Source organism: Triticum aestivum, chromosome 5B (assembly GCF_018294505.1).
Source record: "Triticum aestivum cultivar Chinese Spring chromosome 5B, IWGSC CS RefSeq v2.1, whole genome shotgun sequence".
Lineage (NCBI taxonomy): Eukaryota > Viridiplantae > Streptophyta > Magnoliopsida > Poales > Poaceae > Triticum > Triticum aestivum.
Window position 1 is genome coordinate 672,536,868 of NC_057807.1, and position 71,666 is coordinate 672,608,533.

At 47.5% G+C, this 71,666-nt stretch overlaps 3 protein-coding genes and 1 pseudogene across 4 annotated transcripts; 1 reads left to right on the forward strand and 3 right to left on the reverse strand.

The window, feature by feature from the left end:
* Positions 1-8,271: 8,271 nt before the first annotated feature.
* LOC123115243 (uncharacterized) lies at positions 8,272-9,351 on the reverse strand (annotated as a pseudogene).
* Positions 9,352-13,220: 3,869 nt separating this feature from the next.
* Positions 13,221-14,731, forward strand: LOC123114094 (uncharacterized). The gene has a single exon (XM_044535465.1). It carries the CDS (start codon positions 13,224-13,226, stop codon positions 14,493-14,495), a length of 1,272 nt encoding a protein of 423 aa, XP_044391400.1. The 5' UTR covers positions 13,221-13,223; the 3' UTR covers positions 14,496-14,731.
* A 2,341-nt stretch (positions 14,732-17,072) lies between these two features.
* Positions 17,073-21,266, reverse strand: LOC123114092 (uncharacterized). 2 transcript variants are annotated; one of them, XR_006456397.1, is made up of 7 exons: positions 19,918-21,266; positions 19,137-19,309; positions 18,404-18,586; positions 18,231-18,321; positions 17,727-17,964; positions 17,216-17,605; positions 17,073-17,131 (listed from the first exon to the last, which is right to left on the reverse strand). XR_006456397.1 is itself a non-coding variant. In XM_044535463.1 (6 exons), exons 1-6 carry the CDS (start codon positions 21,198-21,200, stop codon positions 17,273-17,275), a joined length of 2,301 nt encoding a protein of 766 aa, XP_044391398.1. In that variant the 5' UTR covers positions 21,201-21,266; the 3' UTR covers positions 17,073-17,272. The 2 variants fall into 2 exon arrangements, 1 of the variants encoding a protein (XP_044391398.1); XM_044535463.1 differs by having other exon boundaries at positions 17,073-17,605.
* A 2,943-nt stretch (positions 21,267-24,209) lies between these two features.
* LOC123114093 (uncharacterized) lies at positions 24,210-28,212 on the reverse strand. The gene is made up of 4 exons (XM_044535464.1): positions 26,869-28,212; positions 25,945-26,177; positions 24,727-24,826; positions 24,210-24,592 (listed from the first exon to the last, which is right to left on the reverse strand). Exons 1-3 carry the CDS (start codon positions 28,131-28,133, stop codon positions 24,732-24,734), a joined length of 1,593 nt encoding a protein of 530 aa, XP_044391399.1. The 5' UTR covers positions 28,134-28,212; the 3' UTR covers positions 24,210-24,592; positions 24,727-24,731.
* Between the last annotated feature and the right edge of the window lie 43,454 nt (positions 28,213-71,666).

The window sequence follows — 71,666 nt, forward strand, 5'->3', positions numbered from 1 at the left end:
GGGGAGCTCTTGTTTGTCACATACTTCTCAAAGCGACAATGTATTTCAATCTTATTATCATTTGTCGAAGCTTTGATCAATATGTTGTCATCAATTACCAAAAAGGGGGAGATTGAAAGTGCAACTATCTGGGTGGTTTTGGTAATGACTAACAACATATAGCTCATTGAACTAATGCCATTACAACATAAATATTTCAGGAAAGTTCAATGATTGGCATGGCATGGATAAGGAATGTGGACCCCTCAAAATGCTAAGGACAAAAGATTGGCTCAAGCTTTAAAGTCCAAGACTCTACATTTTCTATTTTAGTGATCCAAGATCACATTGAGTCTATAGAAAAGCCAATACTATTAAAAGGGGATGAGGTGTTGCTTAATGGCTTGCTTGCTCAAAATGCTTAGTGATATGCTCCAAAAGCCCTCAACCACTTTCTCATATCCACATATGTCCCAAACCAAAAGTCAAACTTGGCCCAAGCGATTTGATCCATCCGGCGTCACCGAGTTCATTTGACATAGCTACTTCCAGAAGCCCTAGTCTTTTCGGTCTCACCGATAGGGATCTCGGTCTCACCAAGATGGGGTTGCAAACTCTCTGTTTCCCTTCGTAACGTTTCGGTCTAACCGAGATGAGCGATCGGTCCCACCGAGTCTGCAATGCAAACTCTCTGTTTCCTTTTTGTAACGCTTCGGTCCCATCGAGACGAGCGAATCGGTCCCACTGAGTTTGCCTAACCAACTCTCTGTTAGCTTATTACCAAAGTCGGTTCAACCGAGTTTGAGTAATCGGTCCAACCGAGATTACGTTATGCCCTAACCCTAATGATATCGGTCCCACCGAAATTGCCTAACGGTCACATATGTACTAAATTGGTCCGACCGAGTTTTCTGATTCGGTCCCACCGAGTTTGGTATAATGTGTGTAACGGTTAGATTTTGTGTGGAGGCTATATATACCCCTCCACCCTCTCCTCATTCGTGAGGGAAGCCATCAGATCGTGCCTACACTTACATTACCCATTTTCTGAGAGAGAGCCACCTACTCATGTGTTGAGACCAAGATATTCCAATCCAATCATAGGAATCTTGATCTCTAGCCTTCCCCAAGTTGCTTTCCACTCAAATCATCTTTCCACCAAATCCAATCCTATGAGAGTGAGTTGAGTGTTGGGGAGACTATCATTTGAAGCACAAGAGCAAGGAGTTCATCATCAACACACCATCTATTACCTTTTGGAGAGTGCTGTCTCCTAGATTGGTTAGGTGTCACTTGGGAGCCTCCGACAAGATTGTGGAGTGAACCAAGGAGTTTGTAAGGGCAAGGAGATTGCCTACTTCATGAAGATCTACCCTAGTGAGGCAAGTCCTTCGTGGGCGATGGCCATGGTGGGATAGACAAGGTTGCTTCTTTGTGCACCCTTCGTGGGTGGAGCCCTCCGTGGACTCGCACAACTGTTACCCTTCGTGGGTTGAAGTCTCCATCAACGTGGATGTATGATAGCACCACCTATCGGAACCACGACAAAAACATTTGTGTCTCCTGTTGCGTTTGCACTCTCCAAACCCTTCCCTTTACACTCTTGCAAGTTGCATGCTTTACTTTCCACTGCTCATATACTCTTTGCATGCTTGCTTGAATTGTGTTAAGATTGCTTGACTTGTGCTAAGTTGTTAAAATCTGCCAACAACTAAAATTGGGAAAAGGTTAAGTTTTTATTTGGTCAAGTAGTCTAATCAAACCCCCCCCCCTCTAGACATACTTTCAATCCTACAAATACGATCAGCCCCCAATGGTCATTGAAGCAGGGTACGTATGTTTGAGTTGTGCTTTGCAACAGACTCTCTTTGGTCCCTTTAATTTTTCCGAGAACTTGAACTTGTGAGTAATGAATTCTTCTTGAACTGGGCGTTGAGCCGGGTATTGAAAGCTTCAGAGTTTTATGGGAGACAGATTTCCTTTGAGCCGGATTTTAAACCGGATATTGAGCTTCAATGCTTTGTGAGAGACAGATTTGTCTTGAACCGGATTTTAAACCGGCATTCTTCGTTTTGAGCCAGAAATTTTCTGATAGACTTGAAATTTTCATCAATATAGCAGTAGCCTCCGGGACCGGGTTATCTTCCCTCCACTAACCCGAACTTCTTGAATCTGTCTTTAAACTGGCAATCATTTACTGAGTCATGTGATCGTAGCCCCCGAGTCTTAAGATGACTCGAGGAGTCGGCTTGAGATTCTCCATACTTGACCATGATGTAAACCGGTATATAGTTTGAACAGCGGAACACTAGAATATGTTGAAGCTCGGTGGGTTATAAATGATCCCGTATGATTCGTATCAGTAATCTGGTCAGTGGTTCATCCCTGTTGGTTGTTTGAAGTTTAACCAAACTGCCGTGGCGGCGACTTGTGCGCCTGCCCATTGAGCCATCCAATGCAGAAGAAGGTTGATAATAATAGACCGGACTGCAGGGCGGCGGCTTGCACACGTCCATTGGACAGGTTGCATGAGCGGGTGTGACCCTGATGTGCTGATATAGATTGGCCCGTATGAGCGGCAACTTATGCGCTTCTATTGAGCGGCACAGCAAGGACAATCATCAGTGATATAACGCCACTTTGAAATAATTGTCCTGGTTTGTTTTGTCGGATGAAGGATGGCATACGGCAAAAATGGGCCGCAGCAGCGACAGGAAGGCGAGGATCGGCGGCTCGTCAGTGCTAGACCCCGGCAAATACATAGAGCAGCAGCAGCTCAGACGCACGGCTGCGGCCATGGCTGTCACCACCGTGGCTGCAAACGGCGAGTCAAGGAGGCGGTGGCTTGGGGCGCAACCACTGACCACCCGCGGCACCGGCTCATCGCACGACGGTAGAGGTGGCGGTTTGGTGACTCCAACGAGGCGTGGGTCGAAGCTCGCGACGGCAGTTTAGAGGCGTGTCGGCTTAGCGGCTCCGGTGAGGCATGGGCGGCTCGACGCGGGGGCCGGCGAAGGCAGCAGCGACGGTTGAAGGCTGGAAGAAACGGCAGGTTGTGAACGCAGCAAAAGCGGGAGGCAAGGCCAGCCAAGCTCAGCGCTGCAGCAACACGTGGCGGCGGCCGAAGCGAAAGCAGGGCCGCAGGGTCTGAAGGCAGCCGGCGGAGGCGAGGCTGGTCGGTGGCGGTTCAGGCACGGCAAAGGCAGTGCCGAGCTTTGAAGATGGCGGTCCTCCACGGTCCGGAGGCAAGGCAAGGCGGCTCGTCGGCCACGGAGGCGTGGCGAAGGCGGGGCGCTCGACCATGGTAGCAGAGGCGACCAAGCAACAGGCAGCTCGGTCTGCGGCAGCAAGTCATGGGAGCAAGGGGACAAGGCTATGGTGGCAGTGGCCTACGGCAATAACGGCGGCCCGAGGCCAAGGTAAACGGCGGCTTGGCGATGGAGTGACAATGAGGAGGTGCATCGGCGGCTCACGACCAGGGCAGCTAGCTCGGAGGTAGAAACACGGCAAAGGCAAAATGCAGCACAGGTCAGAGTCCTTCTCTGGGTTGTACTTGGTAAATGAATTGATTTTTTATCTTCACGTGGTGCTTGACGCTGATGCACGTAATATGCAGCAGAAGCGGACCCATGACTTGATGTGTTGATATTAGCAGTTTGTCTTGATCCTCTCGTCGATCGTAGCAGAAATCTTCTCGGTGGAAACTTGCACACCACCCAAACAAAGGAATCCTCTGAACTCCTGTTGGACTCGGCGACTTGCAGTAATGCAAAAGCAAAAAACAATCTTTTGTTGGTTTCGAGATCGCCAAAGACGGGTGCGGCGAACGGATCGCAAAACCCTAAATTTCTTTCATCTCAAATCTTTGTATGTGCTCTTCCGACTGCTTGTTGTTGATGTAAATCCTTTCTTCATCTGAAAAATTACAGAACTCTTTAATCCCTGGAAAAGATCCCTTCAAGAACTCAACACCATCATGCGCAAGCCCCACGGTGGGCGCCAACTATCGTGGAAACGTCACGGCAGATGTCCTAGTGTGAGGACTTAGTCGCGAGGCCAACGCATCTATGTGGTAGCTTGATAGGGGCACAAGAGATGCGAAGCAGATGAACACACAAGACAAGGATTTAGACAGCTTCAGGCCCCGGGAAACATCATCCGGTAATAGATCTACATGCTGTTTGTGGCTAGGTCTCATTATGTCCATGAGGGAGTCGCCGCATAAGCCGGCTCCCCTTTAGTTGTATCTAGCCTTAGGGATTATTTTCTTTCCTCTCTTGGGGTGCCCTGCCCCTCCTTATATAAGTTGGAGGGCGGGTTACATGTGGAGTCCTACTAGGATTAGGACTAGTCTTATTACAAGTGGAGTCCTAGTCTTGCTTCCTTTGTAAAGGAATATTCCTTACGCTTTCCTCTTAAGCCGGCCCACCATAACATGAGCCGGCCTTCTGGATCTTGGGCCTTGTCGTCCGTCTGACCCACCCGCCGGGTCACCAGTGAGTCATAATGTTCAGGCGGGTTGCCCATAAACCGCCAGGTCAGGACGGGTCGCCAGTGAGTCGCCAAGTGTCAACCGGGTCTCAAGTAAATCAACAAGTCCGGCTGGGTCATACCACGGGGTATATCCCCAACAACTATGTTCTGTTTTTTATTTCCTAGATGAACATCTTTAGCCTCTGCATTTTGTGAGCCTGCCACAATTCCTAGGGTTAGGAGGTGTCACAGCGACGACCCATACATCTCCTAAGGCCTCATTTGGTAGAGGTGGATTGAGGAGGTTGTAGGATCGAAAGTATGTCTAGAGGGGGGTGATTAGACTACTTGACCAAATAAAAGTCTAGCCTTTTCCCAATTTTAAGTGTTGGCAGATTTTAGCAACTTAGGACAAGTCAAGCAATCAATATACACATGCAATTCTAAGAGTATAGCAGCGGAAAGTAAATCATTGCACATGAAGGTAAATGGGAGGAGTTTGGCGGGAGCAAACGCAATGTAGACACGGGGATTTTTGGTGTGGTTCCGGTAGGTGGTGCTATCGTACATCCACGTTGATAGAGACTTCAACTCACGAAGGGTAACAGTTGCGCAAGTCCGTGGAGGGCTCCACCCATGAAGGGTCCACGAAGAAGCAACCTTGTCTATCCCACCATGGCCATCACCCACGAAGTACTTGCCTCACTTGGGTATATCTTCACGAAGTAGGCGATCTCCTTGCCCTTACAAACTCCTTGGTTCAACTCCACAATCTTGACGAAGGCTCCCAAGTGACACCTAACCAATCTAGGAGACCACTCTCCAAAAGGTAATAGATGGTGTGTTGATGATGAACTCCTTGCTCTTGTGATTCAAATGATAGTCTCCCCAACACTCCACTCTCTCACACGGATTTGGCTATGGTGGAAAGATGATTTGAGTGGAAAGCAACTTGGGGAAGGCTAGAGATCAAGATTCTTGTGGTTGAATTGGAATGTCTTGGTCTCAACACATGGGTAGGTGGTTCTCTCTTAGAAAATGAGTAGTGGAAGTATAGGCACGTTCTGATGGCTCTCTCACAAATGGAGAAGGGGTGGAGGGGTATATATAGCCTCCACACAAAATCTAACAGTTACACACAATTTGCCAAATTCGGTGGGACCGAATAGTGAAACTCGGTGAGACCGACTTGGTTCAAAATGTGAACGTAAGGCTTTTTGGTGGGACCAACATCATCAACTCGGTGAGCCTCATGCGCTAGGGTTAGGGCAAAACCTTATCTCTGTGAGACCAATCACGTGAACTCGGTGAGACCGGTTTCAGTAATAAGCAAACAGAGACTTGTTCAGGCAAACTTGGTGGGACCGATCGCTCATCTCGGTTAGACCGAAACGTTACGAAAAGGAAACATAGAGTTTGCACTGTGAACTCGGTGGGACCGATCGCTCATATCGGTTAGACCGAAATGTTACGAAGGAAAACAGAGAGTTTGCAATCCCATCTCAGTGAGACCTAGATCCCTATCGGTAAGACCTAACTGATAAGGGTTTGTGGATATAGCTATGTCAAGTGAACTCGGTGGCGCCGGAAAGATCAAATCGGTGGGGCTGAGTTTGACTTTAGGTTTAGGACATATGTGGAAATGAGAAAGTGGTTGAGGGCTTTTGGAGCATATCACTAAGCATTTTGAGCAAGCAAGCCATTAAGCAACACCTCATCCCCTTTTAATAGTATTGGCTTTTCCTATGGACTCAATGTGATCTTGGATTACTAAAATGAAAATGTAAAGTCTTGATCTTTTGCCAATATGTGTCCTTGGAATTTTGAGGGGTCCACATCTCTAGTCCATGCCATACCAACCATTGAACTTTCTGAAACATTGATCTTGAAAGAATATTAGTTCAATGAGCTATATGTTGTTATGAATTACCAAAACCACCTGGGATTAGTTGCACTTTCAGAGGTTTTAGGAGGTGGAGATTTCAGGGGAATTGGTGAATCCCCTCTTCCACCCAATCCCCTCAGTTCCTCTTCAAAACCTCAAATCCCCCTCCATCCACAACCCCCTCCATATAAAACACTGTTTGATAGGGAGGGGTTGCCATATCGAGTTAAAATGGTGCAAAACAGTTAAAAATCCAATCTTGACAGGTTAAATAGCATCAAGCTAGGCAAACTTGCTATAAAATTGTAAATGCCAATAAAAATGTGACATCAGTTCTTCACATCAACAACATGATTTTGCTTGACATGGAACCAATATCTCATCACAGCAATATCAGTCACATCATAACAACTTAATATCTCATAGCAGCATGACTTGGAACCAATAATATCTCATAGCAACATGATCTTTCACAACAGCAAACATAATGCAATACAAGGGTACTTGAGCAATAGTTGAGAAGAAATTATAACTTTACAAACCAAGCAAGGATGAGAATGATGTTGTCATACAGATGAAGTGCTCTTATGATGTCACGATCATCGAGTTTTTTAGTGGCCAAAAGTTTGTCCAGCTTGTTTCTCTCGTTGCCTGAGAACCTGATAAAACAAAAGGAGATTAATTAGCTTTTTAAATAGGCCAACAAGTCAGACAAATTACTAGTACAAGAAACCTAAATAGGCCAACCTATGTCTACTCTTTTGCACTCACAACATTTCACTCAACGAAACTACGACATACTAATACACATAGATATGCAACGACTAGAAGTCATCGTTCACAACAAGAGCATTTCCACACCCAAACAAGAACTAGGATTATCCCTTTAGATACGAAACATTGGCGAGGACGACAAGGACCTGCACATGTGTGGCGCCACTGGGTAGCATCGCGTCCCTGGGCACCATGTTGGACGGAGGCTTCACATTTTGCGTAAGTAAACATTTGCAATACAGTTTAGTTAACATGCGATTCAGATATTTGGGGAAATAAAAAAATAAGACATGCTAGACATGAGATTTCATATACTTGGGGAAATAAATACATGTACTCATGTTGCTTTTAGATATTTGGAGTATTTGTACTATCAGTAACGAAGTAAACGCATAATAAACTACTCCTAGCCCAGGTTCACAAAAAGAAGTTAGTCAAAACAGAAGTTGCTAATTGTAACACACAAGCAAACTCATAACAGTCAGTAACCACACATAGAACCAAGTAATACCCATGCTACTTGAGCTATTAACAACACACTATAGCTAAAGACAAAATACATGTACACGAGGACTTCGGTTTATTACAGCTAGAAGTAGCATCAAACATAAGCAAGAAAAGAAACATTTTTAGATCTCAGTAGCAACGACAACATATAGGGAATTACATGGAAGAAACTGATAAACAAAATGTAAGAAACAACACCAAACATTTTTAGATCATAGCTTCAGCTTAACTGATAAACAAAATGTAAGAAACAACACCAAACATTTTTAGATCACAGTACATGAACTACTAAATTATTTCATGGTTTTACTTCAGATTACAGTACAGGAACATACTATTTTCAGGGTTGATCAGACAATAATAACTAATTTGATTCAGATATCGAAAGAAACATGGACACATGATTTTTAGATCTCAGTAATCTAATACTACAATCAGACCATCACCATCTGCTAATTTATCGAACCAATACGACAATCAGCCAATTTATCTAGTACTACAATCTGCTAATCCAGTATCTAGACTGAAGAATTGCAGGATCAGGTACAATAACTAAGAACATAGTGAATTGTACAACTTAGTTAATGCTATCATGTGAATGACATACAAGATCAATGTATGAGCATAGCTAGTTCGGTCCAAGAAATTTTACCTTAGATACCTCGAGGAAACTCTGCGATTTTGCTTCGAAGCAACACCGTGGTGCTCTCTTCACCTTCAGCAGCAGAATTGAGAAAAAACCCATGATTCTCAGCATTTTTGAAAACCTTGTAGGCAATGGCTCTTTCGCCATGTGGGATGCTTTCCATCTTGTGCAGAACAACAATGCACTTGTTGATGGAGAACTCTTGTGCATTTTTTGACCCGGCCAACAGAGCAGATTCCTCCTCTTCTTGCTTTCTTTTGATCTCCACATACCGTGCCATACCTTCCACCATTAGATTGACATGCTTCTTACCCTTCTTGGGTTCCATTACAACTTCTTATTTGAAGCAGCAACACCAACTCTTTCAGCAACATCTCTTGGAGCATCACTTTGAGTGGCATATCTTGGACCATCACTTTGAGCAGCATTTCTTGGATCATCGTACATGTGCGGATCATCACCGTATTGATTCAAGTCAAAAGAGAAGGCAACCCCCTCTCTTTCAACTTCAGGATCACCATCACTTACGTGTGTCACCTCAACTGATGTGAAATTGAAGTTACCCTCTACTATATGTGTGTCCCACACAAACACCCATGTTATCATTAAAGGTCACATGTCAGTGGAGATTCATTAGAAATGTCAACATAAAGAGAGGACATTAAAATCCATTAAACTCATCATCGTAAAGATTGCCTAATTTATCATTGAGAGGAAATGACTTAGCCTAGAATTTGCTTATTTCTGGTCATGACCATATATAGCAGAAGTGAATGAATAAACTTAGATTTCCCGAAAAAAAATATGATTACAAAAGAAGCATGGAATACAAGTTACAAGTTGCAAAGATGAAATGCACTAAACTAGAACTTACGATGATCAAGTTCTACCAAAGATGTGACTTGGCATCTATCATGTATGTATGATAGTTCCAGCTAAACACAACTTTGTTTCCAGGCATCCTTGAGAAGCATGTATTGAGCCTCAACTCTATTTTCCTGAATTTGTTGCTTTGTGAATTTTGTATGGTTGTATCTTTCATGGAATAAACTTGCTTTCCTATTCCAAGCTTCAGTAGACCATCCATTTTGCCCCGTATGATATGGATTGTTGTGCTCGTGAAGTAACTTTACCAAACCCTTTTCAAGAGCTAGGTTCCACGGATCCCTTGACCTTTTAACTACACCAACACAAATTTACATTGTTAGACATGACAAGAGGGTGCTCATGCCATAAGATGAGCAATATTCAATATAAGCTAGCTAATATTCAAGATGAGAAATATTAATGCAACAAGTATAGATGAAAGAAATTACATGTGGAGATGAAAAAATATCTCTTGGAGGGGTCTTTATAATTTTGGGTGAAGGCTCTTCACACCATGTGAAGCTTTTTTGCACTCGCTTTCATCATATTGTACTTTGGGGACCCTTTTGGATACATATATGCATTTCAACACAGATTACATTATTAGATGATGAAGACGATGAAAGGTTAATTATATATATATATATATATATATATATATATATATATATATGATTAAAACACACACCGCAATGTTGGCTAGTCAGGATGATATGCTTCCCACGTTTGCATTTAGCTTTCTTCCCTCAGAGTGTTCCCTAAGCCGTTGTTCCCATAGTTATTCTCATTACCATTTGGGAGATCAACAAAATCATTTGGTGCTATGTTATTGGGTTGGTTGTCAAGCCAAGTCTCATCACCATTATCCATTTTGATGATATTGTGAAGAACCGCGGCAACCGCGGGAAGTTTCACTTGGTTCTCGATTGTATGTAGTGTGCCAACATGAAGAATTGGGAAGCACTTCTTAAGAATTCCTATGGACCTTTCCACATGGTTACATAGAACAACATGTCGATGACTGAACAATTCCCTATGGTTTTGTGGCCGAGTGTGTCCATGCCCAAATTCCTTCAAGTGGTACCAAATGGCCCAATAAGGTGCCAGAAATGACTGGGTGTTTGCATAACCCCCAGCAACTAGGTAAAACTTGCCCTCAGGTAGTCTAAGGCCTTTGCTCATCGCAGACTGAAAAATTGTAGCGTCTGTAGCCGAACCCTCGCAGCCACATGACATGAAAGTGAACCTTAGATTGAAGTTTCACGCAATCATGATATTATGACTGGGGGTACCCTTCCTATTCCGAAATGGAGAGGCAATTCCAGGTGTTGCGGTTATAGGTACATGCGGCCCATCAATGGCTCCTAAATAGTTCTGGAAGCAAATAGATTGCAGGTCAATAAGGAACTATAAGTTAGATAAAAGAAGGAATTATGGAAGTGTTAAAAATGGAAACCTGGAAGTAAGGATATAATCTTGGGTTGGTGGAGATTTCTGCATGTGGCTCATCAATGCTCAGAGGCTTCAAAAGTCGACTAGATAAGATGGGAACAATGTTGAAGAACTCATTGATGTACTCATGAAATGTTTGGCCACTATGCTGAAATTCTAGATGGAGCTCTTCATAAGATGCATTGTGGGACACCATGTACAAGAAAAGGCCACCTTCTCCTCCACCTTTATTCTTGTATCCGATATCAGGTTTTCTCTTCTAAGATAAGATGCCAATGAAGATATGTGTCTCCATCCTATAAGATACTATGGAGTTCTTAACATGCCCTGCAAGGATATCGTTAACATGCTTCTTGCCATATAGGATGGAGCTATGTCGTTGCTTTTTTCTCGATTGGTCCTATTACGCATTCGGTGCAATGCAAATAAAGAACATCGTGTCTTCACCAACCTCCCTTCTCCTCTTCCTAATTCGACCGATAAACATAATTCATCTTGGCACTAAACTAGAATAAGAAAGCAACAACTAAGAACTACATCTCATGGTTTAATTGACTTGAAGCAAGTTCTTCATAAAGACATGATAGAAAATCATAAGACATACATAATGATGGATGATATTCACAAGCTGAATATCATAGCATGAGGCCAGAATAATAGACTAGAGGTCAAGAGCTATCAAGTAGGATAAACTACTTCGATAAAGAAACAAGGTCAAGAGGCCAAGAAGTACCGAAGTTAGGTGTGACGACTGGATCTCAAGATGGAGGCAACTCGTCCACCCCAACAAGAATCCAAGCGGCAGGCTGTCAAAATACGAACATATCAGTGGCATGTAAGATGACATATAATCATTCATACTAGAAACAAACGACAAACTGCAATCTAATTGCCATAAAATAAAGTGGAATGGACAATACGCTAACCAACTGATATAGTGACAAGGAATTGTATGAAAATGAAACAGCAACAATCAGGTATATTTCAAAGTTCCATAACTCCACATCAGACCATGAAAGTGTCACCATCAGACCATCAGTAGTTGAAATTTGTTTAGCCCATTTAGTAAAAGAACAGTGAAAAATAAGTTTACCAACATATATATAGATGCATTCAACTCAACAACAACCAAGTACACTAACCAAAGGAATATCATATACCCGGTGAATAATTTGAATCAATTTTTTCTGTTTAAAAATATTTAGTTTAGCAACAACAACAACTCAGATATTTAGTTCTCAGCACAAAATCTCTCCAGATTTATGTATAGCTATGGATACATATTATGCTTCTAATTTCTTGAGATAGAAAATTGCGTATGCTACTAAAGCATGTAGTAGTCAGTTTCCTCCTAAACTGCAGTGCAAATGATCAAGAGTAGTTTTGTCAGACCCGCATCTATTCTACCTTCTTTTTTGGGAAGACAAGGCGACATGGCTAAGGTGTACAAAGAAAGACTAGTCAAACAGTGCAAGGTTCTCTCTCTTGGCTCTTGTTGTTACTTGTTCTAGATAATTCTGAAGGATTCTATGGCTAGTGTACTTACGATTTTGGTACAAGGTATGATTACTGAGGCCGCAGACATGTACATGTAACAAGTTTGCTCCTAAAATGCAGTGCAAATGGTCAAGGGTAGTTTTGTCAGACCCACATCAATTCCATCTCCTATTTTTTGGGTAGACAAGGAAAAATCATATAACCATGCCAAATTCATCAAGCACAATCAGACATGATGTTAGATATAAGTACCATTAAAATGATTCATCACAAATTCAAAGGAGCTGATATGATTTCATTAACGGATCATTAACATTCAGATAGACCAATTGTAACACTCCAATTAGGCCTAACTTTGATCCAATTAGGAAAAACAGAACGATGTAAACTAGCACACACGATGCACAACACATGTGTGGCTGAACTGAACCGAACCGAACCGAGGAGCATCCGAGGAGAAAGATGGGGCTGGATAAGAACAGCAGGCACGTCGAATTGAGGAGCATCCGAGAAGAAATCAGCAAGATGGGGCCATGTGTGCCGAACTAAGGAGCAAGAAGGCTTCCACCATGGAACTAGGGTTTGCAGGGAAGGGGATGGAGGAGTGGAGGAATCACTTGGGGAAGATAGGCTGTCGGAGGAAGACACCGACGTTGTAGCTCCGGCAGTGGCTGGGCGTTGAAGATTCGGCGACACATATCGAGGAGGCGGCAAGCTCCTCCTCTCGCATGTCTGTGTGTCTCGCTTGATCCGTTCCACGCGTGTGCCCTCGAGGCTCGGTAGCCGCATGGATAGAGAGGGATTGAGGGTTTCTAGAGGGTTTGGACGGTGAAATCTCACGTACCAAATAGGCCATAGAAAATTTTAGATGTTTCTAGGCCCCTCATGAATTATCCTGTCAAAACCCCTTCAACCCTCGCGTACCAATCGATGCCTTTCAAAAAAAATGGAAACATTTTTTCAAATGCACAAACCTTTTTGAATCCATGAACTTTGTTTTCAAACACATGAACATCTTTTACAAATTCACAAACATTTTCGAATATATGATATATTTTTTTCTCAAAATTTCACCGCAATGGTCACATAGTGAACTGGTCAATAGGTAACGAGTCAACCACTAGCCGGTCAACCGTCGAAGCGATGGAAGGAGCAGGGATTGAGCGAGCGAGCAGCTCGCGTGTTGGGCCGGCCCACGCACACACATCACATCCAGACCTAGCCACCACCACCACCATGGCAGCATCGCCGCCGCGCCGCCGGGCCTCGCCGCCGGCGATCCTGGACGAGCTATTCGAAGAGATCCTCCTCCGTCTCCCACCCGACGACCCCGCCTGCCTCCTCCGCGCCTCCCTCGTCTGCAAGGCCTGGAGCCACACCGTCTCCAGCCCCAGATTCCGCCGCCGCCTCCATGAGCTCCACCGCACACCCCCCGTGCTCGGCGTCCTCCACAACTGGGAAGACGATGCCATCCCGCGATTCATCCCCACCACCGCATCGTCCTTCTCCCTCGCCGCTCCGGACTCTCGCTCCTGGCGGGCCCTTGACTGCCGCCACGGCCGCGCCCTCTTCCTCTCCAAGCGCCAGGACGCCGAGGAGCTCCTTGTGTGGGAGCCAATCACGGGCACCCAGCAGCGCGTACCTGTGCCCGCGGCGTTCCACGGCGACTACCCTACGGCTGTCGTGTTGTGCGCAGTGGACGGGTGCGACCACCGCGACTGCTTCGGGGGCCCTTTTCGCGTGGTCTTGGTCTTCTGTGTCGACGAAGAAGACACTGAGCAAGATCCGTTTCTCACGTCGGCCGCCGTGTACTCGTCGGAGACCGGCGCCTGGGGCGAGCTGACCTCGATGCACGGCCAGTTCGTGATGTACTTTGAATATTATTGCAGCGTGGTCGTTGGGAAGTCACTGCTATACTTCTTGTCCGACGGTCAGTTGATCCTGGAGTATGATTTAGTGAGGCACGGGCTGACTGTGTTCAACACACCTGATTGCCAACCCGATTACATGTCTGATGATGATGGGTTGGACTACAGGTTTAACCTCATGCTGGCGGAGAGCGGTGCACTCGGGGTTAATGAAGAACTGGGTCAGCGTCTCAAATTGTGGACAAAGGAGCCAAGTTACGGCACTGATGCAGTATGGGTACTTAGCCGGGTCATCAACTTGAAAATTTTGCTTCCAAATGATGCTCTCCTGGATGCAACAACTTCAGTGCAAGTGTTGGGCTTTGCTGAGGAAGCAAATGTCACTTTGGTGATGACGGTTGCTGGCCTCTTCTCAATCGAACTACAATCCAAGCGGGTGAGGAAGGTGTGCGGTCATCGTGGCTTCTGTAATCTCATTCCAGTTGTCAGCTTCTACACTCCGCATTCTAGGCTCAAAGAACTCGGGGGCGAACACCATGACCCATAGCCGCGGCTGAACCCAACTCAGGTGATCTCTGCTGATCCTTCTCCAAAGAGACCTGTAGCAGGTGATTCGACATCCGTGAAATGTGATATCAGCTAGATGGAAGTTCAGAGTTTGACAAGATATTCCTCCTGTAAGGCTGGAACTTTGTAACACGATGTTATTTCTCCCCGGTCATGTTCCCTCAATAATGCTTGATACTTATCTGTTGAATGGAAGGCTGGAACTTGATGTCCTTTAGTATTTTTGGTATCAGCACACTATAAGTTTATTTTATCTGCTTGCATCTACTCATCCATTGTTTCTAGGTGTTTCTCAGTAATACCTTCCCACCACTATCCAGCTGCACTGTTTGTTGTGGTCCGATTTTTTCCATTGTTTCCTCTTTACTGTTTAGAATTGGAGTCGTATTTGCTTTTATCTTGGAGGTTTGTAGAAGCCATTTTGGATGTTCTTGTTCATGTGCAAGAGGTGCTTCTTAAGCACAACTCATGTGTACTATTTATTAAGTTCTGCTTTACTTAATTTATCAGCTAGCATTACATGCCCCTTAGAGGAATTGGCCTTCTATAGATATCTGCATTTCTCAATACTTGTTTTTTATTCTTGCCGGCTCTCCTTTAAAAAATATATATTTAATTCTATAGTATATGCCAGCCTATCCGGTGTACGAAATGTTCGCCTGTTTGGAGACTAGTTTTCTTCTTTTCAAATCAATATTTGTAATTTTGGCCCTGTTCGGTAATGGTCCGCTCTGGGAATCTGCGGAGCGGGTAAATGGCAACTCCACCATTTTGACCTACAGCTCCACCAAATCCTCTCCGGGAGCTGTGGAGCGGAGAGATGCCGAACAGCCCGTTTATGTCTCTTAAATTCTGCAACGTAGATTTGTGAATGTAAAAAAAATTCCAAAAAGAACTGTCAGAAATCAAAAACAAAAAAGAATCCAAATAGAGCCTAATCTCCTCAAACTGGTTGAACCGTACCTGTTCAATCCTGCATATGCAAACTAATAATGGTCTTATTTGGGAGTTGGAAGGAACTGTTTGCTGTTAGTTGCTGTTAAATGAATCAGTCTAATTTCATGATCATGCTATAACGATTAAGTTTGATCATTTAAGCATTTGTATGCATCTCTTCCTGTTGCTATTCCTTTTTTACTAACAAGAACACTGACATAGTCGTTGGTTAGGGGGCAACTCAAATGGCAACAACAGAAGCCTAGAAGTAATGTAAATAATCTTGGGGTTGTAGGAAAAGGCGTCAGATGGGGTAATGTCAGGCCTCTGCTGAAGCTTCTCCAAAAGAGGCTTGCAACAGATTGTTCATCGTCTGTGAAATGTGGTTCAGCTAGATATAAAGTTCTGAAATTGCCAAGATATGCTTGAGACACAGTATTACATGTTCCTACTGCATGTTCATGTTGCTTCAATGGTCGATACTCTTCTGGCGATGTGTATACAAGTTGCTAGATAAGTGTTGTTGTCATTCAGCATTTGATCTCTCTCTCTGGTTTATACCAGATCAACGTCGTCATGGTTGGGCCAGGAGGTGATCTGGCCATGGCACCGGCGGCTCAGCCGGAGGTGCAAGAGAAAGAGATGGACGGATGTGCTCCGCTGCCTATCAAGTTCTTCCACAGCCAGGAACAAGAATTCCCTAGCTTATATCAAGTGCTCGCGCCGGAGGAGGAAGCCGCCAGGTTCGCGCATCGCATCACCGCAGAGGGGAACGACAAACACCATTGGATGGAGGAGGGAACGCAGCCAGACCCGGAGCCTGAGGAGCCGTCCGCCGACGAGCCCATCTACGGCTGGCCTTGTCCAGACTTCTCACCTGAGATGATCCGAATGTGCAGCAGGATGCTGTGGTACATCCTTGGCCGCCATCTTCTCCGGCCTCTAGTACATCCCATCAGCTTAATTCATTCTAGTTTTGTTGTGCATTTGTTTGCTCAGTCTGCCAATTAATGTTAGAGATCTGAGCTCACTTGCAACAATGCAATGTGTAATCTGTAAATGCATCTAGTATTTGCAACATTCTAGCTTTCTGATAACTCATTGTTTAACTTCAATTCGGAAAGAAAAAATATTAAATGTTTCATTGCAACCGATACAACACGTAGACAATAAATGTTTCTGAAATGATCACTGACTTGCAAAAACTACATCTAAGAGACATATAATGCTAGTTGATCAATTAAGTAAGGCAAAATATAATAATTTAATATGAGTTTTGCTTAAGAAGTACCACTACATTTTACGCGTGACATCCAAAATGGTTTCGCAAATACGACTGCCATCAGTAAAGAGCAAACAATGAAAGGTTTGCTGAGCACGGCAAAAATTGCAGTCGGATATACAAGGTGATGGATGGCCAAGGTATCGCTGCAAAAACAGCTTCTCCCTCCGTTTCTAAATATAAATCTTTTTAGAGATTTCAACTGAGACTACATGCGGATGTATATAGACATAGTTTAGAGTGTAGATTCACTCATTATGCTCCATATGTAGTCCATATTGGAATCTCTAAAAATATTTATATTTAGGAACGGAGGGAGTAGAAAACTATGGATGAGTATTGCACCGCGGAGAGCCACTGATGATCCATCAGTTATTATGTGCTGATGCCAATAACACCTAGTGACCAGATCAAATAATGAGTATACAATTCAGCAGATAAGTATTCACCATTGAGCGAACATGAATGGGGAGTAGTAACACCTTGTTAGGGCGTCCCATGCATATCTTAGCAGTTTCAGAATTTCTATCTAGCTGCTATCAAATTTCATTCACGGATGGTGAATCATCTGCTGCAAGTCTCTTTGGAGAAGGTTCGTAGGAGATCGACTCATCTTTAGCTCGTTTCATGTCTCTGCCAACAATCTCAAAGTCGGTTACGCTACTTCCAATGCTTTCTCTTGGTGCTGCCGTAGACATAGTTGGGGAATGGAAGCTGTTGTTTGATCGTGCCATCTGTGAAGAAGTCAAAGATGCAGTTCTTGCCATAGTATTGTTAACACTCTGCTCATGACTTGCCTGTGAGACCACCCTCTTCATAATATTATCTATGCCGTCGCTTGGGGTTGACATTGCTTGCTTCAGTTCTTCAAGCTGAACCAAAACAATTAAGAGAGATGTTATTGTTCCTTACAAAATGTCTTCTTCGTTCATAGAGCACTAGATTCATGAGCAAAACCAAACTGGTAGCATGAATAAAATTAAGTTTGTTCACCTTCTTCTGGAATCGAGGCAACATTCTAGCAAGGTAAGATATCTCCTCTTCCAGAGTCAACTTTCCTGAGTGTCCTTTAGCAGCAGATGCTCTAAGGTCTTTATCAGCCAACAAAGCTTCCTTGGCAATTTTCAGATTATGTATACGCGACTTGCATAATGAAATAGCCTTTGCACAATATGGGATTGCATCCCCAACCTTGGATGCTAACTCAAAGGCCAAACATATGCGGATGTTTCTAGAACTGAATTAAGGTAATCAACAAAGGAAGAATTGAACTCAAAGACCTAATCATAACAAAACAGCACTATCCACCTAACATTTTTTTTCTGGTGATCACAGTCCTACTCCAAATCTACACTAAAATGTGGATTCAAAAGCAGGTGAAGGCACCTGTGCAAGATTTCGGTCAACTCAAATTATTTGAAACCACACTATTATGCTGATTTGTTCTACTACTATACAGCAGAGTTGCTGACACTCTTATCACCACAAAGAGGATACAGATCGACAATTCGAAAATGGTCAGGCCTAACCAAATGTTCCAATATCGCTAAAGCTTCGAAGTAGTAACCGATTGAGCTGTCTCTGTCCTCTACAAAAGTGAAAATCAAATGTGAGGCCTTGAATGACCATTCACCAGCCTAACACATGGTAACTGAGATAGCTGAGATTACCTCTTGTCATCGAGATTTCAGCTAGAGCAATCAATATATTAACCTTCTCCATTGTCTTCTCTGGACTCTTGGCAACTATGACCCTTGCAGTATTCAACATTTTCCAGGCCAAATCCAAATCAGAATCATCTCCATCGCCTGTCATGTTCCCATCCGTCTGACCTTTGCCAAGCAAGTTTGCCCCTAACCAGCAACAACTATATCAGCACGTGCCATTGAAGGAAGAAAAACATTTTTTTCCTTTAGAAAATGGAAGAGTTTTATTATTCCAGGCCTCTGAATCGAGGATGCACACAGCCCAAGAGGAAACAAACAACAATGAGATGCACACAAATGCGTACAAGATCCAACTCACTTAGTATACTGTGATCATATAATATTAGTGAAAACATTCCAAGTCCCAAACTATTAGTACTTTGCATTGGCATGGGCAAATTACTGATAAGAAGTTTATTAGGTATACTCTTCATTAGGCATTAACAGACAATGAGAACTTATTGCAACCAGTAGTGTTATCAACTAGGTACTACAGTATATAGATTTAAAAAGGATAATAATGCCTTTCAGTGTATATGAGTGTCTAGGGCAGTAGCAGTGCCTTGTTAAAGTTGTGGGGTCAACTAATCCTGCAGTTTTCTCTAAGAGACCATTCCATAAACCTGAAGAACAATGCAAAATACAGTGACATATTTCAACCTATAGTAGTGAAAGTGATATAAATGATAAAGCATACCTTCTTCACAATCATCTTTGTTGGTTGTAGGTGTGATTGATTCTTCATTTGGTGCACGCTTTGAAACATTACCTGAACGATTGGCTGCCTCCCGAGCTTTGCATAACAAGGCACCTCCATAACGGTAAAACGTGCTAGCACACTCAGGAGCAAGGCCTCCATAATGTCGAACCCTACGTGACAACAACAACAATGCATAAATTTGCCGATGCATCATCGTTAACATTATAGCATAAACATGTAATCTGAAGTGGACAAAACCATTTTATGACACAAGGAGTAACTATGTTCTGTTGACTGTCTTTTATAGTTACTAGTGCTTGCACAGATTATGAAGTACAAATCTGAGGAAGAGGAGCCATACAAATGAACTGCACAGTGATCAAATAGGATAATACCTATCCCTCAAGCACTTGGACTTTGATTTAATTCTCGTCGCATTACACTATTACAGACATAACAACAAAATATGATAATACCTATCCCAGGTGGTGTTGTCAGGTCATATTGGCTAACTGGACTCACTAACCCCTCAAAGACCAACACCCACACCATTGTGCTCACTGTCAAATACATGAAACCAAAACACCACCCTTGGTAACCACATTAACATAGAGCATGTTAAATCCTACTAAGGTAGCTACAAATGTCAGAACTCAAAAGGCTCTGAGCCACACATGAAAAGAACAATGAACTAACTGGAAGTTTTCTTTCCCACTACTATCCATATGTTACGCTACAGCAGCATGCCTAGCTAGGAGTTTGGGAGTAGAATCCTAACCTGATCTCAAGAGCATGTCTGAAGCAGTCAGCCGCGTGGGCAAAGTCCTTCTCATTGATAGCCTTGCACCCCTTATCAAACAGCAATTGCGCCAATTCTAGTGATTTCTTCTCCCATACCCCTTGCTGACCACCCCTCCTCAGTAGGTTCAGCGGCGGCGCTGGGTCCTGGTGTTCACCCCTGGGCACTTGGAGCCTAGAATGTGGAGTGTAGAAGCTGACAACTGGAATCAAATTACAGAAGCCATGATTATGGCACACCCTTTTCGCTTGCTCCGACTGCAGCTCGATCATGAAGAGACTACCAATAGTTTTCACGAAAATAGCATTTGCTCCCTCCGCAAAGCCCAACACTGGAACAAGTGTGCATGGATCGATGTCCAGGTCGACGATCCGGCTCAGCACCCATCGTGCATTAGTGCCATCACTCGCCTCCCTTTTCCACAATATGAGCTGAAAATCAATGGCTTCGGCAACCCCCAGCCCACCGTCCTCCGCCAGCATGAGGTTAAATCTGTGGTTGTCACTGCCGTAATCGTCAGGTGGTGGGCGGAACGCAGCCAGTTCACCACTGCCCAAATTGTACTCCGGGATCATCCCACCGTCGGAGAGGAAGTAGAGCAGAGACCTCCCAACCAGCACGCTGGAATGATGCTCAAAGTCCATGCTGAACTCGTATTCCCTCGAGTTCAGCTTGCCCCACGTGCCAGTCTCCGACGAGTACAAGCACGCCGATGTGACAACGTCTGCGTTGGGCGAGATGTCGAGGGTGAAGACGAAGACCACGCCGAAGGGGCCCCCCGCACAGTCGCGGTGGCCGCACCCGTGGGCTGCGCAGAACACGGCCGCGGTCGGCCACGCGCACCTGAACGCCGAGGGCACCGGTATGCGCTGACGGGCGCCCGTGATTGGCTCCCACAGGAGGAGTTCCTGAGTTTCTTGGCCGCGGTCGTAGAGGAAGAGGGCGCGGCCGTGGCGGCAGTCGAGGGGGCGCCAGAACCGGCGGTCTGGAGCGGGGAGGGAGAAGGGCGAGGCGGTGGTGGGGACGAAGTCAGGGATGCGCTCGTCTTCCCAGTCGTGGAGGAAGCCGAGCACGGGGGGCGCCCGGTGGCGGTGGAGCCCGATGTAGCGGCGGCGGAAGTGGGGATGGGTGACGGCGCTCCTCCAGGCCTTGCAGACGAGGGAGGCGCGGAAGAGGCAGCCTGGGTCGTCGGGCGGGAGGCGGAGGAGGATCTCTTCGACGACATCGTCCGGGAGCACCGGCGGCGGCGGCGGTGCGGCCATGGTGGGTTTGGGTGCGGGTGGGGAATGTGGTTGGGCTCAACCAGATCGGATCGGAACTGGGAATGGTTCGGCTGTTTTGCCCACTAATGGCACTAACTATAATTTTTTTTTCCTTTTGATGAATCCATTTGAAAATTCGTTCCCTGCGGAATCCATTTGGAAATTCTCTAAACATAGCTGCTCCCTCCGTATCAAAATATAAAAACATCTTATATCAAAATATAAAAACATCTTATATTTTGATACAGAGGTAGTATATGTATGATGCGCGCCTATTTATCGGGCACTAGAAAAAAAATTGAATCAGTCGCTTTTTTGGATTGTTCGATCGCCATCCAACGACCATGATCACACAGCAACTGTTTCTTTTCTTTAAACATCCATTTATTTTTCATCGAAGGATTATCCTCCTCTGTTCTTTGTACAATCGTGGCAGTTGATGAATAGATTGCAAGTTTTTCAAAAAAATGCTGGCTAGACCATCTGCCACTTCCCCACTTTTCGCCGCCTTCCATTGTCATGTTCGTGTCAGCGAAGACCATGCCTCTATGGCCAACTCCAACCGGCCGATGCAAAAGGAAACCCTTTTTGTCCGATTTTTATTTGTTTGGATCTGTCAGGCGGATACGAGAGTTCATTTGCGTCAGTCGGCCCGTAGCTGAGCCCAACACGGACGATCCCATTTTGCAAAATCAAATTAAACCATGCATACCAAAAGTTCACGTCCACTATCATACATTAAACTTAAACATTAAAAATGTTTAAAAGGCATAAAAACTACTAAAACCTAGATCTAGTACTAGTCGACATCGTCGCTGCCATCCGTGGTGAGGTCGACGAACGGAGGTGGCTGCCACGGGTGGGCGACGGTGCCTGCACCACTGGTGCACGTGGCGGTGACGGTGGCCACGCATCCAGGGCACGGGCAGGGCCGGCACGAACTCCGGCGTGCATGGCAGCGGCAACGTCCACGTCCATGCCCCACCATCGCGGGTCCCAGGGCACAACTGGCGGCTCCAAAACCACCCCGTCCTCCGGCTCCGGAATGGCTACGTCGGCGACAAGGCGGGTTGAACGTTCAGGTCTTCCCACTAGTTGCGTTCGTACTCAGCCTTGGAGTCCTCGAGCACTTTCCGGATGAGCTCCTCATCCTCTTCAACGCCGAGGGCTAGCGGTTGCGGTGGCGTGGAGCGCGACCATGCGCACCACACATGCCCGCACATACTGGTCGGATGGGAGTACACGCACAGGGTGGTGCGGGAGCACGAGCATGCCGTCGTGGCGGGCTCAAAGAACGAGCGGGAAAAAGGTTTGCCGCCGCATGTCATGCTCGTCCCAGAACCAGGTGTCCCACATTGACGAGTCGACGATGAACCTGAGGTCTTAGAGGAGATCTGGAGGCAGACGATCTCCCCGACGGTTGATCTCCAGGAGATAGGCGTGGCGGCCCGCTAGGATGGGCGGCACGGGCACCCAATCCATGCTCAAATGCCACCCGTTTGGCAGGCGCGCATCAGGCCACGGCGGCGGGGTGGCCATGTCCTAGTACCGCTGGCACACTTCTACCTTGACGTAGGGCTTGTGCCGTGGCACGGCGGCCGACGGATAGATGGAGAAGCTAGCAACTTTCCTCGGCCCCGACGAACCAGAGGATGACCCCGCTTCATGGTCGTGCTTCCCGAACTTTCCAGGGATCCACTTCCACGTCCCGATGGTTGCCGGTGAGGGGAGGAGCTCGGGTGGCACGGCCTAGGGCTTGTCGGGCGCTTGGGGGGCAGAGGAAGATTGTGGAACACGACGAAAGTGGAGAAGTGGACTGTCCGGTCCACGAACGGGGGATAGCCATTAAAAAGGACCTTGGCTAGGGCGGCTGGGTGGCTGTCAAGCGGGCCCATCCACGCGTCGGATTAAATGGGTCAGATGGGAAATGGTTGGACGGCTGACAGGCAGGCCGGAGGGCAGACATCGAGAGGACACACGGCCATCCGTCCAGAGTCCGTCTGGTCACAAATCCGATCGAAATTTGCATCGAAAATGGACTCAACCGGACACGCGGTGGACATATTTTACGTCAGATGACTTGTGTTGGGCCGTGGAGTGTTGGGCCGTGGAATTTGTCCGTCTCGACCCTAACGGATAAGGGCTGGGACAAAATGAAGGTGGCAAACTGCCAACGTTGAACAGGTCCCGCCTCAGCCTCTATTAGACCTCTTCTGCTTCGTCCAAAATCCCAATGTTCGTCTACTGTGCAGTTTGCCACCTTAATTTTGTGCTCGTTTATCCACATTCCATAATTCATGTGATGCAAATAGGCAGACAAGTGCAGGGCCAGCAATTTTAAGTCATGCCTAACAAAAACCAAGCTTCGTTCGTTCTAGTTTTGCTCAGTCTGCGAATGTTGAGAGACTGAGCTTATTTGCAACATTGTACTGTGTAAAATGTAGCAATCAATTGTTTGTTAGCAAGAGATGTTTATGCCACGGATGAAAGGAAATGTTGGCACTGTAAACATCCTGTAAGTTGTTACGATGCAGACTTACGCCAGATACAAATTACAAATGTTGACCTGGAAAAGAAGAACACTATCCCAACAGGCGAGCATATCATTTACCAAACAGCTGACTATTCCAATGCTAATTAAGGATCATTGCACACAAACTGTAAGATAATGCACATAGTTTTTCAGGTCCTAGGTGATCAATCCCCACACAGCAGCTATAAGATACTCCCTCCGTCCCATAATGTAAACAGCAGCTATAAGATACTCCCTCCGTCCCATAATGTAAGACGTTTTTCGATATTAGTGTAGTGTCAAAAAACGTCTTACATTATGGGACGGAGGGAGTAATTTCAAACATTTTTCAAACGAGAAGTGGTCACCGTAGAAGAAGCAGGTCTTGAGAAATACTCCCTCCGTCCCATAATGTAAGACGTTTTTTGAAACTACTAGTGTCAAAAAAACGTCTTACATTATGGGACGGAGGGAGTAGTAGATTAATGACAGAGTACTTCAACTGCTAATTACTCCACTTCTATAAGATAATGTTGTATTTTCTTGCGACCGAGGAAACATGCAGCCCTAGTCATTATGTTTCTCAAAGATGAAATGTCACTCTGAATTTCAGATAGTCAGATGACCACCAATTTACAGCACAAGGTCACCATTCATTACAGAGTTTCATCGTTCCAATATTAAGCTTTGCGTCAGACTCAGGCTGGCGCAATCATGAGATCCAGGAACATATAGCAAGCCGACGATCATGTCTTGTTCGACGAAAAGACACACTGCCTGAAAGCATTCACTTCTTCGACATGCCGAGCCCTCCGAAAATCATCATAGCAACAACACCTGGGTCAATGTGCTCAAGTTCATTTTGGCTAGCCTGCATTTTCTGAAACCATTTAAATCCAGTCATTATGAATTCTAATAATTTTCAACAGCTCATGGACTGTTGACTAATTTTCATGTGCAACAGAAAACTAATGGTAAAACAAGGCAGTAATATACACAAACTGTTGCATTTACCTTCTTCACTTTTCTTTATATTGACGTTTCCACTCCTCTTCCTCTTGCTGTTGCTCTGAAGAACAAGCGAAAGAGGACATGTTGACTTGCGGACAGCAATCTGATAGACAGTTCAGTTTTCAGTGAGAATTGGGATATACTCCTTATCATTTGCTAGGCATGTATGAGAACACAATGAAAGAAGCATCTCCAAAGGTGATAGTAACAAAGATAATGTTATGTACGTCTAGTTAGCCCACCGAGCACCAAGTTACGTACATCTAGTTGGCTGTCTGCATCATCTCATTGTTATGTATGTACATGGAATACACAAGTTGCTTTTGTAGCACTGATAATGTTATGTACGTCTAGTTGGCCCACAGAGCACCAAGTTAGGGAGAGGATTCCCATGATCTCTCAGATAGGAGTTTATCATTTAAATTAGGAATATAGTATCTTTTAGCTTGAGCCTTAGACAATTTGGGATAATATCCATAATTTGTTACTTAAATCGGATTGTTAGGCTTCTATATAAAGAGGACCCTTGTGAGGAATAAATCAATAAAGCAAGCAAGAATTAGAAGAATAGCTCTTCTATCTTGCCTGAGAGCCTCTCCTCCTTAGCCTAGCACACAACCGACAACCATTGGATATTGACATTATTACGTAAATTTGTAAGACATGATTGCTATAAAAGTAACTTTTATGCAGCAAAATCTACCTGATACAAGTACACAGTTTAGACAGTTAACTGCAAGAAACAAGAATAATGAAGCCACCAATGGTCAGAAAGATAAAAATAACCACGTAACTGGCATACACCTTGAAAATATGATCCAACCAATAAAACAAGCATATCATTAAGCCTATTGTTTTCTCCAACATCATCGACTATCTATATGACAAAACTGGATAACAACTCTAGTAAAAACTAAATGACCCCTTACAGAATAATGTTGTAAATTCAAGATATAAGCTCTATGAGTTCCAAGTCTAAACACACATGCATGAGTATATGACCATCGTTTATGTGGGTAATATGACTTTCTCGGGGGAATCGCAACTCCAAGTTAAAATTGTGGGTTGAGTCAACTTCTTTGAGAAATCTTTCATACAAAGTCTCGAGAACAATGCAACCTCAGCGGAAATTATGCATTTCACCACACAATGGTGCAGCCCTGGCACCGACAATGGTCCCGAGGAAGGAACAATGAGATACAGTACATTATTCAGACTCACCTTTCTCCAAAGGTGGAGCATCCTCAACATTGCTTTCAGAGGTCGTCGAGTTCCCGGCATCATCTCTCCTGGTTGTACATTCACAAACTCCTGGGAACCCTAGGTGAAAACAAAGGCATAAACTTGGTGCACTCTTGGGAACATCACCTGAAGAATCTTTGGGTAGCAAGGCACATCCAGGTTTGTTGAGCGTGCCAGCACCCTCCAGAGCACCTTCTCCATAACACGGAAGCCTAAGTGAAAACAAAGGCATACATTTTCAGTCCGTAATTGTTAAGGTTACAAATAACAAAAGGCCATCAAAGTTTTGTAGCGCAGCTACAATTATTCCATCATCTGTTTTAATGACCCAAGTTGCTGTATGTTTTGTTGAGTGTTGTGTTCCATTTCTAACAACTGGTTAGTGTTTGCACAGGATTGTCAAGTACAGTTACGAGGTGCCAAGCACCATAGAATAAACGGCACATCGATGAGATATTTACAATAAGCCAGCGCCAGAGGCATATAACTCTTCTCAAATAGAAATAGGATAACATCTATCACTCCAAATAATTGCACTTTGATTAAATGCATGGCACAATACACATATCCTGACAAAAGATGCAAGTCCTAACTCTATAGGATTGCTATTGAATAACACTAATGCTAACTCGACTCACTTAGCCGTACAAACTCCAGCACAGTAGGGCTCGCACCGACCAAAAGAAAGATAAACATCGCTTGGCAACCACCTCATTGTAGAACATGTAATGCCGTTCTGCACACATCTCCTAAACTACAAAACTCAAAGGCCCAAAGCAACTAAGGATACATGGAAACTACCAGCTGATCCGTAAAAGAGTACCGAACTAGATAGAAGTTTCTTTCGACAATGCCATCCATACAAATGTTTGAGCGTGGCGAGTTCAAGAGTAGAGCCCTAACCTGATCTCGAGGTCATGGCTGACGTATTCGAAGGTGTTGATAAAGTCAACTTCCTTGGTAGCATTGGACCCCTTGTTCAACAATTGTTGTGCCTGATCCACTGTTTTTTCCTCCTCGCCACCTGCTTCCCCACTAGGCTTCGACGGCGGCAGATTCTGGTGCTTGCCTCGGGGTACAGGTGTGTAGAAGCTGACAACTGGGATCAAACTACAGAAGCCTCGATCAGTATCACTGCACACCTCCCTCACATGCCCCGATCGTAGCTCTATTGTATAGATGCCGACAACCGTGTTAACAAAAATGACATTTGCTTCCTCAGCAAAGCCCAGCACTTGCACTGCATGTAAGAGAGCATTCATTGGGAGGGAATTTTCCAAGCACATGACCCGGTTCAGCACCCATCCTGCTTCAGCACTGGCCTCTCTTGTCCACAATTTGAGCTGCGTATCCAAGTATTGGATTACTCCGATTCCACCGTCCTCCACCAGCACGAGGCTATATGCATGGCCGTAGTCTCTGTCCGGTAGGCCGAACACAGTCAGGTTGTGGCTTGCCAAGTCATACTCCACGACGGACGCACAGCTTGCGTCGCCGTCGGACGTGAAGTAGAGCACAGATCTGTCGACGAGCGCGCTGTAGCTTTCTGTGAATTCAATGGAGAAGTCGAGGGTGCACTGAACCGAGGTCAGCTCCCCCCAAGCGCCAGTCTCGGACGAGTATATGCTGGACGAGCATATGCTGGTCTCCTCATCTACCACGACGACGAAGAGGAAGACGACGCGGAAAGGACCCCCGAGGCAGTCGCGGTGGTCGCACCCGTCCGCTGCGCACAACACGGCCGCGGTCGGGTAGTCGCACTTGAACGCCGCGGGCACCGGTATGCGCTGCTGGGCACCCGTCATTGGCTCCCACAGGAGCAGCTCCAGACCACCAAATCCCTGGGGGAAGAAGAGGGCGCGTCCGTGGCGGCAGTCGAGGGCCCGCCAGGCGCGGCGGTCCGGGGCGGCGAGGGAGAAGGACGATGCAGTGGTGGAGATGAATCGGGGGATGAAATCGTCCTTCCAGTTGTGGAGGAAGCCGAGCACGGGGGGTACGCCGTGGATCTCGTGGAGGCGGCGTCGAAATCCGGGGCGGGAGACGATGCCGCTCCAGGCCTTGCAGACGACGGAGGCGCGGAGGAGGCACGCGGGGTCTTCGGGCGGGAGGCGGAGGAGGATCTCTTCGACGAGCTCGTCCAGGAGCGCCGGCGGCGGCGGTGTTTCCATGGTGGCCGGCCGTCTGGTGTGTGTGCGGGAGAAAGTGGAGTGGTTCGGCAGATAGGGTTGGGTTTGGTACCAAATATTCGATTTTCCTTCTTTGATTGTAGTAGAATTGATTTCTCCTTTTTTGATTCCACCCCTTATGTAGACTTAATTCGTCTTAGCCCTTTTTTATACTAATTATATCAAAAAAAATCGAGGGTACGCCAAAGACGTACCATAGCTTTATAGAAGAAGAGAAAGTTATGTACAAGATATTACACGGTAGGTAGTTGGCCCCAAGGAGCGCATCCACCAAACCCTTCACTCATCCTAACTCAACCCTACTACTTACACCACGTAGAGACTTCTGAAGCTCCTGCTCTAGACCACATATCTAGCTCTTGCCAGATCAAGTCCACAGTTTCATTTACATTTCTTGTATCATTCCTCCCCAAAACCCTGCCATTGCGTTGTTTCCATATGTTCCAGCATATTGACGTGACCACTGAATCCAAACCCTTCCGTCTCCCTTTCGGCATAATTTTCTTCATCGTATTCCACCAATCACCAATTGTGGAAAGCTGCGTTGGGCAAAGATCCGGGCTGATTCTCATTCTGCAGAAGCAAAGGTACCACACCTGCCGCGCAAAAACACATTGCATGGTAATGTGGTCCACGGTGTCCTCCTCCTGTTCGCAAAGATAACAATGCGATCTTTGGTCATGCAGCCCATGTCTAAAGCATCTATCCGCCGTCCATAACATGTATTGCACCGCTAACCACATGAAAATCTTGCAGACGAGTGGCGCCCAACATTTCCAAATGGCATCATAAGCTCTAAACCGGATCCCTCCCATGCAAAGCATCTTATAAGCCGAATGTAACACTCCGGATACAACTTTTCATATTCGTAACTCCAACTCTTGCCTTTTCCGGAGATGCTATATGATATTTCCTCCGTGGTTGGGTTTTGTTTGTTGTTTTGCATTTTGTTCTTGTTATGCATCTCATCTCATGTCATCATCTGCATTTCATCCGCATGTTTTTCAGAACTTGCATCCGTTCATGTTCCGCCGGTTCTCTCCGTTGTCTGTTCGGAGTCCAGACACACTCGCACGCGCCCGCGGCACCTCCGAAATATTATTTTATAAGTGGCATAAAAATGTTCTCGGAATGGGTTGCAACTTGGCGTGCGATCTTATTATAGTGTAGACGGAGCGCCTGCCAAGTTTCACCGCATTCGGAGTTTGTTTGACTGCCCAACCGTTAAGTATATAACCGCGATATAGTCGGTATATACGTCGGACGTTTTCGGTATCCGAAAACCGTGCCGGGCCGCACTTCATCTCTCTCTTCTCAGTCCAAGGCATTCTACACAGCCCACCTAGGTCCAACATACCCCCCCTCGCGTCTGGAGCCGCCAGATCGAGATCCGAGGGTCCGAAACCCCTCCAAAACCCCCCTAACCCTAGCCTTACCCCTATATAAACACCCCTCCTTCCTAAATTGGGCAACCCTAGCCTCTAGCCCCCCCTCGGGATCCCCGCAGCCGCCAGCCTCCTTCTCCTCGTTTTCCGGCGCCCTCCACCTCGCCTCCGCCACTTGGCGCGTAGTCATTGGCTGCGCCGCCGCCTGCCGCCGCCCGTGGCCACTCAGGCGCAGCCACGTCGCCTCCTTGCGCTCTCCCCCACGCCTCCAGCCGCGCGGGCCCTGTGAAGCCCATCCGCGGCCCGCCCCGGGCCGATCTGAGCCTGAGGCGCCCGCGCCGCCGCCGCCCGAGCGCCCGAGTGCCCCGCGTCCCCGCGCCTTCTCCCGCGCCGTAGCGCATCCCCGCTGCCCGCTCGCCTGGCGTCTCCCCGCCGGCCAGAGCTCGCCGGAACCCCGCCGGGTTTCGCCATCGCCGACCCCCCCAAGGCCAGGCCTCGCCGTCCCCTGCTCCCTTTTCTCTCCCTCTCGCTCCTCTCTCTCTCTCTCTCAGATCTCACATCTCTCTCCCTCTCTGCCATGGTTTCTCAGGAGCTCGTCGCTGCTCGCCGTAGGTGCTGCCGTGGCTGGATCCGGGGTCCCATGCCCGTTTCCGCCGGAACCGCCCCGCGCCGCCCCGTCCTTGCCTGCTCGCCGCCGGCGCCATCTGCCGCCGCCACCCTACCTCGTCCCTGCTCAGGAACGAGGAGCTCGACGCCTCGCCTCGCCCAGCGCGCCAGGCCCAGCCAAGCCAGCGCCAGGCCCAGCCAAGCCGGCCTGCTTCGGCCTCCTCCGCGGCCTGACCTCAGCCTCTCCACCGACCGGGCCAAGGCCCATGGTGAGCTGCCTCCCCCAGCGCCTGTTCCTGCTGGCCCAGCCAGATTCGGCCCAGAGTAGTTTTTTTTCGGTTCTGCGAATTTGTCTATTTATCCGAGGATTAACAGTTTTACAGAAAACCCCCTGATATTCATGCATTTAATATCTCACAAACTGTGCATCGGATTAAAATAATTTATATATGTAAAATGCTCAGAAAATTGTGTAGATTAATAATATGCCACTTTCATCTATGTTAAAAATGTTTAAAATGTTGTTTGTGTTTATTTTGCATAATGCCATGCTAAAATGCTTTATTTCATAACTAAATAACCGTAGCTCAGAATTAAATGTTCTTTATATGTAAATGGGGTGGAAAAATGCCTAGTTTAACATGGTCCACTTTATGTTGCTGTTTAACAATATTAAAATTGTGTTTAGGGCAGAACATTAGCTAATTCATAATTTGCACATGGGGATTTTCCGAAATTGTTGTTTGTTGTTCCGGCCTCACTTAAACTTGCCTAGATAGGTAGATTAATTATGTTTCACCTCTTGCCATGTTTAACAACATTTAATATTGTTGTGTACCTAAACGAGAGAGAACTAAATATGTCAATGTGGTGTTTCGTCAATATGCAACTCGTTGCATGTTGGGCTCCACTTAATTGGTAGTATTGTTTGTTGCACTTTGCCATGCCATGCCTCATTAAACCGGACATGCATCATACTTGATTGTGCATCATGCCATGTTTATGTGATGGTTGTTTACCATGTTGTTTACTTCTTTCCGGTGTTGCTTCTTAGTTCCGGTAATGTTGCGATTGTGAGGATTCGTTCGACTACGTCCGTTCGTCTTCTTCATAGACTCGTTCTTTTTCCTAGCGGGATTTCAGGCAAGATGATCGCTACCCTGGATCTCACTACTATCATTGCTATGCTAGTTGCTTCGTTCTATCGCTATGCTGCGCTACCTATCACCTGTTTATCAAGCCTCCCATATTGCCATGAACCTCTAACCTTTGACACCTTTCCTATGCAAACCGTTGTTTGGCTATGTTACCGCTTTGCTCAGCCCCTCTTATAGCGTTGCTAGTTGCAGGTGAAGTTGAAGATTTCTCCATAGTGGACAGCATTTTGTTGGGATATCACAATATCTCTTATATTATTAATGCATCTATATATTTGGTAAAGGGTGGAAGACTCGGCCTTTTGCCTGGTGTTTTGTTCCACTCTTGCCGCCCTAGTTTCCGTCATACCGGTGTTATGTTCCCGGATTTTGCGTTCCTTACGCGGTCGGGTTATTTATGGGACCCCCTTGACAGTTCGCTTTGAATAAAACTCCTCCAGCAAGGCCCAACCTTGGTTTTACCATTTGCCTCACCACCACCTACCCTTTCCCTTGGGTCGGCCAACCCGAGGGTCATCTTTATTTTAGCCCCCCCGGGCCAGTGCTTGTCTAAGTGTTGGTCCGAACTGAGCAGCCTACGGGGCCACCTCGGGGCAACTCGAGGGCTGGTTTTACTCGTAGCTTGACTTATCCGGTGTTGCCCTGAGAATGAGATATGTGTAGCTCCTATCGGGATTGTCGGCGCATCGGGCAGCTTTGCTGGTCTTGTTTTACCATTGTCGAAATGTCTTGTAAACCGGGATTCCGAGTCTGATCGGGTCTTCCTGGGAGAAGGTATATCCTTCGTTGATCGCGAGAGCTTGTCATGGGCTAAGTTGGGACACCCCTGCAGGGTATAATCTTTCGAAAGTTGTGCCTGCGGTTATAGGCAGATGGGAATTTGTTAATGTCCGGTTGTAGATAACTTGACACCAGATCCGAATTAAAACGCATCAACCGTGTGTGTAGCCATGATGGTCTCTTTTCGGCGGAGTCCGGGAAGTGAACACGGTTTCTGGGTTATGTTTGACGTAAGTAGGAGTTCAGGATCACTTCTTGATCATTGCTAGCTTCACGACCATTCCTTTTGCTCTCTTCTCGCTCTTATTTGCGTATGTTAGCCACCATATATGCTTAGTCGCTGCTGCAGCCTCACCACTTTACCCCTTCCTTTCCCTTTAAGCTTTGCTAGTCTTGATACCCATGGTAATGTGATTGCTGAGTCCTCGTGGCTCACAGATTACTACAACAACAGTTGCAGGTACAGGTTTTGCGATGGTCATGACGTGAGAGCGATGCTTGCTTGCGTTGAGTTCTTCTTCTGCTTCTTCGATCAGGGATAGGTTCCAGGTCGGCAGCCTGGGCTAGCAGGGTGGATGTCGTTTGAGTTTCTGTTTGTGTTTCATCCGTAGTCGGATGATGCTCTGATGTATTGTGATGTTGTATTCATGTGGCATTGTATGCCTCTTGTATGCATCCCCATGTATTATGTAATGTTGATGTAATGATATCCACCTTGCAAAAGCGTTTCAATATGCGGGTCTATCCTTGGTGGGACCTTCGAGTTCCTTTTGGATAGGGTCGCATATTGGGCGTGACAAGTTGGTAATCAGAGCCTCGACCGACCATAGGAGCCCCCCTTGATTGTTGGCCATTGTTGAGTCTATAAAAAATATTATTTTGAGTCTTAGGATTATATATATCGGAGAGTAGGATTCTTTTTACTCCTCAGTCTCTTCGTCGCTCTGGTGAGGTCTCCTGACGTAGATGTTTTGACTGTCCTCTTCTCAAATTTCACTAAAAAATTTAGGATCACGCGGGTATCTTGGAATCGTTTCGATGGTTTTGTGACGAGAACATTGTTCTTGGTGCCTCCTGTCTATTTATGTGGCATTGACCCGGGGAGTTGAGCTCCGAGGTGTTGTCGTCACAATTTTATCGTTGCAGTTCTGGAATACCTGAGTTTTGCCGACATCGAAAATCTCTTTTATGCAGTTGTTGGTGAGATAACCTCGACGTCACCCAGTACTGGGGAGTTCAGGAGTATTGCTATAACTCGTATAACAGATGCTTTTCGAAGGTTGAGGTACACGATTTCCGGAGTTTTCTTGGTTATGTGTTGATGGATGGATACAGCTTGGATGTAGGTATTGTTAGTTTTGGGTGAGATATATTGCTTCCCCTGTATCCCCAACACCAGATTGCATAACCAGAAAGTTTCGGGAGTTTATAGGTGGGAATTCAAGTAGCTCTAGTTTTATCTTTCCAACAGACACATGATACGATATGGGATCTATCATATGTTTGTTTCCGGCTTATTCTGCAAGCCAATCCTTTGTTTTGTTTTATTTGTGGTATTCGAGTTGCTTCGAGTCAAATGTTGAATCCATACCTTTCTTAAATGGTGTTCTCATATTTCTATGGGAGTGCTAATCCTTTTGATCATCGAGATTGTCATGTCAATTCTTTCCAACCGGTGTGCTTCTTTTCAAATGGATCCGATCATTTCAACATCCGCAAGATCAACTCTAAGTTTTCTCACCGGTGTTTGTTCCATCTGCCCCAAGTTGCCTTTGTTTTCCCGCCCTCCCACCCTTTTCTTCAAGCACTCATATATTTTAATCAAGTATCCATTTATTAATGGGAAGTCTCTTCATTCTTTTCCGTTAATGTTCTTATCCGGTGATTCTCAGGAAGATACTAACGGAGCTTAAAGTTCATCATTCTTCATTCTCGTATTCTTCTCCGGTGGTGTTAATTTCAAGCTTTCAGTGTTTATCATATTCTTTTCCTCGTGTCACATGCTTTTTCATACCGGTGCACCTCTTAATCTTAAACTTCTTCCTATTCATTTGTTCTGGAGTGCTAAAGACATCTCACAAGACTTCTATTTCCATTCTCAATCCGTTCAAGATATTTCGAGGTTTTTCTCTCTTTCAAGCTATTTAATTCTACCAGTGCAATCTCTTTTTCAAGCAATCCTTCAACGGTGTTTCTTTCGAGTGGGCCCTAACCCACAGGTCTTTTCCCAGGATCTTACCTGACTCTTCTAATTTCCCAGGAGCCATTCCTAATTCTTTTCGAGTTTGACGTAAGAATGAATTTCATCAGTCAGATCGTTTCCAAGGCCGTTTTCAAATTCTTTCATCGTTGGTTCAACCTTTCTAATTTTCATCCCGGAGTATCTCAACAATTCTTGGTGGTGTTCTTCGTCGTCATTCTCGGATCTTGAAGACCGAAGAAGGATTTCTCTTAAATCTTGCTTCATTCTCTTCAAGATTCATGGTTCTAGATTGATGCCATCCTCTCATAATTATTTTAGATTGTGAGAATTCTTTTCATCCATCCAGAGTATGTCAGGAGTTGTTTTTCCATTTCTTTTCACCGGAGGCCATCATTCCAGTTATCGTTCTCTATTTATCCCGGTGCTTCGTTCAAGTGTTCTTTAATCAGCTCGTTGTCTCTTCGTTCTTTTGCATCTAAATCCCCTCTACCTTATTGGTTCTTCTAATCCTTCCCAGTGATTCATTCTCTTTCATCAGTCATTTTCGAATTCTAATGGTGGTTCGTTCAAGATTCTTTTTCCTTGATTATCATATTAATCCATTCGTTGCTTTTCAATCCTACCGGTGGTTCATGAAGACCTTCTCAAGTTCGCGATATGTCACTTCTCAATCCTTTTCAAGAAGAATAAGTAGTATGTGAAATCCATTGCTTGTCATCAATTTATTTTGATGAAGGATATGCATACAATAAATCTTATTCTTATTTCATCCAAGTGTTTAATCCCTTCCTTCGGAGTTTATTCTTGAGGAATAAATTCTAGTTCCAAGTGTTTTCATCTTTTCTTTTCCCAGAGTTCAATTTCCTCAGCCATTTCATCGGAACCTCCATCTAAATCATCGCAACACTCATCTTATTCTTTCATCCTTCATTATATCTCGTCATCCTTTTGTTACCGGAGTTCTTCATGGTGGTTCTTCTTGATTTAATTCATTCTTCAAGAGTTCATCAAGATCTTGTTGGTGGAGTTCAAGTATCTTTTCTTCTCGCGTCTCGAAGCACAAATAATTCTTCATTTTCTTCTGAAGTGGAGTTTTGCATTTCTTCGTTCTTCTCAGTTATCCAATCATTTCCGTTTGCGGCCGGTTCTCACCTCATAATTTTGGAGATGTTATCCATAAGCCCACTACAAACTTGTGTTTTTCATTGTTGATTTTCCAACAACTCCATTCAATCCTTCTTTGCAAGGATGCTTTCCAAGTTCATTTGTGGCAGAAATTGTCATTTTCTTCTCCGTTCTTTTTTTTCCAATGATCTATCTTCTATTCTTTCTCCCGGAGGCATTGTGATGTTGCTCTTTTCACTCATCATCTCGAATTGTGAGGATTGTGTTCTTTTCTTTCTTATCCATTTAACCAGAGTGCTGTGTCCTCTCTTCAAGTTCTTTCATCTTATCAAGTTTTGCCTCTCTTTTCAACCTAAGTGCTGTGTGAAATCCTTCTCACCCTTTATGCCATTCTTTCAATAGTTCCGGAGGCAGTGTGTTGTTGATTTCATCAAGTATCCTCTCATCTTGTCAAGTTCATGTTCAATTTCTTCCATTTACAGTCGGAGTGCTGTCAAAATTATATCATTCTTATTCATTCTTATCTCGTTTCAACCAGAGTGGTTCCAATTCCTTCTTGTCCATTGTACTCGTTATTCATAGATTTGCAACCTCCAAGGTTCACATGGTGTTCCTTCTTTCTATTCTCTACCACAGTGCTCTCAATTGTGTTCAACTTCGTTGTGTTCTCTCTTTCAACTTTTCAACCTCTCAAGGTTCGTGGTTTCACTCGTTTGTCGAAGAAGCAACTTAGTTTACCTCTTCTCTTCCTCTTCCGTTTCTCTCCGGTGCCATCCTAGATCTCGGGACGAGATCCTCTCGTAGTGGTGGAGTGTTGTAACGCCCCGGATACAACTTTCCATATTCGTAACTCCAACTCTTGCCTTTTCCGGAGATGCTATATGATATTTCCTCCGTGGTTGGGTTTTGTCTGTTGTTTTGCATTTTGTTCTTGTTATGCATCTCATCTCATGTCATCATCTGCATTTCATCCGCATGTTTTTCAAAACATGCATCCGTTCGTGTTCCGCCGGTTCTCTCCGTTGTCTGTTCGGAGTCCAGACACACTCGCACGCGCTCGCGGCACCTCCGAAATATTATTTTATAAGTGGCATAAAAATGTTCTCGGAATGGGTTGCAACTTGGCGTGCGATCTTATTATTGTGTAGACGGAGCGCCTGCCAAGTTTCATCGCATTCGGAGTTCGTTTGACTGCCCAACCGTTAAGTATATAACCGCGATATAGTCGGTATATACGTCGGACGTTTTCGGTATCCGAAAACCGTGCCGGGCCGCACTTCATCCCTCTCTTCTTAGTCCAAGGCATTCTACATAGCCCACCTAGGTCGAACATACCCCCCTGGCGTCTGGAGCCGCCAGATCGAGATCCGAGGGTCCGAAACCCCTCCAAAACCCCCCCTAACCCTAGCATTACCCCTATATAAACACCCCTCCTTCCTAAATTGGGCAACCCTAGCCTCTAGCCCACCCCTCGGGATCCCCGCAGCCGCCAGCCTCCTTCTCCTCGTTTTCCGACGCCCTCCACCTCGCCCCCGCCACTTGGCGCGTAGTCATTGGCTGCGCCGCCGCCCGCCGCCGCCCGTGGCCACTCAGGCGCAGCCACGTCACCGCCTTGTGCTCTCCCCCACGCCTCCAGCCACGCGGGCCCTGTGAAGCCCATCCGCGGCCCACCCCGGGCCGATCTGGGCCCGAGGCGCCCGCGCCGCCGCCGCCGCCCGAGTGCCCCGCATCCCCGCGCCTTCTCCCGCGCCGTAGCGCATCCCCGCCGCCCGCTCGCCTGGCGTCTTCCTGCCGGCCAGAGCTCGCCGGGACCCCGCCGGGTTTCGCCATCGCTGAGCCCCCCAAGGCCAGGCCTCGCCGTCCTCTGCTCCCTTTTCTCTCCCTCTTGCTCCTCTCTCTCTCTCTCTCAGATCTCACATCTCTCTCCCTCTCTGCAATGGTTTGTGAGGAGCTCGTCGCTGCTCGCCGTAGGTGCTGCCGTGGCTGGATCCGGGATCCCCATGCCCGGATCTGCCCGTTTCCGCCGGAACCGCCCCGCGCCGCCCCGTCCTTGCCTGCTCGCCGCCGGGGCCATCTGCCGCCGCCACCCTGCCTTGTCCCTGCTCAGGAACGAGGAGCTCGACGCCTCGCCCGCTCGTGCACGCGCGTGCGCGTGGGTCTCCAGCCGGCCCAACCCAGCTCTCTCCAGCGCGGCCTGTGTCTAGCCTCGCCTCGCCCAGCGCACCAGGCCCAGCCAAGCCAGCGCCAGGCCCAGCCAAGCCGGCCTGCTTCGGCCTCCTCCGCGGCCTGACCTCAGCCTCTCCACCGACCAGGCCAAGGCCCATGGTGAGTTGCCTCCCCCAGCGCCTGTTCCTGCTGGCCCAGCCAGATTCGGCCCAGAGTAGTTTTTTTTCCGTTCTGCGAATTTGTGTATTTATCCAGGATTAACAGTTTTACAGAAAACCCCCTGATATTCATGCATTTAATATCTCACAAACTGTGCATCGGATTAAAATAATTTATATATGTAAAATGCTCAAAAAATTGTGTAGATTAATAATATGCCACTTCCATCTATGTTAAAAATGTTTAAAATGCTGTTTGTGTTTATTTTTCATAATGCCATGCTAAAATGCTTTATTTCATAACTAAATAACCGTAGCTCGGAATTAAATGTTCTTTATATGTAAATGGGGTGAAAAAATGCCTAGTTTAACATGGTCCACTTTATGTTGCTGTTTAACAACATTAAAATTCTGTTTAGGGCAGAACAGTAGCTAATTCATAATTTGCACATGGGGATTTTCCGGAATTGTTGTTTGTTGTTCCGGCCTCACTTAAACTTGCCTAGATAGGTAGATTACTTATGTTTCACCTCTTGCCATGTTTAAAAACATTTAATATTGTTGTGTACCTAAACGAGAGAGAACTAAATATGTCAATGTGGTGTTTCGTCAATATGCAACTCGTTGCATATTGGGCTCCACTTAATTGGTAGTATTGTTTGTTACACTTTGCCATGCCATGCCTCATTAAACCGGACATGCATCATACTTGATTATGCATCATGCCATGTTTATGTGATGGTTGTTTACCATGTTGTTTACTTCTTTCCGGTGTTGCTTCTTAGTTCCGGTAATGTTGCGATTGTGAGGATTCGTTCGACTACGTCCGTTCGTATTCTTCATGGACTCGTTCTTCTTCCTAGCGGGATTTCAGGCAAGATGACCGCTACCCTGGATCTCACTACTATCATTGCCATGCTAGTTGCTTCGTTCTATCGCTATGCTGCGCTACCTATCACCTGTTTATCAAGCCATCCCAAATTGCCATGAACCTCTAACCTTTGACACCCTTCCTAGCAAACCATTGCTTGGCTATGTTACCGCTTTGCTCAGCCCCTCTTATAGCGTTGCTAGTTGCAGGTGAAGTTGAAGATTGCTCCATGGTGGACAGGATTTTGTTGGGATATCACAATATCTCTTATATTATTAATGCATCTATATATTTGGTAAAGGGTGGAAGACTCGGCCTTTTGCCTGGTGTTTTGTTCCACTCTTGCCGCCCTAGTTTCCGTCATACTGGTGTTATGTTCCCGGATTTTGCGTTCCTGACGCGGTCGGGTGATTTATGGGACCCCCTTGACAGTTCGCTTTGAATAAAACTCCTCCAGCAAGGCCTAACCTTGGTGTTACCATTTGCCTCACCACCACCTACCCTTTCCCTTGGGTCGGCCAACCCGAGGGTCATCTTTATTTTAGCCCCCCCGGGCCAGTGCTTGTCTAAGTGTTGGTCCGAACTGAGCAGCCTGCGGGGCCACCTCGGGGCAACTCGAGGGCTGGTTTTACTCGTAGCTTGACTTATCCGGTGTTGCCCTGAGAACGAGATATGTGCAGCTCCTATCGGGATTGTCGGCGCATCGGGCGGCTTTGCTGGTCTTGTTTTACCATTATCGAAATGCCTTGTAAACCGGGATTCCGAGTCTGATCGGGTCTTCCTGGGAGAAGGTATATCCTTCGTTGATCGCGAGAGCTTGTCATGGGCTAAGTTGGGACACCCCTGCAGGGTATTATCTTTCGAAAGCCGTGCCTGCGGTTATAGGCAGATGGGAATTTGTTAATGCCCGGTTGTAGATAACTTGACACCAGATCCGAATTAAAACGCATCAACCGTGTGTGTAGCCATGATGGTCCCTTTTCGGCGGAGTCTGGGAAGTGAACACGGTTTCTGGGTTATGTTTGACGTAAGTAGGAGTTCAGGATCACTTCTTGATCATTGCTAGCTTCACGACCGTTCCTTTTGCTCTCTTCTCGCTCTTATTTGCGTATGTTAGCCACCATATATGCTTAGTCGCTGCTGCAGCCTCACCACTTTACCCCTTCCTTTCCCTTTAAGCTTTGCTAGTCTTGATACCCATGGTAATGGGATTGCTGAGTCCTCGTGGCTCACAGATTACTATAATAACAGTTGCAGGTACAGATTTTGCGATGATCATGACGCGAGAGCGATGCTTGCTTGCGTTGAGTTCTTCTTCTGCTTCTTCGATCAGGGATAGGTTCCAGGTCGGCAGCCTGGGCTAGCAGGGTGGATGTCGTTTGAGTTTCTGTTTGTGTTTCATCCGTAGTCGGATGATGCTATGATGTATTGTGATGTTGTATTCATGTGGCATTGTATGCCTCTTGTATGTATGCCCATGTATTATGTAATGTTAATGTAATGATATCCACCTTGCAAAAGCGTTTTAATATGCGGGTCTATCCTTGGTGGGACCTTCGAGTTCCTTTTGGATAGGGTCGCATATTGGGCGTGACACCGAAGAAGACGTGTAGACTCCTTCTCGGCTCCAAGACCAAATTGGCTTGTCTACGGACCCAGGCTCCAACTGTATGTGGATCAAGATCTCCCACAACCGGATAAACTGAGCCAGACCTTCTGTGCATAGCTGGCCCACAATGTCGTCCATCCATCTATGTAACCATAACGCATCTTTCACACACCTTATGTTGATGGTTTGCGTTCTGACCCTTTGATAAACCAGCGGTGCAATCTCACCAATCATGGCCCCACTGATCCACATGTCTTTCCAGAACAACAACTTCATTCCCTCTCCCACCTGCCACTTCACGAGACTAGCGAAAGTTGCGGCAGCTTGTTTGTCTGGTGTCCAGTTCAGTCCTTGCCATGGTCTCGAGTCATCAGTCCTGGATAACCACTCCCACCTCATTCTCAGGGCAATCCCTTGTTTGCACAAATCAATGACTCCTAATCCTCCAAGTTGTTTGGGTCAACAAACTCGCTGCCAAGACACCAAGCACCGGCCCCCATGGATCTCCTCCGTCCCAGCCCAGAAGAATGCTCTGCACCCCTTGTCCACTCGCTCAATAGCCCACTTTGGGGCCTCTGCCACAATCAGATGATGTGTCGGCCGAGCTCTCATCACCTGGTTGACCAGAATCAATCTTCCAGGCCTGGTTGCAAACCCTCTTTGCCATCCTAGTAGAATACGAAGTGCCGCGTCCACCACCGGTTGCCACTCCGACCTTTTAAGCTGCTTTATACTAAGTGGTAAACCCAAGTATTTGCATGGAAAATCTCCATCTTCCACGGTAATGCCTCCTTCACTAGCTGCTCATCACCAACATCCGCCCTGATCATAATAGCCGCAGATTTGTTGTAGTTGATTCTCAGGCCCGAAGCTTCTCCAAAAATCCCAAGCATTTCCTTGACAAACAGCAGATCGGAGACAGTGGGCTTGATGAAAAATACCACGTCATCCGCATAGAGAGATAGCCGCTGCAATGGGCTACATCCATTCATGCGGCACAACACCTCAGCCTCATGCGCTTTGATCACAATCTCCATTAACACATCCATGGCGATGACGAATAGCAACGGCGAGATCGAGTCTCCTTGCCTCAACCCCTTTGCGTGCATGAATTTGGGTCTAGCAGAACCATTCACTAGCACTCTAGAACTCGCCGAGGTGAGTAATGTGGCAATCCTCGATAGCCAGCGCTCAGAAAAACCTTTAGCGCACAAAACCTCAAAAAGAAAAGGCCAGGACAACGAGTCAAAAGCCCTCGAAATATCAAGCTTTAGAAGCACCCCTTTGGCCTTACGTTTGTGCAGTCTTTGGGCCATTTGTCGAACTAGCAGAAAATTGTCATGAATGTTCCGGCCCTTAATGAACGCCGATTGATTTATGTGCACCAGCTCCCGCATTCTCGGTCTCAGTCTTATAGCCAGCAGCTTAGATGCTAGCTTTGGCATGCTATGAACCAGGCTGATCGGTCTGAAATCATTGATGCAGCAAGCTTCAGCAGACTTGGGAATTAGCGTTATAAGTGTCTAGTTGAGCCTCCCGAACCTAACACCATTACCCAGCATAAAACCGTGGAGTGCCGCAAGTAGATCTCCTTTGATAATCTCCCATGCCTTTTGGAAAAATATGCCAATGAAACCATCAGGCCCCGGGACCTTGTCTGATGGCATCTCCTTCACCACGCCCCAAACTTCTTCCTCCAAAAAGATGAGATCCTGCTCCGCAAGATCAACAGCCTGAATGCCTAACTCTCTAAGGTCCAACGTGTGCTCTCTCACATCGTCTTTTCCCAGCAGCTCTCTGTATGCGGTGTAGAAAGCCTCCTCTTTGCCTTGCTGATCTGCAATTACCTGTCCTCCCACATGAATAGCCGGTATAAAATTCTTCATCCTCATACCATTAGCCACCAGGTGGAACAACTTCTAATTTGCATCTCCTTCTTGCAACCACGTGATTCTGGACCTTTGCCGCGCAATCGTTCTTTCCAGTGAGGCAAGCCCTAACACCACATGCTTAAGCTTGCTCCTTAGTGCTCGCTCCTCCTCCGATAACAGCCGTCTCTCTTGCGTGCAATCAAACCAAAGTATGACATGGTTTGCCACTGCAATATGAAGCTTGATGTTGCCGACCTTTTTCTGTCCCCAAGCATCCAAAGCTCTCGCCGTGTTCCTCAGCAATACATCAAGCCTGTGAAAGGGGTCCGTGGTATCGCTATCACAAACCCAAGCCTCCTTTACCACGTCCATAAAGCCATCTAGCTTCACCCAAAACCTCTCAAACCGGAATCGTCTCTTGTAATGTATGCTCCCTTCCATGGCCAGGTACAAAGGGCAGTGATCTGAAGTGGAGGTAGAAAGGGCTTGCAATAAGCACTCCGGATGGTCCAGCTCCCAGTCGATGGAAACAAAAGCCCTATCAATTTTGGTAAGAGTAGGCACCTCCCGTTCGCTACTCCAGGTAAACCTGCGGCCATGAAGAAAAAGCTCCTTAAGCGCATTGTCATCCACGAAGTGTTTGAATTTTCTCATCATCCTGCGATCTAGAAGGGCGTTGTTCTTGTCTTGCGCATACAAAATCATGTTGAAATCCCCAATGGCGATCCATGGCCCAGGGCATAGTTGACGCCTAGCCGTGAGCTCCTCCAGAAACATGATCTTCTCCGCTTCCTCCTGAGGCCCATAAACCACTGTTAGCCACCAAGCCGGCCCATCCAAGGGGGTGACGTAACCCATGATAAAATGTGTGTCATTGACAAAGTTTGTCAACTGCACTTTGGTAGAATCCCAAGCAACAAAAATCCCTCCACGAGTCTCTGAAGCAGGAAGGTAAAAAAACCGTCGTATGCCGGCCCCATACATTGCATAATCACAAATTGGTCCACCACCTGAAGTTTGGTTTCAAGGATACATATGATGGTAGTACGGATCGAATCTACAAACTCCCTAAGTGCTTTCCATTTGGCCCGGCTGTTGAGACCCCTTACGTTCCAACACACTAGTTCTAGAGTGTTGTACGACATCAGAAGGTAGAGTCTCCCATGTCAGTACACGTCTACACCCCTACGCCACGGCCAGCTCGACGCTCTCCATGTCACCCCCAGGCTGAAAGGAATCGCCTTGCCAAAGATGGCCGCAATCGCCCGAAGCTGCTGCTCCTGCAAAGGCGAATCGAACACTTGTCGTAGCTGCCCAAGTGCATCCTCCGATACCGCAATATCCTCACAGTCGAACCCCAACGTCTTCAACAGCACTGCCTCTGCCGCCGATGCTTTAGTCTTGCGAGGGCCCCCACCCCAAGTGATCTGGTAGTGCGCCGAGGAGTGAACGGATCCTGTCCGGGCCTCACGCCCCTCGAATTCTTTAAGCAATGGGGGGGGGCAGCTTCTTAAGCAACCCCGCACAAAAGGCTCTTATGTTGCTGAGCGCAAGTTGCTCCTTGCTGGACAAATTGGCGTCCCCAGGCTGTAGCTCCAAACTAGTAGTTTCAGCGCTAATTTGCACCCCGAACGGCTCTAGTTCCGTTCCAGTAGCGTACGTGGTCATGTCATCTACAGTGCTGTCCCTTCCCCCTTCAATCTGCATGGCCACCGCAATCGAGGTGGGCACCACCTCGGCCATCTCCCTTTGCAGCTCCTCCGCATCGGCCTGCATCAAATCCTCGACTAGGGCCCAGCCATTGGGCAATCGCTGCTCGTGTCCCTCCTGCACCACCTACATGCCCGAGATCCTCTATGGCTCCAACCCCTGGCCGCCCGCCAGCACAAGTAGGGCCTGCGGTGAACCGGTCCGCACCGGATCCTGCCTGGCATGGAGCGTTTCTTCCAAGACCACCGCGTGGGCAGTCTGCGCGGATCCCACCGCCTCTTTTTCGACCGAAGCGACGTCCACTTGTGGCCCCACTCTCCCCGATGCCTCCTGGTTGGTGGAAACCACCAGCCCAGCTATCTCTCCTGGGACCAGCACCAAAGTGCCTTGCTCCTATCCCACAGCCCGATTCTGATCCGCTGCAAAAGCCAAACTGGCTGGGACAACGACCTCCTCGCCAACCGTAGCCAGCGGATCCAAAGCATCCCATTCGCCAGCTGTCGCCCTCCCAGTGGACAATGTACCCGGCTGATATCACGGTGTGTTTGAACTCCTCGGGATCTTTTCAGTCGTGGTCGTAAAGCTTGCTCGATGGCCCACATGACCGTCGCGTTTCTCATCAGTCATGTGCGGAAGCCTCCACTCGGAAGGCCCCACCCTTCCTTCCAGAACAGCGTGGTATGATCTTCCCGACCCTCCATCAGCACCGCCGCTCGCCAGACTGCGCCGCTCGCGATCTAGACCTCTGGCATCTCTAACCCCGCGCATCGAGGGCTGCATCATCCAATCACCACCGAGCTGCGAACCATGTGAGCTGTCTGGTAAACCACTCTGGCCACTCCCCTTGTCGGAGCCGGACCTCCCTCTCCAGAGCTCCAGCGGAGAGAAGTCACACATCCTCCCAATGTGCACCAGCATTGGGTACTCCAGGAGCTGGCGAAAGGAAGGCATCCTCGCCGCCGGGTCCGGCCTCGACTCCAACGGGTTCGGCACCCAGAGTCTGCAGAACACCGACACATCCTTGGGGTCTACGCACCAAGCTCGCAACTTGAATAGCAAAAGATCCTCCCTGCTTGCCGTCTCTGGTGCCAAGCTCTCGGCCAAACAAGCGCTGCCCAAAATTTCAGCTGCTGTGCTCTGTGACCATGCATGCGATGGCACCCCTTCAATCATGACATCAATCTGCACTCTCATCAGTCTCGATGTTGCTTGCGCCTGCCGAAGCCAAGGCTTAATGAACAGCTTGAAACCCCGGTGTTCGATCGAAGTGACCGCTAGCGCCATGTTCCGGAACTGATGCGCAGCAAAGACAACCAAAAAATCCTCGGGGTGGAACTTGTGAACAGAGAATCTGAACCTAGGGATGCCTAACTGCTTGGCAATCGCCACCGCCGCCCCCTCACAGGAGACCAGCGGCCTCGCCCCACCCATGTACATCACCACCGCAAGCTACAAGCGGCGCTCAAGATCATCCAGGCCTTCAGACCTCTGCAGCACACAGATCTCAGATGGGGACGGCGTAGGCACAGCCACCGAAGCCAAAGGAGGGAGATTGGGCGCAACTGGCGAGGGCGGCGCCGGTGGCATGCTCTGCCTAGGCTCTGTCAACCTCCTCCGAATCGCTGGTGACTGCCGTGGTGTCGGCACCCTGCTGGCAACTCTGGCGATGACAATGTGGCGGAGCTCCTCCACGGAAATGGGGATGCGTGGCACTAAGCACTGGGACGAGACGTGGCCAGCACCACCACAGTGGATGCACAACGGAGGATTCAAGCAATCCTGACGCCGGTGACCCTCCTCAAAGCACCGGAAGCAAAGACCATGAAGATCTTGCGGGATTTGGCACAGCTCCGAAGACGTAGGCGACACAGATCTGCGAGGAGCGCCAGCAGGCGCGTCACCGACACCACATGGCCTTGCGCGAAGGCCCTGGGCGGCGCCAGCCCTCAGCGAGCCCCGAAGCGGGCAACGCCGGCCGCCCTTCCGGCCCTCGCGCCTCCAACGCCGAGCCAGCCGAGCCCAGGGAAGCCGAGAGCCCCAGTCTAGAAACCACGGGCCGCCCTTGGGGAAACGCCAAAGAGACAGAAGGGGGACTACGCGAGCCCGACACCATACACGCGGGGAGAGGTGGACGCCGGATCTGGAGCGGCTACCGGCAGGAGAGGTGGACGCCGGAGCCGGAGCGGCTACCGGCGGGAGAGGGTGTGCGGTGGGGCCAGAGTGGCACTGTCGAGCGGGAGCGGGCAGAGGGAGCGGCTTTGGTTTACGTCAAATTTTTTCCCGCGTCCGTTCACGGACACGCATGCGGAGCTGGCTATCCAATGTTATCTGCACATGTCCGGTTTCATCTTGAAAGATTTCAACTAGACCGGACTCTAAACCTAGAATAAAAAGATCGTTGGCGCCCGTTCCCCATCTCCAGCTGGACATGAGCCTCGGAAAATGAAGCCCCGCCTCCTCCGTGCACCATGAGCCCCGGGAACTGAAGCTATCCGCCTCCTCCACAGCCATGAGCTCTAGAAAGAAAACTATCCGCCTCCATGTCGCCACCAAGCTCAGCTTCAATGGGAGGGAAGAAGCGGTAACCTTCATGGGATGCAAGCGCCGACGACCTCCCATGTGCTACTCTTCCTTGTTGCCAGCAACACTCATGGACTTGTCGGCTTCGTGGTCGTGGTGGCGGGACGCGGCCGTGGCGGAGCTAACAATGTCCTCCTTGTCCTTGCTCTTGCCGAACACCTCATCCGTCACCTCGACCATCTCCTTGTAGGCGGCCTGTAAATCCTCCTGATACTGGTTGTACCACTAGCGGTCGTGGCAAATTTTGCGGACGATGCAGTAGGAGCTCACCAGTGCCTCCTGCTTGGACACGCCCACGTCCAGCACTATGGTCGTGCCGGCGGCGAGTAGCTCCTCCACGCGTCGGTTCTCGTCGAGGAGGTTGTAGGCCTGCTCCTGCCGGAACATGGCCTCCCGCTCCTACAGCACCATGTCTGTGTAGTGGGCACGTGCCTTGCCCATGGTAATGTCAGCGTGGATGGGCGAGGAGGATGGCATCGTCTCGTCTTCAGCCGCTTCCTCCATTGGGACGTCCGCAGGGCCGACCTCTATCTGTTTGTCGTCCTACTAGTCGGCTACAATGGCGGCGTTCTCTTTTTTCTACGCGGACGAGAGGCTATCCTGGACAGCTTTGGGGCTTGAGGAGGCCATAGCGGGTGTGGTGCAGAGAGGAGGAAGAGAGCGGCGATGATGGATGCGGCTATGGCCGGGGCTGCGGCTTATATAATCAGGGGGATGGCAGGGCAATCGGCAACATGATTAAGGGAGTGCAGCTGATGGACGGTCGGGTGGCACCGACTCGTCGTTCCTCGGCAACCACATGTGAAAGTGCTAGTTATCGACTAGAGGGGGGGGGGTGAATAGGCAATTTTAATGAAAGTCTTCAAATCACGACGTCTTTGAAGACAAGCTGTAAATATGAACCTATATGATATGCAGCGGAAGATAAACTACACTAGACAAGCAATAGTCAGGCAAGCAATGCAGTGAATGCTCGAAGACTAACAACAGCTAGGTAGAAAGGATCAGAATGAAAGACAATGTGAAGGCAAACAGTTACAAGTCTTCACACAATGAAATCAAATAGATCAGGCAAGCAAGCAATGACTTCACGAAGACAAACTAAAAAGTAGGGAAGGTAGGGGATAGAGCCAGTTGCTTGGTGAAGACAGGGATTTGGTAGACCAGTTCCAGTTGCTGTGACAACTGTATGTCTGGTTAGGGAGGCTAAGATTGAACTCAGAAGACTGTGTCTTCACCTTATTCCCCTAGAGCTAAGGACACCCAGTCCTCGCCCTATCACTCTGGTAAGTCTTCAAGGTAGACTTCCAAACCTTCACAGACTCCGTCCACGGGCGATCCAGAATGACTCTTGGACCCTCGGAACGTGACGCCTAACCGGCTGGAGGATGCACAATCCTCAAGTGTAACAAGTCTTCGGGTCACTCAGCTAGAAAGACTTCAGTGATGCCTAACACTCTTTGGCTCTGGGTGTTTTGGGCTTTGTCCTCGCAAGGATCTCTCTCTCAAAGGCTTCAGAGGTGGGTTGCTCTCAAACGATAAAAGTCGTGCACTAACTCTAAGCAGCCACCAAATTATGGTGTAGGGGGTGGGCTATTTATAGCCAGGAGGCAACCCGATCTGATGTGTCTGAAATGACCCTAGATCACTAAGGAACCGACACATGTCTAACGGCCGGATTTCAAACACACACGACAGCTTGGCTTGGGCTACAAGCAAAGCTGACTCATCCGACTCTGGATAAGATTTGCCCTCATTGTCTTCACTCGAAGACATAGGGTTTTGGTTGAGCATCACTTCAGTCCTCTGACTTTGTTCACTTGGACCCCACTTAATATTACGGTGGTTCTTATGACTCAAGAAAGAAGAAAAGGAACCTATGAAAGAAACTATGTCTTCGCGCTCCATAGTCTTCAAGTGAATGTCTTCATCGTCATTATCTTCAACATGAATGTCTTCACAAACCACCATTGTCTTCAATGTCTTCATACATTTTTAGGGGTCATCTCTGGTAGGTAAACCAAATTAATGAGGGACTACTACCTGTGTTATTCTGCAATTCTCACAAACACATTAGTCCCTCAGCCACGTTTGTCATCAATACTCCAAAACCAACTAGGGGTGGTACTAGATGCACTTACAATCTCCCCCTTTTTGGTGATTGATGACAAACTGGTTGACATTTTCAACAGGGATAAAAGTATGTGAAAGTTTAAGTACATAAACATTGACTTCACAGGTTAAAGAGGCTCCCCCTGAAGATGTGCATATAAGTAGTTTGCCTTTGAATGCAAATGCACATGGCAGGTTTTGCTTTTTGGAGATCTTCTTCAACCATGAATACAATTCATCATGCATATATGAAAGTAATGAATATAGTGATATGCATAATGAGAAATGGACGTCTATAGAATGACTTCATGCAGAATTTATCATCGCATCACAAGGTAGCAGCAAAAGTAGCAGACGACCATCAAGTTTAAGTGTTACAACTCAAAAGCCAAAAGTTTCAAGAATGAGAGTTGTAATACTTAGCAAAAATTAAGTAACCGACCCATATGGACCCGCTTGAAGACTATCAACTCATATGCTTCTCCCCCTTTTGTCAGTAAGGACCAAAAAGGTTTGAAGACATAGAGCATCTACTTGTTCCCAGGCGGAGAAGATGTTGGTGCAGTAGGGTCGACGCTGGAGTTGGGTAGTGCAAAGGGGTCTGGTGCAGAATCGTGATGCAGTGAAGCCATCATTAGAGAAGTGGCGTCGTCCTCTTAATCTATGACTCTTGCAACAACAGTTGCGGCCGAAGATGAATACTCTGAATCTTCAATGGAAGGAGTTGGATGCCAACTTGATGATTGGGAGGCCTGGAATCAAACTTGAAATGTTCCGTGAAGCCATCTTCGCAAAGATCATCTTCAGAACAGAGCAGAGTGAAGCTCTTCCAGGACCGCCTACATGCTTCATGCGCAATGAATGAATTCTTGGTAGCTAGATTGCGAATGCGATTGACATCAGTAAGAAGACTCTACATCTGGCGCTTCAACCAAGTGTGATGCATATCCTGCTTCTGATGAAGTGATACAAGAAGCTCTTAGTCGTTGAGAACACAAAGATGCTCCTGAGGCCTTTGAGCTATAGTGCTGGAAGTCGCATCTATATCTATAAGATGTGGCATGCGTAGCTGGCCAGCCAGAGGACCATCAGGAGCAGGGGGATTGGGCATGTGTACTCCATCAACTTGCTGTGTGAAGCTTTGAAATGCAGCATTGTCTTCATGCACTGGCTTCTTGGCAAGCTCAGGGTAGATGGCTTCATATGACATATCAACATCAAGCAAGAATATAACATGATTGTGTGATGAAGGTTGATAGTTGATAGTTGAGTGAAGCTTGATCAGCCACATAACCCATGGAGAATAAAACTTGAGGCCAAAAAGATCAATCCCCAAAGCAGCCAATTGTCTGATGAGGAAATCTTGAGTGTTCAACCTGATGCCACTGATGATGTGGAAGACCAATGTCTTCATGGTGCCTTTGATTTTGGCATCAGGAGAGTTGCTTTTGATAGGCCACAGAGTAGCCTCATAATATGATAGATGGTGCGGGGCAAGTACTCGAGGTCTTTGACATAGAACTCCTTGGGATATTCAACATCTATAGGCAAAGGCTTCATCATACTGAGCATCTCGCTCATATTTGGCTCAGGCTTCTGAAAAATGCTCTACAGTTCACTAGCATGAAGCTGACAACCTGGTTCATAGAGATCACCAGGAGTGGGCAGGGAAGTTAGCTCGATGATATGTTGAGCTTTGGCTTCATGATGAATATCGCCTGTCATCCACTCAAGGACCCAAGTCTTCGGATCCCTATTATAACCTCTGATGTGTAGAGTAGCATAGAACTGCAGCAGAAGCTCTTCATTCCAATGCTCTTTGTCAGTGATGAACGAAAGCAGTCCAACTCCTTGAAAGCAGTCAACAGCCTCTTCAAGGCATGGCAGCCCAGCAATGGCTTCGCAGTCAAGACGTTGGCGAGGAAAAATCTTGTCTTGATTGTACAGTATGCAGGAGTAGTATCCGCGTTGCTGATGGCTCTAGAACCTATCAGAGGTGATTTTTGGCTTCGAGTAGGGGTTCCTGGCACTGTCGAAGAAGGTATTGTTCTCGCTGAAGCTTAGCACACTGAATGATCCTTGAGTTGTTACTACACTGGGAAGCCTTGGCAGTCGGGCTTCGACTTCCGCATGTGAGACCTTTGCTCCACATGATAGTCATATTGTGGACCTGGAGCAATGGGTGGAATCAGAATAGGCTACCTCACAGTAACAAGCTCACCATGATTGTAAGCATGTTCCATGGTATGGGGCATTGGGGGAGGAACAACTACATCATAAGTGGTTGGCTACACATTTTCTTTGTGGCAGCATTGACTTCAGGCTCCACATTGTCTTCAGCCATGACCTCGTCATTGGCTTCATTAGTTTTAGTGGTGGCAGCCGCATTAGCTTCAACTTCAGTAGCTTCATGAGCAAGGGGTCTGGCACAATCACATCCTCTTCTTGAACAACATGATCATCAGTAGGGGGAATAACTTCACGATCTTCTTGTCTTTCTTCATCGGCTGATGCAGCCGGAATGTCTTCAGCCACTTTGGCTTCAGATTCTTGAGCAGACTCTAAAGGGATGGCTTCAGGGAACACTTGATGTGCTACTTAGCTTTTTTGTTGCACATCCTCTTCAGGAATGCTTGACATGGAGACCTGGGGCCTAGGGCCTTTGCGAAGCCTTCGAAAAGAGGGCGACGCCTGTGGTGAAGGGATGGTATACTCCATGTCTTCGGGAGTTTCTTGAGGTGTCTCAAGCACTAGAGTGGTGACTTGAGCTGTTGGAGTGCGGGGAATCACTTCATGCAGTGGAGAGTTGGGGTGGTGCTCTTCCCAAAACACATCTTATGTGATTGGCATCGTGGGACCGCCAATACTTATCATCAATTCATTGCTCATTAGAGCAGGCGATGATACCGGATTGGGCTCGAGCTGAGGAAGGACTTCATCATCTTCAACATGGTCCTCATGACCAATGCCTTCAGTTGCTGTGGAGTTGCCAGCTAGAATCTCTTCAGACTTAGGAGCCTCTGTGGGAGCAGGCTCATGCACAACGATACGGCGCTCGCGAATGGTGGAGGCCGGTAGTGCAACAGAAATGGATTCAACATTCAGTGGTTCTTGAGGAGCATCCCTTTCCTTGTGCGAAGACTTTGAAGACTTTGTCTTCAACTTCTTCTTGGAGGGAGCAGCATCTGAGGTGCCTTGGTGCTTCCTCTTCCCCGCTTCGGCCTCAGCTAGCTTAGTATTCTTTTGTTCAGAAGTTACTGAAGGGACCTTTGGCTTTGAGCCAGTAATACTGGCAGGGAAGACAATGCTTGGCCTTTCCTGCCTTGGGGCTTTAGGTTCAGCTTCAGCAGGTTTCTTCTTCTTCTTGGCAGCAAGTCTGGGGCCAATGCCTGGGCGACCAAGAGCCTTTTGCTCCACTGCCTCATTATGAGCCTGGACGCACTTTTCAGCATAAGATTTTAGCTGATCACGAGAGCCTTTGGCTTCCTCACGCTTCTTCTAAAAGTGAGCTTTGAGGTCAATCATCATCTGCTTGAAGTTCTGGACCTCAGTTACACTATGCTTGGCCATATGCTTCTTCAATAGGGCCTTCTCATGATCTATCTTGTTTTCAGCTCAACGATCTTTTGAGCGATTGCAAGCTCCTTGTCAACATGGCACCCGCAGGGTATGGGTATGGGTAATGCGTGCCCAAACCCGCACCCGTCTCAATATTTTTTGCCAAAACATGTACCCGTACCCACACCCTGAGTTTCAAATTGTTCCCATACCCATACCCGCCTGGGTACTGGTAATACCCGCGGGTAAAAGTACCCATCTTAGTATTTGTATTTTAGCATGTTCAATGTTGACCAAACAATCATCAAGAAATTCAAATAATCCATTCATACATCATACACATTCGCCACTAGACCAATCATCAACACATTCATGCATCATAGAGATTCCAAAAAAGTGTTAAATGTGGAGTACAAAATTATTCACCAAATTGGACGCTTCTCATGCTTCGCCCTTTTCATTGGTGGAGCACATGCGTTCCTCATAGGAGTAGCCGGACGTTTCATACAGTAGTCGCAGCCACGACCATTCCTCTTGTAGTCGCTGCAACACCTAAGCATTTTACCTTTTGAAGGTGGCTGGAGACGCAAGGAAGGGAGACAACAACAAATCTACTTCACAAGTTGTACTTAGGGTCTAGTAGCTTAGTTTTTTTATCAGTCTAGTCAATGACACATGGGACCTACTTGACATGGTGTAGTAGTATGCGGGTTTGCCGGTATGGGTATTGCCTTCCCATACTCGTACCCGTCTTACCCGATGGGTATATTTTTTTCCCATTTAGAAACCCATGGGTATTTTTATTTCACATACCCTTACCCTAATAGGGTTTTTACCTGCCGGGTTTGCGAGTAGCGGGTACCCATTGCCATGTCGAGCTCCTTGGCAATGCAGCCTTGAAATGTGACGCTCATGTCAATGGGCAACTGCAAGTCGTCATTGTTGAGCGAGGTGTTCTCAAACCACTCATCAATGAAGTTGTTCAGTATATCCGCATCAAAGAGAGTCAGATCCTTGAATATTTCAGCCTCTTTCTTGCTCTTGATTAGCATTTCCAAAGCATCATCAGCAAGATCTTCATCACTTGATAGATCTATAGTATTCTCCTCATTGCGCAGAATGCTAGCAAGAGTAAGATCATGCCCAAAAATCTTCTTGGGCTTCTTGGTCTCCTTGGAGATGTGGGATTGATCTTCAGATTGCACACTGGATTCAGGAGGTGCAGATTTCAATGGCTTCACCCTTGAAGCTTTTGGAGCAGTTGAGGGCTTTGAAGCTTTTGTCTTCTTCTTTTGCTTGGGTGGCTCAGGAGCATCTTCAGAGTCCTCTTCTTCAGCAGATTGATCCACTGTGGCCCTTTGTGCAGTAATATGGGATAGAAGCCCATCGAAGTCATTAAAGGGACCAATGCCATTTGGATTGGCTTAATGAGTGCCATCAGGCCTTGGAGTATTAGGACCTGGGTTGAAGTTGAGTCCAAAATCCATCTTGTTTTTAGCCACAGACTCCTTTGCAAACTCATAGTTTCTCTTGAACAGATCATCTTCTCGACACCACCTAAGATTGGATGGGTCGGCATTTGCAGGCTGTGGTCCTATGACCATGCACGGATAGAAGCCTTGAGTTATGGCTGAAGGAAATATGCCCTAGAGGCAATAATAAAGTTGTTATTTTATATTTCCTTATTCATGATAAATGTTTATTACTCATGCTAGAATTGTATTAACCGGAAACTTGATACATGTGTGAATAAATAGACAAAACAATGTGTCCCTAGTATGCCTCTACTAGACTAGCTCGTTGATCAAAGATGGTTAAGTTTCCTAGCCATGGACATGAGTTGTCATTTGATAAATGGGATCACATCATTAGTGGAATGATGTGATGGAAAAGACCCATCCGTTAGCTTAGCATAATGATTGTTCAGTTTTATTGCTACTACTTTCTTCGTGTCATATATATATTCCTCCGACTATGAGATTATGCAACTCCCGAACATCAGAGGAATGCCTTATGTGCTATCAAACGTCACAACATAACTGGGTGATTATAAAGATGTTCAACAGGTATCTTTGAAGGTGTTTGTTGGATTGGCATAGATTGAGATTAGGATTTGTCGCTCTGAGTATCGGAGAGGTATCTCTAGGCCCTCTTGGTAATGCACATCATATGTAGCCTTGCAAGCAATGTGACTAATGAGTTAGTTGTGGGATGATACACTACGGAACGAGTAAAGAGACTTGTCAGTAACAAGATTGAACTAGGTATGGAGATACCGACAATCGAATCTCGGGCAAGTAACAAACCGATGACAAAGGGAATAATGTATGTTGACATTGCGGTTCGACCGATAAAGAGCTTCATAGAATATTTGTGAACAAATATGAGCATCCAGGTTCCGCTTGACCAGAGAGGTGTCTTGGTCAAGTCTACATAGTTCTCGAACCCATAGGGTCTGCACGCTTAACGTTCGATGATGATATGTATTATATGAGTTATGTGTTTTGGTGACCGAATATTGTCCGGAGTCCCGGATGAGATCATGGACATGACGAGGAGTCTTGAAATGGTCAACAAGTAAAGATTGATATATTGTAAGGTTATATACGGACACCGGAATGGTTCTGAAGAGGTTCGGGGATTTTTTGGAGTACCGGGAGGTTACTTGAACCCCCTGGGAAAGTTAATAGGCCTTATTAGGCCATAGGGGAGTGGAGATGCAGGCCACGAGGTGGTGGCGCCTGAGGGAGTCCTAGATTATGGGGTCCTCGAGGAGCCGGCCTATGTGAATTGTGCCGGACTGATGGGCCATGAAGATACAAGACCGAAGGCCCTCTCCCATGTCCGGATGGGACTCTCCTTGGCGTGGATGGCAAGCTTGGCATCCGGATTGTAGTTTCCTTCTTGTGTAAACCGACTTTGTATAACCCTAGTCCCCTCTGGTGTCTATATAAACCGGAGGGTTTAGTCCGTAGAGGCACAACTAGAATCATACATGCTAGACATCTAGGGTCTAGCCATTACGAAGTGTTGTTAGTGGAATTCCTTCTAATTCTAAATTAGGCTTCTCTCATGGTACAATCCTCTTCCTGCTGAGCCCCCTTTCTCCTCGGTCCACACTTCTTACTTGGTGTAGCTTGTTATATGGGTCGTGAGTGGGAACTTAGTTTCCGTCTTTTTTCTTCGGACTTTCCCAAACACAAAAACCCCTAGATGTCCAGTCAACTGTTGCGCCTCAACGCATTTCGGGGAGAACCAGCTAGCTCTGGGTTCGAGTGGCATTTCACCCCTAACCACAACTCATGTCTCGTGGTAGATCAACTCTTGTAACCCCTATACTCATCAAAGTCAATCAATCATGAAGTAGGGTATCACCTCCATTAAGAGGGCTAAAACCTGGGTAAAATATTGTGTCCCCGCCTCCTGTTACCTTTGATCCTTAGAAGCACAGTTCAGGACCCCCTACCCGAGATCCGCCGATTTTGACACCGACATTGGTGCTTTCGTTGAGAGTTCCACTGTGCTGTCGCTAGAAGGCTCGATGGCCCGTCTTGTCATCAAGGACAGCATCACCTCTGGAGAAGCCCTGCTTTCAAGGCAAACCCTCTGGCTTGGCAACTTCATCATGAGCGTTCGTTCGGACTTTAAGCTGAAGATGACCCAACTTGCCACCGAAAACCATCTCCGCATTGGCCCTGAGTACTCCGACAAGATGGATCCGGCAGATGTAGCATCCTTGAACACACTGTTAGACCGCATCGCCGCCCTGGGGGTCGCAACCGACTATGATCGGATTGGGCTTAAACCCGATCTGAGAGAGATCAAATCTCCACCGATCACCCATCAGGTAGCGGTTGTGGAGGAAAAAGTGGACAACAATTCCTCTCCCATGCTGAGAACGAAATATGTTTGGGTTTCCGAATTTGGAGAGCCGGACACCCCTCTTCAGAGAGATATATCCTGCCCTCCGAACACCGGATCAAGCTTTAAACCTGAAAATTTACCGGACACCCCGGAGCCCGGGCTGGTAGCCCCGAAGACTCTTCAAACTCCAGACTCCACAATGGGTCAGGGAACGGATTTAATCCCGCCCACCCACCACAAGCAATATTCCCCAAGCAATTCTGGTCCTCTGGATATATGCGACTTAATGTACGTGCTGCAGCAGCCTCAAGAAATAGTCCATCACTTCTGGGCCAGATTCCTCCTTGTTAAAACCAAGATTAAAGACTGCTGCGACGGCGACGTCATCTCAGTATTTTGTAACACTTGTATGGATGAGGGAATCCTTAACACCCTCAACCGCCATCCCGTATTGCACTTTATAGACTTGGAACACCTAGTACATAAGTACTGCACAATGGAAAGCGCCTGGAAGACCAAGTCAGCCCACTGGGAACCGCAGGCCTTTAGGCCATCGCCCAGACAGGAAAAAAGGATGCACCCTAGAGGGGCACCTGATCATCACCCCGAGGACAAGAAAACTAAACCCTTTATAGGACATAGAACTGTCCTCGATGACTGGCTTGACAAGCCCTGTCAAATTCACGTGACGCCAAATACTGAACCAACACACATCCTTCGAGCATGTTGGATACTTCGGCAAGTGGCCAAGAGCGGCAAGGATATCATCACCAACAAAACCCCAGAGAACTACTCTTCGGAGGACAATGATCTCAAAGTATTCACGGTCTTCGAGACCTTTTCGTCCAATAATCGGCGCAAGAGGGCGCTCCGCGACCTCACCGAAGTCTGCCAAGTGGTAGCAATAAATCCTTGGAATGATATGGCAATCACTTTCAATGCCAATGACGAACTGAGACCCCGCTCAGTCTGGGCACCAGCCGCTTTAGTCATAAACCCAATTTTGGATGGCCATCGGCTCACTAAAGTGCTAATGGACGGTGGCAGCAGGCTGAACCTCATTTACAAGGACATGCTCAATAAAATGCAAATGGACACAAGTCGCATTGAGCATAGTAACACAACCTTTCAAGGTATTATCCCTAGTCGAGAAGCAAGATGCTCGGGAAAAATTAAACTCGATGTGGTATTCAGCACGTGGAGAACTACAAGTCTGAAGAGTTACTCTTCCATGTGGCACCTTTTAAAAGTGGGTATCACGCCCTGCTAGGGCGTGACACATTTACACGCTTACAAGCCATACCCATTACGGGTATACGAAGCTTAAAATGCCCAGGCCCCAACAGAGTCATCACTATCACCAGTGATCCGGACATAGCACTCCCCGCCGAAAACAAAACCGCTTCTCTGGCCCTCGAGGCCTTATCTGAGGCCCTAGCGGCCGAAGAATTAACCTCCCTATGTTCCACACTGGATAGGGATGATGTAATCCTCGATAAGAGACCCAAATCCACTTCCTTCAAACCAACATACAAAATAGTCAAATTTCAAGTCCACCCAACGGACCCCAAGAAGACAACTTCCATTGGGGCACAGCTGGATCTGACGGTCGATGTCGCATACGTGCATTCCTGCGTGAAAATTGGGACATATTCGCCTGGCACCCTTCGGATATGCCAGGTATCCCATGAAGACTGGCCGAGCATAGTCTCAACATACTGAAAGGATACAAACCAGTCAAACAAACACTGCGCCGATTCTTCGAACCCAAACGACAAGCTATGGGGGAGGAGCTAGCCAAAGCTACTTGAAGCCGAGTTTATTAGAGAAATCAAACATCTGAACTGGCTAGCAAACCTGGTCATGGTGCCGAAGAAGGATAAGTCATGGCGCCTGTGTGTCGATTTCAAAGACCTTAATAAGGATTGCCCTAAGGACTCCTTCCCATTACCTCGCATCGACCAGATCATTGATGCAACCATGGGACACGATTCACTGTGTTTCCTCGATGCATACTCCGGATACCATCAAATTAAGATGGTAGATCCGATCAGGCCTCAACGGCATTCAGCACCCGGTATGGGCCCTTCTGCTTCAATACTATGCCTTTCGGGCTCAAGAACGCCGGCGCAACCTACCAACGCATGATTCAAACATGCTTGGAGAAGCAAATCGGCAAGACCATGGAGGCATATGTAGATGACATAGTCATCAAAACTAAACATGTCGAATCACTGGTGGATGATTTACGCCTTACATTCGACAACGTCCGATCATATGATATCCGACTTAATCCGGAAAAGTGTGTTTTCGACATTCCCACCTGAAAGCTGCTTGGGTTCATTGTCTCTAATAGAGGAATCGAAGCAAACCCGGCCAAAATCCAAGCCCTGACGCAGTTGGCAACACCAACAAATGTCAAGCAGGTCCAAATACTAGCCGGTTGCGTGGCAGCTTTGAGCCATTTTATTTCTAGATTAGGAGAAAAGGCATTGCCATTATACCGACTACTCCGACACACCGATAACTTTGTGTGGACGGACGCTGCCACTACCGGACTGGAGGAGATAAAAGCTTCGTTAGCAAGCAATCCAATCCTGGCCGCACCAGGCACCGGTGAGCTGATGTTGCTCTACATATCCGCAACCCACCAGGTGGTGAGTGCGGTGCTCGTCGTCGAACTAGAGGAAGAAGGACATAAATTCCCACTCAAAAAACCAGTATACTAAGTATCGACAGTCCTTACATCATGCAAATCCTGATACCCACACTATCAAAAGATAGCATATGCGGTCTTCATGGCATCCCGCAAGCTGCGGCACTACTTTCAAGAGTGCTCGATCATAGTGGCTTCAGAAGTACCACTCAATGACATTATAAACAACCGGGATGCCACCGGACGGATTGCCAAATGAGCCATTGAGCTCTTATCGTTCGAAATAACTTACAAGCCACGCCGAGCTATTAAATGTCAGGTGTTGGCTGATTTCGTCACCGAATGGATAGATGCCAAAATCCCTAAAGAATACGTATATTCCAATTGGGTGATGCACTTAGACAGATCTAAAATGCTAGCCGGACTCGGGGCTGGTGTAATCTTGACATCCCCCACAGGAGACACAGTCTGTTATGTGCTCCAAATACTGTATACAGACTCTAACAATGCAGCCGAATATGAGGTCCTTTTGCTTGGTCTCCGGATTGCCGTTTCCATGGGCATACAATGCCTCGAAGTATGCGGGGATTCAAACCTTGCAATATCCCAAATAAACAAAGACTTCGATGCAAAAGATCCAAAGATGGCAGCTTACCGTAACGTTGTACTCAAAATATCAGCTCGGTTCGAGGGGCTCGAGTTTCATCATGTAGCTCGAGAGAGTAATCAAGCTACGGACATCCTTGCTCGCATGGGTGCTAAACGTGACCCCGTCCCACCCAACACCTTTATGGAAAGGCTGTTCAAGCCATCCGTGGTGTGGCAGGATGAGAGCAGAAACACTTGTCCGGAGCTGGCCATACCCCCATACTCTGAACACAGCTCCGATATAATCGGGGGTTCGGGCACCGAAGTAACACCATCAGCCCACAAAATTATGGCTATAATTGCCCCGTGGACTGAGCCTTTCCTCACCTACCTTACTAGGAATGAACTCCCTGAGGATCATACTGAGGCCTGTCGTATTGTCCGGCGCTCAAAAGCCTACAAAGTTCATGAAGGGGAATTGTACAAGAAAAGTTCTACCGGAGTCCTTGAAAGATGTATCTCCGAAGAAGAGGGACGACAACTCTTGGCTGAAATACACACCGGTCTTGGTGGCCATCAAGCCGCAGCTTGGGTCCTTGTTAGTAAGGCCTTCTGCACGGGTTTCTTTTGTCCCACGGCCCGAGCAGATGCACAGGACCTCGTACAATGCTGCATTGGATGCTAGCTTTTTGCCAATCAAAGCCACATGCCGCCCACTGCCTTGAGCACAATCCCCATTACTTGGCCTTTTGTGGTCTGGGGGCTGGACATGGTCGGACGCCTTAAAGGGGGAATCCATAAGAAGAAATATTTACTGGTTATGGTTGACAAGTTCACTAAGTGGATAGAGGCCAAACCAGTCAAAATGCCCGAAGCCGGACCGGTTATAGACTTTATATCCAGTGTCGTACATCATTATGGTGTCCCACACAATATTATTACTGACAATGGATCTAAATTTACGGCCGATGAGGTGAAAACTTGGTGCGCTAATTTGGGCATCAAGCTTAATTACGCATCTGTATATCACCCTCAAACAAACGGTCAGGTCGAGCGGGCTAACGACCTGATAATGAGCGGCATCAAACCCAGATTAGTGCGATCTCTGCAAGAATCAAACATGCACTGGATTAGGAACTCGATTCCATACTATAGGGGATGCGGACTATGCCCAATCGCACGACCGGATATACACCCTTCTTCATGGTGTACGGCGCCGAGGCAGTATTGCCTTGCGACATTATTCATGACTCACCTCGAGTGCGCATGTACGAAGAGAGAGAATCTGAGCTCGATCGGCAGGACGATCTGGACGGCCTAGAGGAGGAGTGCGATGTCGCAAAGGCCCGTTCCGCATTCTACCAATAGCAGGCTCAGTGATATCAAAGCAAGGAGGTACTGGCAAAGACTTACAATGTCGGTGAACTCATTCTACGCCTACCAGAGAAGAAAAAGGACAAGCTCAAGCCCAATGGGAGGGTCCCTTCATTACCGATGAAGTTCTCACTGGAGGAGCCTATCGCCTTCGCAACGCTTCAGATAATCGCTTGGAGCCAAACCCAAGGAACGCTGCCCGGCTCCGAAGATTCTACGCCTAAGTCCGCACTCTTACCTTTGTTTTCGTTCTTTCTTTTCTCTCTTTCGTCCTTTTCCCTTTTCTCATTTTTAACATTTTCTAGCTCGTATCCGGATAAACCGCACACTTGAGGGGTATACATCCTTAAATGTACATACCCTACAATACCTGGGGGCTTCTTTTTACAGAACCTTATTATTATTATTATTCGAGCATTAAGCTCACCATATATATGTGTTGTCTACTCATATATGTCTTTTTTCTTCGCCATTATATGCACCTTTATGACTTAAGTTTTTTCCAAGCTGGGTTGCCTAGCTCTTGTGCTTATGCCCTACGTTACTGATTGTTCGTCTAGGGCATAAAGGGAGTACCTCTACGATTGCTACAGCCGGGTCATCCGGACATGTACCTCAGATTGGGTGAAGCCAAAAGCTAGCGTTCTTAGGGAAATGATTGGTTGGCGGAAATAAGATGAATCACACTTGTTGCAATATAAGCCCCTAGAATATAACAAGTGCTGTGGTTTTTAGCATCACAGCTTCGGCGTGCGCCAAAAAGGCGCATGCTAGACCAGTGAAAGGAACCCTTAACGGGACTATTCTCTGGAAGATGTTTCTTATGATCAAATATAATATAACACAACTCCCCGAATTAAACTTGTATGTTCAAGAAATTATGACCGGACTGCCTTGTTTCCAAACATACTTTGGTATTTACCCACAGTATAGTATTCGGAAACACTCCAAACCTTGGGTTTCAGAGGTCGAAGCAAAAAGTCTGCCATGAAAAATGTTTTACAGTTCAGCCAGAGAAAGTTTGCTGCTAAAAGTATAGTACTACTCAGCCTAAAAAACGTCTTCCTCTAGACCCTCTAAAAGGTTGTCTAGTTTACAATCCTGTTGAGAATACTTAGCGGCTATCTTCACTTGGTCGTACACTAAGCTAACATGAATTTCTTGTCCATCCGGTCCCCGAGGTCCGACCCAGGCCATATGATTCGGATCAAGTCGGGTGTACCGTGTTTTCACCATGGCCCAGGCCTCTCGTGCGCATTCTCGACATGCTGATATCTTCCATATCCCAAAGCGGCGCCGTGCTCCCTTGAATAAATTCACAAGCTCCTACATACTTCCTGGAGGTGGATTGGATGGCCATAAAGCCTTAGCCATGTTCCTCATTACTTTCCGAGCTCGCTCATGCACTTTGGACAACTCTTGTAGCAGGTCGCCTTGAAATCCAGACACTTCTCCCTCGAGACATCCAGTTAACACACCTACAGCAAAAAAACTTGTCAAATTTTCAATCTGGAGACCATGTGAAAGTAAGGTTAAAAGCATAATGAATATACCTCCTTTCAGCTTCTTGTTTTCCTTCACAGCGTCTGATAATTGGGCCCTTAAGTCCTTCATCTCTTCGGCTTGTTTGATGTTTGCATGCTATAGCTTGTTCTTCTCATTAATGGTCTGTGTTAATACACATTGACCAGCGGCTTCTTGCCCTTCGGCATGTTGTTTATCTGCTTTAGCAGCTCTTAGCCTCTCCTCCAGTTGATCCGTCGACCCTACCAATAAAGTGATGCATATTTTAGCAACAGCACCATTGGTATGGAATCTTATTTCCGGGCTACTGTTGTGCTGACCATGAGGTTCCTTCCGGAATTTCTTCAAATCTTCCAGTTCGGCGGTGGCCGCAGTTCGGCATTCTTCTAGCTCCTTGGACAAGGTGCTATTTTTCTCCATGAGTACCTGAGGATATAAAGATTCTTAAATCAGTTGGGCTAACTGCTTCAAGACTCGGGGGCTACTGGCATATGATTATTGAATCTGCATAAAAATTCTTACCCGCATATCTTTTGAAAGCTGGTGAGTGGCGCCATCAAGTCCATCACGAGCAGCTCGGATGTAAGCATCTGCCAAGATGATAGCGTTGAAAGGCTCCTCGGTAAAGATTGGATTGTGCATAGCCGCTCTCCACAGGTGATTATTCATCGCACTCTCCACTTCGGAGTTGGTAACGTCTACATTATCCAAATCCTCGTGGAGGCGACAATCTGGCATATCCCCCATATTGACCCCATACCTTGTAGTCGGGTCTGGGACCGGATTAGCCTGTGCGTGACCGGACTGGTCTCCAGATACTGTTCGGCGTACGCTCTTCCTACAAAATGGCACAGCGGGAAACATCACTAGTTGGTCTATCCCTTGAGTACATGATAAAACTCATACCTCTTTGATGGATCAGAGGGCCCGCCGGTATCATCATTGGCTTTTCTTTTCAAAGGCTCGCCTTGTGCAGGCGGCCGTCTTCTTAGAGGGCGCCTTTGCCGTAGTGCAATGTAACAAGCAACGCCCCTTGGGAGCATGATACAGTGTGGCGGGTGAGTCACAAGGGGCAAACTCTTTTTGAGGAGATGTCTCCTGAGTACTCACTTGGGAGGAGGGGACAATGCCGGGATAATCGGCTATGATGGCCACTTCTGTGCCGTCATAACTCGTCTGATAAAAGATGTCGTCCTTGAACTCTATAAAAATATCCGGATCTTCTTCAAATCCGGGATCAGGTCTCGATTATGGTCCTTCGGCTGCGGAGCAGGACAGTAGATCCCTTCGACGACTTTTCTCCATTCCTGTCAAAGGTAGCCGGAGTATATTCGACTAAGCTTAAACTAAAGAAAAATATTAAGTGAGACCTATGATCAAAAGCTTACCCAATCAATGGGAGTATACATGGAGAAACCTTCTCGGCATTTGAGACGAGTAAAGTCTTCTTTTCCCCTTTGTAAAGGTCAGCTAACATAGCGGCCAAAGCAGCAAAGTTGGCCAGACCCTTGCGCCTACAGCATGATGTGTCGTCCTCCCCATTATAATGCCACATGGGGAGCCCTCTGAACTGAAGTTGTTGAATGCATCGCGTTATAGAGATCGCCATTACCTCCACCATGGACAGTCCGGAGTGAGCGAGCAGTCTGATCTTGTTCCCTGGCCTCTTAATTTCTGCACTATCCTCTTCCTCATAGCTTCGGGGATGCCAACTTGCATGTTTCTTTAGGGAAACGGTGGAGAATTCGGGAAGGCCCTACCGGATTGGATCCGGAAGAACAACATCTTCGATATAGAACCACTCTGAGGGCCACTCTTCGGATGGCTTCTTTGGAGTGCCAGACAGGTATCCTGTTCCGCCTATGTTCCATACTTTGGCGCCGCCCACCTCAAATATAGATCCCTTTTGGGAGCGAGGGACGAGGCAGAAATATTTTCTCCATAATTCGAAATGGGCCTCGCAGCCTAGGAACAACTTGCAGAGAGCGACGAAGCCTGCGATGTGCAGGATAGAGCCCGGCGTAAGATTGTGCAATTGGAGGCCAAAATACTCCGAGAGACCTCTGAGGAAAGGGCGGATTGGAAATCCCACGCCTCTCAGGAGGAAGGAAACAAAGCACACCCGCTCCCCTTCGCCATTGAAAGAAGTTAATCCCGCCCGAACGGGGACTAGATCTGAGGGCAGGAGATATACCTGCACCTAAAACTTGGTTAGCTGGGCAAGGGATACCGAACAGCTCTCCCAATCACCTGTTTGAGGGCCATGGGGGCGTGAGGAAGAACCAGCAACGCCAACCATGTTTGAGTGGTTTTCTATGACAAGCTCTAAGGATTTTCGCCTGGTGAGGAATGGCATCTGAGATTCAATCTCTTTAAATAGGCGCCTTCCCTACGTGGTCAAGTGGTTAATTGTAAAAATGCTTATACCCTTCGTATTCGTTTGACACGTGGAGACCAAGGCAACGATGGTGCGAAAGCTGAAGGATATGGCATTTAAGTGCAAAAACCGAACTGTATGAAGCACAATGGAGAACCAGCCTTGCAAAGCCGAAGACACGAAGCCGGATAGAATGTCGTCATTGAAGGCAAGTTCAGGGGCTGCTGAGGGAGTCCTGGATTATGGGGTCCTCGGGGAGCCGACCTATGTGACATGGGCCAGACTGATGGGCCATGAAGATACAAGACCGAAGGCCCTCCCCCATGTCCGGATGGGACTCTCCTTGGCGTGGATGGCAAGCTTGGCATCCGGATGTGTAGTTTCCTTCCTTTGTAAACCGACTTTGTATAACCCTAGTCCCCTCCGGTGTCTATATAAACCGGAGGGTTTATTCCATAGAGGCACAATCAGAACCATATAGGCTAGACATCAAGGGTTTGGCCATTACGATCTCGTGGTAGATCAACTCTTGTATCCCTTATACTCATCAAAGTCAATTAAGCAGGAAGTAGGGTATTACCTCCATTAAGAGGGCCCAAACCTGGGTAAAACATCGTGTCCCCGCCTCCTGTTACCTTCGATCCTTAGACGCACAGTTCGGGACCACCTACCCGAGATCCGCCGGTTTTGACACCGACAGTGTCCTCCATAGGGAGTCCAAATTGGACTAGGGGAGGGGGCGCGACCCCACTTTCCCTCTCCCTCTCCCCCTCTTTCCCCTTTCCCCCTCCGTTGGAAAGGAAAGGGGCCGACTAGGATTGGGAATCCTAGTGGGACTCCCCCACTTGGGCACGCCATAGGGCCGGCCCTCTCCCGTCTCCTCCTTTATATACGGGGGAAGGGGCACCCCAAAGCACATCAGTTGTTTAGCAGTGTGCGGTGCCCCCTCCATCATTTACTCCTCCGGTCATACTGTCGTTGTGCTTAGGCGAAGCCCTGCGCCGATCACATCACCAACACCGTCACCATGCCGTCGTGCTGACGGAACTCGTTGGCTCCTTTGTACCTCTACTGGATAAAGAGTTCGAGGGACGTCATCGAGCTGAAGTGCGCAGAACTCCGAGGTGCCATACATTCGGTACTTGATCGGTTGATTCGAGAAGATGTTCGACTACATCAACCGCGTTAAGTTAACACTTCCGCTTTCGGTCTACGAGGGTACGTTGACACACTCTCCCCTCTTGTTGCTATGCATCTCCTAGATAGATCTTGCGTGAGCGTATGAATTTTTTTGAAATTGCATGCTACGTTCCCAACAATGGCTTCAGCCTTGGTCTTGGGATGTAGCTTCCTGTAGAGAATGCCACCCCATGGACGCTTTATAGCATTTTTCTCAGCATATTCAGGGGTGATCACTACAAAAAAAGACACATCCGTGACATTTTGGGCCGAACAAAAAAAATCATGTAATACTTATGACACTTCTATGACAATAATTGTGACAAAACCCAGTATCATCATAGATGTGGTGGGCTCCTACTTCTATGACAAAAAATCATGACAGAAAATGGGCTTTTCGTCCTGGGCGGGCCAGAGACATAGCTGCATGACATTCTTTGGGCCGTCCATGACAGAAAAAACCATGGTAGAAGCGAGGGTGAGGAAAATTCGGGGAGTTCCCAGTTATGGTGGGTGATCGGGGGCCGAGCGATGCACGTTTCTCTCGTACACGTATGCGTGTGGGTGCGAGGTGTTGGGCTCTAACTGAACCCAAGCGAGGCGTCGCTAACTGAACCCGAGCGATTGCACTGCAGGCTATGCGTTACTGAACCCGAGCGATCGAGCGATTCCTTCTCTACTGCTGCTAACTGAAGCCGATCGATGCTTCCTCTGGAAGAACAATGTGTGTTGCTGGGGGGGGGGGTTGGATGAACAGTTCCCGGTGGGGGTTGGATGAACATGACCCCGTGGTGTTGCCACTGGATGAACAGGACCCCGATCGATCGAGCAGGTTGGGCGTGGATGAACAGGACCCCATGGAGGGCTGGATGAACAGGACCCCGTGAAGGGAAGGTTGAACAGTAGTCGGTGGAGAGCTGTTTGAACAGTAGCCGGTGGAGGGCTGGATGAACAGTAGCCTATGGAGGGGTGGTTGAACAGGACCCCGTGGAGAGGGCTGGTTAAATAGTAGCCAGTGGAGGAGCGTGCGGTGGAGGCTGGATGAACATGAGCCCATGGATGAATAGTAGCAGGTGGAGGCTGGAGGAGGTCGATGGTGGATGAATAGTAGCCCGTGGAGGCTGGAGGAGGTCGACGGTGGAGATGAACAACATCCTGTGGAGTCCCGTTTTGCAGTATGCCACACCCCTCCCGATGAACAGGACCCCCATTTCAACTGTAGCGCTCCAACACAAGTCTGTTTCCTCCATTTTGCGGTACGCCACATCCCTCCCGATCAACAGGACCCTGTTTCGACTGTCGGAGGTCCAACAAAAGTTCTTTTCCTCTGTTTTGCGGTACGCCAGACTCCTCCCGATGAACAGGATCCCGTTTCGACTGTGGCCGGTCGAACACAAGGCCATTTCCTCCATTCTGCGGTACGCCAGGCCTCGTTTCCATCGGCCGTTCCGTCCAAGCCCTCCCGATGAACACGACGACGCATTCCGTTCTGACCCAGCTGGTTGGCTCCCCATGAACACGATGACGACGCAGTTTCTTCGTTCCGACCCAGCCATGTACACGAGCCCTGGTCGTACGTATGTACGAGTAGGCGTTCGAGACCCCAACCGTATGTACATAGGTGGTCGTATTTACTTTCTTGCACCCTGGCCGATGTACATACATGTACATGCTACGTGTGCGCCTCTATTACAACACGTGCGCACCTCTACATCAACCAGTATGTACGTACACGTTTGCGACCAGAATGACAACGCTATGTATGCTTCGACCAGGTGCGTCCTGACTGTCATGCACTTCCTTGTGTGCAAAGATGTAGCTGGTGGGTCCCAGCAGTCAGGGAGCAAATTGTTTTTCCCCGTAATATGGACGCACTTTCTTGCATGCGAAGATGTAGCTGGTGGGTCCCAGCAGTCAGGGGGAACAAACATTATTTTTCAGGGTAAAAAAGATGCAGTTGCATGCATGCGTCCATGGGTGTGGTGCGTCCCCACTGTCAGCCTCTCACGTACAGTCATCTTCTGATGACTCTCATTTGTTGACCATGTTGACCACACCGTGCCGAGTGCACCAAGGACGATGGACGACGGCGAGGCCCCAGACTAGAACGACCTCGAGATGGGGAAGACGCGGCAGTGGAGTCATAGATGGAGAGGAGTGGGAAACTTGACTAGTTCGGGTGCGCGGCAGCACTACCGCCCATGGGAGATAGGAGAAAGAACAGAGGTTGAAGAAGGAGCGCTGCTGTTGGATTAACATCCAATGGTCCAGCTGCTAGAATCATTTGTTGATTAAGTTGACAAAGCCCTGCGTACATGTTTGCTTAGTAGGCCCACAAGTCAGCCACCAAATCTGCCGGGTCCTAGATATCATCGGGAGGAATAGTTTTTTCACATAACAAGAGGCACTTCCTTCCATGTGAAGATATAGCCGGTGGGTCCGAGCTGCCAGGGGGAGGAAACAACTTAATAAGGAGGAACTTTCCTTGCATGCGACCATGGACCTCGTGGGTCCTAGCCGTGAGGCTCTCACGTACAGTCCTCTTCCGATGACTCTCGTTTGTTGACCATGTCGTGCCGAGCGCAGCGAGGAAGTGGACGATGGCGAGGCCCTAGACTAGAACGTCCTGGAATGGGGAAGACACGACAGTGGAGTCACAGACGGAGAGGAGTGGGAAACTTTACTGGTTCGGGTGCAGGGTGGGCCTACACTTGGCAGAGAATAAGAGGATGTGCGGAGTGGAGCGATGGCCTAGCTGTCGGTGGGGTAGCGTTTCACTGCGAGGCGTGCAAAACAACGCTGCTGGACACCGAAGGCTGGAGCAGGCGGTCCCAGCAGCGCTGGGGGAAGAAGACAAGAGATTGAAGAAGAATGCCGGCCATTGGATGTAAATGCAACGCCTTGCTTAGGCTTCGACCTACTGGCCCACATGTCAGCTAGTGCATTTGTTTTTTTAGTCCATTTGGTGGGCTGGGTGAAACAATGATGTAGCATCTATGCAACCCGTTTATATACATGGTAGAATTTAAAGCCCATTTGCAATTTTCTCGTAATCCGCGGACTTGCTAGGCTGGGTGAAAATGTCATGTTGGGCTGGACGGAGAAATGTTATAAAAACATAAACACATGATTGCACGTCTATTACTGCATTGGTCAGTAAAATCTTTGCAAGCTTATGTATGCAATCACTAGGAGTTAACTTGCCAAGTTATATATAAACAATTATTATTATTATTATTATTTTGTAAGAACTTTCAATTTACGAAATAAATATCATTTTAATTTGTTGAGTTAATAGGACGTGGGGTATTATTATTTTTTAGGCTAGACGTGGGACAGTTGAGTTGGTTCTAGGGAAAGTACTGGGAGAAAACTCAGTTTACATCGAAAAAAGTGGAATAAAATCCAGATATAGGATTAATGAACACAAAAAATAAAGGGAGTGTGAAGGTCTATAAAATGGTTGGGCAAACGTCAGGTTTAATGGAACCTTATGTTGTTTCTATTATATCTGAATTTTCATTATTTTAGCATGAATATTATAGAAGGCAAAACATAGGTTCATTTTTGCATTCTTATAGAAAAATAGAACTAAGCTGTGCGTCAACTTGAAAAAACAAAAGTAACTTGGGCTGCTGATGTTATAGACAAGCTAGGTTGGGAGGCCCAGAGGCTGCTTGATCCAAAAACGTTGAAACATGTCATGGGCTGTGTCGGTGTCAAAACCGGCAGATCTCAGGTAGGGGGTCCCGAACTGTGCGTCTAGGGCTAATGGCAACAGGAGGCGGGGGACATGATGTTTACCCAGGTTCGGGCCCTCTCTATGGAGGTAATACCCTACTTCCTACTTGATTAATATTGATGATATGAGTATTACAAGAGTTGATCTACCACGTGATGGAGGAGGCTAACCCTAGAAGCTAGCCTATGATTATGATTGTTCCTGTCCTATGGACTAAACCCTCCGGTTTATATAGACACCGGAGGGGGCTAGGGTTACACTGAGTCGGTTACAGAGAAGGAAATCTACATATCCGAATCGCCAAGCTTTCATTCCACGCAAAGGAGAGTCCCCTCCTGACACGGGACGAAGTCTTCTATCTTGTATCTTCATAGTCCAACAGTCCGGCCAAAGTATATAGTCCGGCTGTCTGAGGACCCCTTAATCCAGGACTCCCTTAGTAGCCCCTGAACCAGGCTTCAATGACAATTGAGTCCGGCGCGCAGATTGTCTTCGGCATTGCAAGGCGGGTTCCTTCTCCGAATACTCCAAAGTAGATCTTGAACACAAGAATCGTGTCCGGCTCTGCTAAAACAAATTCCACATACCACCGTAGAGAGTATATTATTTCATGGATCTAATCTACTGACAGTTTATTCTCTGCGCGACATCACACCATGGCCCAGTTATTATTCGAACCGTCTTATCAACCCGCCACAACACGATTTACGAGGCGGTTTCACTGGCACGTCTTGTCGAAGCAGAGATTGTGTCCCCTTGTTACGGGATACTCATTAATACGGGTGTGGGTAACCCAACCGAGCTATTACCACGGCCCTTGGGAAATAAGCGAGCTTTAGGGCATGTGGGGAGGCGCATGATCTGCCTTTATAAAGGGATAAGGATTCCCCTCTTTCACCCACGCCTTCTCCTTCCTCTCGAGCTCCAACGCCCAAGCATTCGCCTTCTCCGCTCACTAAAGCGTTTCAAAAATTTCCGGATCCGGAGCTGGAGGCAAGTGGATGGCCTCCACTTTCCAAGAGAAGGATGTCAAGAAACTTCGGGAGGCCGGGTATCTAGCCAAGAAGACCGCGCATCATCTTTCGACGGCGGGACAGATTGTCCGTACCCCGGAACCCCACGAGAGGTTCGTGTTCCTCCCTCACTTTTTCCGCGGCTTGGGGTTTCCCCTCCACCCATTCGTTCGCGGCATCATGTACTATTATGGGATCCATTTCCATGATTTATCCCCTAATTCTTTCCTCAACATCTCGACGTTCATCATCGTGTGCGAGGCCTTCCTCCGCATCTCTCCACACTTTGGGTTATGGCTGAAGATTTTCAACATGAAGCCCAAGGTGGTGGGCAGCGAGCATGCCGAGTGTGGAGGAGCCATGGTGAGCAAGATGCCCAATGTCACATGGCCATCAGGTACATTTAACGATTCCGTCAAAGGGTGGCAGCAACAATGGTTCTACGTCACCGAGCCACACGGTGTCAAATGGGCCGCGGCTCCCGGATTTCGATCCGGAGCCCCGTTGTGGTTTACGTCCTGGCCCAAGAAGGGCCTAGACTAGTCTTCGCCAGGCGAACTGGCAGTGCTCCAGGCGCGTGTCAAGAGCATGGGAGATAAGAACATCAAACTTGTCGATGTAGTCCAAGTGATGTTGGTTCGCCGGATTCTCCCATGCCAACGCAGGGCTTGCAATTTATGGGAATTCGATCCAGCTGAGCACTAGACCCTGGCGGAGCTCTTCGGGTCAACGCACGAAGATATCTGGAAGGTGCTCTTCAAGTCCAGTAAATCATGGCCGGACTCGACCGAGGATCATGGGTACAAACTGTCCCGTCCCGCAAGTTCGGTAAGTTTTCAGATATGTAACTGAACGTACGCTTTAGCCGTGTATTTTAAAGAAAATGCTTAACATATTCTCCAACAATTTTCCCAGGGCTGGACGAAGAAGGTAGAGCGGATCTACTGTCCGGCCCCGTTGCCAGAAGAGCAAGCTGGCCCACTCTTAACAAAGATGCTGGTCCCGGCACCTTACAAGGCGCCTAAGAAGAAAGTCGAAGAGACCAGGGGCGGCCTTCGTTGCAGGGGTGTCTCGGACAAAATGTCCGAAGACTCAGAGGCCCGCTCTTCCTCCGAAGAGGACGAAGAAAAGGAGGAAATCCAATCCCCCCCAGTGAAGGGGAGAAAGAAAAGGACGACCTCCAAACACTTGGAGGCCAAGTCATCTAAGAGGGGGAAAACCTCCTCCGTAGACGATTCCACCACCGCCACCGACAGCAGCCTGGAGTGGGATCCCAGGGTCCAGCCCCTGGTTAAATCGTGCATACA

Coding starts and splice junctions, on each gene's coding strand:
- LOC123114094 (XM_044535465.1), top strand. CDS start 13,224: ATGGAAGGAGCAGGGATTGAGCGAGCGAGCAGCTCGCGTGTTGGGCCG.
- LOC123114093 (XM_044535464.1), bottom strand. CDS start 28,133: ATGGAAACACCGCCGCCGCCGGCGCTCCTGGACGAGCTCGTCGAAGAG. Junction 26,178..26,868: donor AGCCATGACCTCGAGATCAG/GTTAGGGCTCTA, acceptor GTTTTCACTTAG/GCTTCCGTGTTATGGAGAAG. Junction 24,827..25,944: donor TGCTCCACCTTTGGAGAAAG/GTGAGTCTGAAT, acceptor ACTGTCTATCAG/ATTGCTGTCCGCAAGTCAAC.
- LOC123114092 (XM_044535463.1), bottom strand. CDS start 21,200: ATGGCCGCACCGCCGCCGCCGCCGGTGCTCCCGGACGATGTCGTCGAA. Junction 18,322..18,403: donor TGAAATCTCGATGACAAGAG/GTAATCTCAGCT, acceptor TCACTTTTGTAG/AGGACAGAGACAGCTCAATC. Junction 17,606..17,726: donor TGCCTCGATTCCAGAAGAAG/GTGAACAAACTT, acceptor GTTTTGGTTCAG/CTTGAAGAACTGAAGCAAGC.